The sequence below is a fragment of the Talpa europaea genome (genome assembly GCF_964194135.1).
Source record: "Talpa europaea genome assembly, chromosome: 6".
Classification (NCBI taxonomy): Eukaryota; Metazoa; Chordata; class Mammalia; order Eulipotyphla; family Talpidae; genus Talpa; species Talpa europaea.
In genome coordinates, this window is record NC_140072.1 from 9,620,409 (window position 1) to 9,691,487 (window position 71,079).

The 71,079-nt window shown below is 51.0% G+C and overlaps 1 protein-coding gene and 1 pseudogene across 2 annotated transcripts; both read left to right on the top strand.

The window, feature by feature from the left end:
• Nucleotides 1-3,986: 3,986 nt before the first annotated feature.
• LOC311172533 (b(0,+)-type amino acid transporter 1-like) lies at nucleotides 3,987-6,287 on the top strand (annotated as a pseudogene). The gene is made up of 2 exons: nucleotides 3,987-3,999; nucleotides 5,605-6,287. The product of its transcript is annotated as a b(0,+)-type amino acid transporter 1-like (transcript).
• Nucleotides 6,288-25,295: 19,008 nt separating this feature from the next.
• On the top strand, nucleotides 25,296-25,983 carry RHOB (ras homolog family member B; the record flags this gene model as incomplete). Its single annotated transcript, XM_084235725.1, has 1 exon — nucleotides 25,296-25,983. The coding sequence occupies exon 1, from the start codon at nucleotides 25,393-25,395 to the stop codon at nucleotides 25,981-25,983; it is 591 nt and encodes a 196-aa protein (XP_084091851.1). The 5' UTR covers nucleotides 25,296-25,392.
• Between the last annotated feature and the right edge of the window lie 45,096 nt (nucleotides 25,984-71,079).

The window sequence follows — 71,079 nt, forward strand, 5'->3', positions numbered from 1 at the left end:
CCAAAGGCAAGAGAGCTAAGCTGCCACTTTGGAGAGGGGCTTATGTGGGAGCTGAATCTGGCTGGCTGTGCTGTGGGGAATGCGGCTGAGAGTGGCTTCTAGGGGACCCAGGGAGGAAGCAGTGGGGACGAGGGGTGTGGAGGGACCTGAGACAGAAGGCCCAGGGACTGCCTGGTCTTCTTGATCGCGGGTGAGAAGGAATGTCAGCCGAGGCGCTTTGGGTTTGCGCCCTGATGACGAGGGCTTGGGGGCTGCATTCCCGGGAAAGGGGTCTCTGAGTCAGAGATTCAGATCCCCAAGGTTGACCTGGCAGTTGTCTTGGGACCAGTGGCGGTGGGAGGGAAGGGCGGGATTGGAGGATGGAGAAGGTGCAGCCTCAACTGAGCCCTCAGCTGATGGGGCGGAGATGTTGTGCGGGTTGTATCCCCCAAGCAGCGGGGCCTGGCTTTCCGTCCTCACGCTCAGAGGTCTCGGATGTGGGCCTTACCAGGACAGGCGTGACCTTTGGTCAGGTGCCCCTGCAACTGAGAAAGCCCCAGAGGGAGGCTGACAGCGCTCTGTAGGCTCTGCCTCTGGTAGCTAGGGGGAAAGCGGTCTTTTCTGGGGTCTTGGCAGCCCATGCAGACTCTGGGGGAAGGGGATGGGGCAGGACTCTGAGGAGTGTGGGTGGGGCAGGCAGGCGACGAGCACTCCTGTGGATGTGTTGGTTTGAGAGGGGTCAGGGACAGGCAGGCAGGGTGTCCAGGGGACAGCTGGGTGCACGGGTCTGGAGGCTGGAGGAAGATCAGGGACAGAAAAGCACAGTTAGCAGGACCCTAAAGTAGAGTGGAAATCCAACTGGAGGAAACCTGAGCTGGTTCCCCTGGCGGCTGGTCCTCAGGAGGAGGCACCTGGATAAGGTCAGGAAACCCAGTGGCGTCATTCCCAGCTGGGTGGGGGCTCGTGGAGCTGAGCGGAGCCCTGGTCACACTCACCCGATCAAGCTCTCAAGGGCCATGTCCAATCAGCTGGAAGTGCTGCCCCTGACAGCATGCCTGGGGGAAGGACCTCCCGCGGGGGCCTCCCTCCCTCTCCTGTGTCTTCCTCCTTCTAGCTGTACCTGCCCTTGACTTTGGGGCCTTCCTCTCCCCTCCCTTGCTTCTCTTCTAGTTCAGTTCCTGCTCCTACCTTCCCTCCGTGCCCGCTAGGGGGCAGCAGCTCAAGCAAGGAGCCACTGCTGGTGCCCTGCCCTCTGGTGGGGGTGAGGCCCAAATCACCCCCAGATCACCTCCCTTTCCTTTCCCTAGAGCTTGCAAGGAGGAGGGTGAGAGGGGCCACAGCGAACAACTTGGTGTTTATCTCCAGAGATTGGATTAAAAACACTGTTTTGTCTATGAGCGCAGGCTTATCACTCACAGCAAGTTTGTTTCCCTACCCAGAGGAGTGGGGGCATCTCAGATCAGCTAAAGAAAATAAAGGTGCATATTTAGAAACCACTGCCCTAACCAAGATTATGAAAATTTGTAACTTTCTTTCCTTCTATAGGTTTTCATAGTTTTAGCTCTTCGGTGTGGGTCTTTGATCCATTGTGAGCTCATTTTTCTCTGGCCTCTGCTGTTGGGACTCCCCTTATGCATATGAGGGTGCACCTGGTAGTATTTCACAGGTCTCTCTGGCTATGTTTGTTTTTCTTCATTGTTTCTTCTCTCGATTCTTTAAATTGTTTCATTCCAACTGACATCTCCAACTTTGACGATTCTTTCGCCTGACCAAATATACTGGTGAGGCACTCTAATGAAATTTAAAGTATTAGCTACTGTACTTTCAATTTCACAATTTCTACTTGGTTCCTTCTTTATGAGCTCTGTTCTCTATTTGATGAGACATGGTTCTCATGATTTCCTTTAATCCTCAGATAGGGTTTAGTCTAGCTCTGAACATCTTTAAACTAGCTCATAAAAAAAATCTTTGTCTAGTAAGCTTAATATCTTAACTTCCTCAGTGACAGTTTCTGTTGATTTCCTCTTCTTCTCACCCCATTTATGGGCCATAGTTTATTTCTTTGTACAGCTCAGCATTTTTTTTGTTACTATTGAAAGCTGAACATTTTAAATATTGTAATGTGACAACTCTGGAAATCAGATTATTTCCTTTTTCAAGGGTTTATTTTTGTTGTTGCTGTGTGTTGTAGATGTGTAGTGACTTTTCTGTACTAATTTTGTAAAGACTGTATTCTTAATTGTGTGTGAACCCTCAAGTCTCTGTTCTGTTAGTTTAGAAGTCAGCTAGGATCAGACAGAGACTTCCCTCCTAGCCTGGTACAGAAACATCTAGTCTTTGCAGATGGCTCTGTGTATGTCCTGGGCACACTTTTCACATGTAGCTAAGCAGCTTGCAAGGTTGCCTTTGCCTTCACTTCCTGCTTGCACAGAGCCTGCTTGCACAGAGCCTGTGCAAGGGAAGGTCAGCCAGCGCAGAGAGTTCAGAGCCTTCTCACATCTTTCCTGAGCACTGGGAAATGTGTATGGCCTACTAGATTGCTAGGAATATTCTAAAGTTTTCCAAAGTTGTTATCCCCCAAATGTCTCATTCCTCAGCTTTTCCTTCCAAGAGTTTTGGTTAGTTTATTGTTTGCCCTGGCTATTATTGACTGTTGCTTTAGCACTGGGTGAGTTCCAAGTTAAAGGTGATAAGGCAAGTGTTTCACAGAGCCCAAGACAGGCGATACAAGTAATTACAACTTTCTATGAGTGATTTTTTTTCTGCTCATTTCTGTATAGATTCTGTACCAGGAATTTAGGTTGTTTATTTTATTTTATTAAAGAGGCATGTATTTTTATTTGTTTATTTATTTGTTTGTTTATTTATACATGCACTGGGTACAGTCAGAAGCACGAGAGGGTGAGAGAATTCACCAGAGCCAGAGCGGGGAGCAGAGCAGGCAAAAGGACCGAAGTACACTGCTGAGGGGAGCAGCGGGCGGCAGGAGAGGTCTGTGCGCCATGTGGGACCCTCCTCTGGTGGCCGGGGAGCAGCCGGGGATGGAACCGGTGCCACAGAGGCCGCGGGGAGCTTTGCAACCCAGAGCTCAACCACTGTGCCACTGGGGAGGCCCTAGGTTGTTTATTTTTAAGGCTGTAGTTGAGCTAGGGGGATGGGAAAAGAGATGAGAATAGTTAAAATGCACTTCCCTGATTATCAAGAGCTTTGGTTCTTTCTAGAATTCTGAAAATGTTGTTTCATTCTCACAGTTTTTTCATTGCTTTTAGGGAAGGTCATATTTCATAAGTTCCTTACTCCACCATTTATGTAGATGTCACTACCACAACAATCATGTGTTAAGAGGCCCTCACATTTTGTGTTTCAAGCTCTACAGAACCTAGATCCACCCCCTAGCTGGGGTTGGAAGAAGGAACTCAGTTGGTTTTGGACATTAAGGAAATGTGACCTTATAATGTGATTACACGTTAATTATCTCTGGACATGTGGGCAAGTGAAGTTACCAGGGGCTGAACAAAGTATCTCAGCACTCTGGGGAGAGGGGACTTCCCCCACCTCTGCATGGACCCTGGCAGCCTGAGACGGAAGCCCTGGAAACACTGGTGGCAGCACCATTGAATCCTGAGGTGGCCGTTTCCCACCCTTACTTTCACTCAACCTCTTCTCCCTCCCCAATCCCCACTGGTCCTGGCTCCTTAAGATGAAATTGAGGGGTCTCTTTAGACATAGCCTTTGAAGGATGAGTGATTAAGGATAATCTTTATTTTCTCATAAGGTTCTTTAGGCCACTGGCACCTCTGCACCTGCATAGTGAAGAAATTCACTTTGCCCTCAGCTTCTGGGAGGTAATCTTCAAGCCCTTGGAATGTTGTGCTTGATCAGAGTGTCTTTGGGTGGTGCCCTTGGGCCAGGCAGGTAGTAATCACGTGATTTTGGATGGGCGCTTTGGGTCATGAAATGTCAACTTGACCTACTGAATGACTGGGAACCGAGCTCAGCCTTACGAGATGCCAGCTGAGTGTACGTGACGAATCCCCACGACAGTGGACACTAAGGCTCATGTTGTCACATGCTGAGCCCAGGAGACTCACGCTGTCCTGACTCCATGGGAAAAAATTGGAAGCTCTGTATCCATGTAGGAGCAAATAATTGAGCCTAAGGATAATCTTGGTGTCAGAGATTAGGGTGGTCTTGTGGGCACCTCAAATTTTGAAGCTGTCTGATGTTTACAATGTCCACCAGCAACAGCCCCAGAGATCCAAGAAGCCCTAAAATTGGCTCAAGCCCAGCCAGCCAGGACCTGCCTATTCCCTGTGGGGCCCAAATGCAAGTGAGGTCCATAGGCCTTTCTATAAAGACTAGGAAAGGTTCTACACCCCAAGATTTTAAAAAATATAAGGGAAGATTGGGGCCTCCCCGGTGGCGCAGCGGTTGAGCGCTGGGCTGCGAAGCTGCCCACAGCCTCTGCAGTGCCGGTTCGATCCCCCGCTGCCAGGCGAGGGTCCCACGTGGCGCGCAGACCTCTCCTGCCGCGCCCACTGCTCCCCTCAGCGGTGTATTTCGTCGGTCTGCCTATTCTGTTCCCTGCTCTGGCTCTGGTGAATTCTCTCACCCTCCCACACTTCTAACTGTACCCAGTGCTTGCATAAATAAATAAAGAAATCTTTAAAAAAAATTATAAAAGAAAAATATAAGGGAAGATCAATGAAAAATTATACACTATATCCTGAAATAAGCATTACTCACACAATGAAATTAAGTATCAAATTAAATTTAATATATATGTTCAAAACAAGGGAACTAGTGAAACTCTTAGCCATGTAGTAGGAGCTAACATTTAAGGAAAGTTTTTGTGTCATAGACTATTCTGGCTGTTTCGAATGGCCTACTTTATTTACTCTTTAGAACAATTGTATGTGGTGGATGTTGTCATTAATCAGCAGATGAGTAGGGTGAGGTTCAGAGAACTTGTTGGAGGTCCCACAGCTCTGATGTCCTAGAGCAAGGGTTGAATACAGAGTCTTTCTCCAGGTCATGTCCTTTTAACCACTTGCCCCCTTCCTGCTCTGGGAACCACTTCTATCCCGTGCTGTTCAGGTGCTGTTCTTTGATCATTTTGGGGTAGGGCTCGTGTAATTTTAAATAGACTCTCATTCCTGTGGATTCTAGGAAGCAGGGGGTGTACTGCTTGGTTGATGAAGCTGCCAGGGAGGTTTCTTAGGCTGCGGATGTGCGATTGCACTGCAGTCCCAGTATTGGCACAAAACAGTCCTCCCAATGCTACTACCCCCACGTTGCTGTGGGATCAGGCATCAGGGACCCCTACTAAGACCTTTCTTGGGCTACACTGGCAAAGAGCTCCTACCAGCTGCCTGTCCTGGGGTCTGGCTGGGCAGGGGCTGGCATTCCGTGACAGCTCAGTCCCTTGCAAAGGCCATGTCCAGTTCCCAGGTCTCTGGCACACACTCCCTCCAGCTGCTGTAATCATTAACTCCTGCGGGAACCCAGGAGACAAGACTATCAGGGCATCTACTTTGCTCAACCAGACGCAGTGACAGCTGAAGTCCTGAGATGGAGAGAGGTCAGGAAAGAGATGACAGTGAGGGGTGGCAGGGCGGGAGCCAGCTGGTGGAGGCCTGAGGCTGAGGAGGAAGATGGGCCTGTGGAGCTCCATGTCACTGCTCACTGGCTGCTTGATCGGCTCCGGCATCTTCATGCCGCCACAGAGGGTCTTGATCTACACAGATCTGGGCAGCTTATGGCCTCCTGGTCATGCTGGGCGCTCTGTGCTATGCTGAACTGGGTGCCTGGTTCCTGAATCTGGGGGGGTGGGGGGTGTTTACCTACATCCTGCGAGCCTTTGGCTCCTTGCCAGCCTTCCTGGTCATCTACTGGCTCGTGCTGGTGGGCCGACCAGCAGCCATCACTGCCGTCTCTCTCAGCTTTGCGGAATATGTTGTGGTTCCCTTCTCCCCCCCCCCCTTGCTCCTCGCTGCCTCAGGCCATGGTCAAGGGTGTGGCAGCCGCCTGTATCCTGCTGCTGATGCTGGTCAATTGCTGGAGCTCCCAGCTGGCCACCACACTGATGAACGTATGCACGGTCGCCAAAGTGTTGTCCGGGGGACGGGGCTGTGGTGCTGGGCCAGAGCCATGGCCACACAGAAGCCCTCCTGTCTGCCTTCTACAACATGATGCTGCAGGTCGGGCACATTGGCATGGCCTTCTACCAGGCACTGTGGTCCTTTGACAGCTGGAATAGCCTCAGCTATGTGCTGGAGGAGCTCAAGAGTCCAGATGTGAATCCATGAGACTTCTTGGGGGTGGAGGGCAGGTGTGCAATCTCCCAATACCAGCAGCTCCCACTATTGTTACTTATGCTGAGGCCACGGGAAATCTGCTGAAAACTAGACATGCTTCCTGCATTCACCGGATCCAAATGCCTGTACTAGGCCTCCCTTGATTAAGTTATGGAATTACAGAAATGGTAAGTTCTCCAGTAAGCACAGAACTTGGTAGCTGTATTCGCGTGAACAGTGGGGTGTGCTCTGTCTGGCTGTGGGTGTAATAGGGCCCACGGCCCAATGAGGCGAGCTCCTATGCTGCAGAACTGGGATCTTCCAGTCAGAGAGTCAATATTCTAGGCTTTGTGGGCCCTTGTCTGATGGGACTACTCAACTTTGTTTTAGCAGGAAAAGAGCCGATGCAGACTAGTGAGACTGTGTCCCCAGAAGAATTCATTCACAGAAAAAAGCTGCAGGCTGGACTTGGTCCACTGCCTGTAGTTTGCCCATCTCTGCTGGGTAGAGAGTATTTTTGACAATATGGGCTTCAAAGCAAAAATAAAACCATTCCTTTGAATCTGGGCATTGGAAAATCTGGCTCTCACTTCGATCACATTCCATCTTAGGTGTAGCTTTGTTTCACGGGCTTGTTTTTTTTTTCCCCTCAAGAAACTGCAACGCCTGTGCCAAAACCAGAGCCAGCCCATGCATGTGTGCCCCGGGATGTGAGCAAAGGAATAAGCAACTCAAGAGTGAACGCAGGAAATAGCACAGCTCTTCGGGTGCCTTGGCCAGAAACCTGTCCCTGGTGCGACTGGGGGCTTGGCAACCATCTCAGCTTTTTCTTGGTGGGTGGGCTGCCCCACATGAGTCAGCTTCAGAAGCAGGCCAGGTCCGTACTCCCTGACTCGTGTGGGCTGGGTTGTGTGGTAGGTGCTACCCTTGCTGAGGATACCCCACAATGTGCCCACAGGACAGGGGCCCTGGGACTTCCCTCCACTGGCCCATATTTACTACAGGTGGCTTCATCTGGGCTCCAGAAGAGCCATCATTTCAGGACTGGGATGCTGGGGAATGAGCTGCTATGGTTGGGCAATCTCCACTGTCCTGAGGTCCCCAGATTTTAGAACTGGAAGGGACCCAAAAGAACTGTCAGTTTGAGGATCTTACGGGGCTGGGTTTTCAGTGCTAACACCCAGAAAGTCCCAGCAATCTGGGATATAGTGGTCACCCTGCTTGACCCTTGGCCTTAGAGGACAGGCCCGATGGGATGGGCCAGAGACTTGGATATAATAACCCAGTCGCGCTCTCTAGGGTGCTGCCCCCACATGCTGCTGGAGCTCAGGAAAGGGAGACTTCTCTGAGGCAGGGCAGTCACGCAGGCTTCCCGGAAGAGGAGGGCTGGAACAGAACCTCAAAGGACTGATGTGGTTAGGGGCAAAAACAGCCACGAAGAAGCAGTGTGAACAGGAACCGAGACCAGAAAAAACAGGGTGTTTGTATTTCAAGAATCATGAGGGGGTGTGAGGACCCTGAGTGCTGAGGCTGGTCACAAGGACTGAAGCAGGTCCAGAGGTGCCCGCTGCGTCCTCCATGCCCCTGTACCTTCCCTTCCATGGCCATCTCCAAGGTTTTCTGCTGCCAGATCCCAGTCCTGGCAGAAAGCTCTGCAGATCGCTTTTATATAATGTCTGTGAACAGACGCTCTGCGAGCCAGGGGCAGACGCTTAAATGGGGGAGGTCCTGGTGTTTGGGGAGGAAGTCTGAATAGGACTGGGGTGCAGCCCTGCCCTCCACCTCTAGGTCAAGCTCTGCGAGAGCTCCTGTATCTTGGTAAACATGACCACTACTCTGTTTTGCTTCATTTTACATGTCCCGTGCCGATAACAGCAACCCCACGTTCTGGAATGTCGTTTGGTGCTTTCTAGAATGTGGTTGAGAGGACAGACTCTGGGACAGACTCTTGCCTGCCCTTCCTGAAGTAAGCCAGATGGCAACTAGAGAAAGCCCTCAGGGCTTGTGTGTGCCGAGGACAGGCTTCTGTGTGGTGCTTTCTTTGTCTCCATCCCCACACTGGGGCCTCAGTCCTTTGCTCTGGTGGTCATTAGTGCTGTCCACCATCTTTTTCTGGTTCTCTGCTGGGCTGGAGGTGGGATTGCATTTCACCACTCCCTTGGAGTTTTTTCTCCTTCCTTTGGACAAGAACAGAAACACTTCTACGTATCAAGCCGACCGACTTTCAGGTTGGAATGACACCATAGTTTCCTGGGTCTCCAGCTTGCTAACTGGAGATCTTGGGACTTCTCAACCTCCATAATCATGTCAGCCAACTCCATATGCACACAAACGCACACATATGGACAGAGATTTATTAGAATAGGATATACACCTGTATCTAAATCTATCTCCTATTTGTTCTATTTCTCTGGAGAATTCTGACTGATACGTCACTTTGGACCTTGTGAGAAATGCACATTTTCTTAGGCCCTACTCAAACTCACTGGATCATTAACTCTTGTCATGGGGCTCAACAATCGAGATGAGCAATTCTGATGATCCTTCGAGACTGAAAACGGCTGCTCTAAAAATGAATGGTGGAGATAGGAGAGAGCTCGAAGCACTCGGCCGAGCTCTCGCATCTGCTCCTGAGTTATTCTTGGGTGTCACTGAGCATTCAGGTTGATTTCATTATTCTATAAATGGATCTGAAACATTTGGGCTTCTAAACAGCCTGGATTTGGGGCTGGGGGCGAAAGGAGGGAGCTGAGAGTGGCCCAGACCACACCATCCACTTCCATGTGCTAAGGACCGGTCTACGCCTGCGGTAATTTAGGCTGGCACTGGATTTTAAGTCACTGGGATACAGTACTAGCCAGGGTTCTCCAGAAAACCAGATTCAATGTATATAGATATATAGGAAGAGATTTATTATGAGATTGGCGCATGTGATTAAGGAGGCAGAAGTGCCACAATCTGCCATATGCAAAAGAGAAGCCCAGAAAAGCAGGTGATGTCATTCTAGTCCAAACCCAAAGGCCTGAGAGCCATAGGAGCTAAGAGGGTAAGTCCCAGCCTGTGTCGGAAGGTCCATGAATCCAGAGCACCAGGGCCTGAGGCCAGAGAAGATGGAAGTCCCAGTCCACGCAGAGAACAATTATAGCCTCTCTCCATCTTTTTATTCCATTGTAGCCTCAGTGGACTGGACGATGACATGGTGCTCAGTCACTGATTCAAATGCTAATCTTTTCTAGAAACACCCTCTCAGACACACCCAGAAATACTATTTTACCAGCTGATTGGGCATCCCTTTTCCTGCCCGTTGACACATGGAATTAACTATCACTACCCCGCTCCATCCACTCTCCTCTGCTCCACTCTTCTATGTCTAAAAGATTTTATTGCCTGTCTGAGGCACCTGGCATTCTTGATGTTTCTATCTCATACTGAGGAACCTTTTTGAACAAGTGTCTATACCCCTCTGTGCCTCAGTTTCCTCACCTGTTAAACAAGGGGGTAAGCCTTGCTTCATAGGGAAGTTGCAAGTGTATGGAATAGGAAAAGGTTCAGGGGGATTCTGAGGACTAAGCACATGGAGATGGGCTGTTAAAATGACACGCGCACCTCCAGGTGGTGGTCACTAGATCTGGGCATCATCTGTCACCAGCGGGGTGGGAAAGGCTGGGGGTGCAGTGCCAGGCCCACACAAACCAGGCCACACAAAGGGACTCTGTAGCAGATCCTGGCTGCAGCCGCCAGCACTTGCATCACTCGGGTCTTATGAGCTGCAAGTCCCTATGGTGGTGGAGGGGTCAGCGGTGGGAAGAGACTCTAGGAGTCTGTGGAGTCTGTGGCTGTTTCAGGGTTGAGAATACAATACAGCACCCAGGGCCTCTGGAGTGAGGCCAGGCCCTGGGGGGTAGAGCCTTTTGAAAAACAACTTCTGGCATGCTTCAGGGCCCTTGAATGGCAGGACTCCTGGACGTGGGACACCAAGTGACCAGGCAGCCAAAACCACCCATCAGAAGCACCAAATCAGAAGGTGGACCAGGCACAGCAACAATCTGTGATGAGGGGAAGAGCACATGAGGGGGTGGGCGTGAGCAAGACCAGGAGCCAGCAAGGGGGTGGCCCAGACCTGTAACCCCCCAGGGGCTGCGGTGCCCTTCTCTCAGTCCCTGCCCTTGGCTGTGGGGAGCCTCCTCATGACCAGCTGGAGGAAGAGAAGCCAGGTAGGTTCATCAGCTGAGGATGGATGGCAGCTGCCCACAACCTCTAAACAAGGTAGTTCAGGCATCATTCATTCGTTTCCCAATGACGGACTCGTTTCACTCATTCAGTCGCTCGCTCATAAAGCAGCTGTGATTAGGACCTGTCGTCCCTCCTGCCTCCCCTCAATGCTTTGAAGTTTTCTCTCTAGTGCATTTCCTGCGCTTATCTTTACACCATTTCTATCCATATGTAAAAATACTTGTCTCTTTCATCTTACAAGAAATCAAAACACAAGTTCTTGAAAAGAAAATAGAAAACATAGCTCCACTTCCCCCCATATCTGATGCTCTTTTCTCCTCCTTAGAGTCAAACTTCTTAAAAGAATGAGTACCTTCTGTTCCAGTTTCTCACCCCCCAGTAACCCTTACCCCATCCCCTCCAGGCCCCCATCTGTCCCTCTCTCTAAAAGGCCTTCATGGTCCCTATCTGCCAGGATCCCTTCACCCCGTCCCCACAGCCGCCTGCCTGGCGAAGCCCACCCTCCCCTCCCATCATGACAACCTCCCACCTCTAAGGTGCAGTTTTTACCCCTTGGGTCCACTCTCCCAGGTCCACAGCACCCAGGCTGATCCCTGACAAGCACACGTGCTGTGTTTGTTCACTCGGTCTGCTGTAACGATGCTGCAGACTGGGTGCCCGAATATTGGGAAAGAATTTCTTTATAGTCCCACAGGCTGGAGGTCCAGGGTCACAGCATTGGCAGGTTTGGTTTCTGGGAAGGCTTTCCTGCTTGGCTTCCAGATGTCTGGCTTTTTGCTGCGTGTCCTCACAAGGCCTTTCCTCTACCTGAGCTCTCCTGGGGCTCTGCTTCTTATGAGCACACCAGGCCTGGTGGATGAAGGCCCCGCCCATATGAGCTCACTTAATCCTGCTCAACTCCTGAAAAGCCGATCTCTGAACATATGGGGCGGGGGACACGACAACGACACACAATTCAGTCCATAGCTTATGCGCACATACTTCTGTTGCTCCCAGGACAGACCAGAACCCTTTTCATGGTCACCAGGGTCCTATATGATCTGTTTCTTACCAGCTCGCCCCTTTTCTCTGTTTATTCTTAGTTCCTCGAACATGGAGGCATCTGCCCTTCCCGGGACGCGAGTACGTGCTGGTTCTTCTGCTTAGAACATTCCTTTCAATCACTCTCCCTCACGCCCTTAGCCACTTTCTTCCTAAAAATTCAGCTCACACATCAAGGAGGCTTCTCACAGCCCCGCACCAGGTCAGGGCCCCCCTGTTTTGTTTTCACGTGCCTTACTTCTTCCGTGGCACTGAATACCACTGTAGTTAGATCTCTAAGTGTATACTGAGTTCTTAATGCCTCTCTCCTTCCATAGAACAAAAACCCCAGGACAGCAGGGACCACACCTGTTCACTGCTGTATCCCCAGCACCTGGCATGATGCATGGTCATACTAGATGCTTAAAAAGCAACTACTTAAGGGCCCTCCCACCCCCACCGGTGGCACAGCGGGTTGAGTGCAGTGCAGTAAAGCTGTCTGCAGCAGGTTCGATTCCTGGCCAGTCAGGGAGATTCCCACACGGCGCAGGAGACCTCTCCTTTTGCGCCCGCTGTTCCCTTCAGCAGTGCTTTCGGTTTGTCTGACTGTTCTGCTCCCCACTCTGTCTCTGGTGAATCCTCTCACCCTCCCACGCCTTTGGCCTGTTCCCAGTTATAAATAAAAAATAAATCTTAAAAAAAAAAAAGCAGCTACTTAAATCGTTGATGGCAGATTCCTTACTGGACTTTCAGGTGAAGAGAAGAACCATCAATTATCGATAATTTAAAGCTCTAACCTTCCTTTCATGAATCTCTTTCAAGCCTCCTGGCCAGGCTGATGAGAATTATATCATCTTGACTTATTTTAGAAATTGCACAGAAAACTCTAAAATCTCAATAGTGAATGTTAAATTTTCAGCTTTGCCCAAATTTCTGAATCACAGGACAGCTGAAGCAATTTGTTCCATGCTCCTGTGCAACATGACTTTGTTCCTCCTTCTAACAACTTGTCTTCCCACTTGGCCTTATAACTTGTTTTGGCCAATAGAATAGGGCAGAAATGATGCAATGTGAGTTCTAGGCCTTGCCTGCAACCGTTCTTGGACTGCTGACCCAGGCCACAGTGTTAGGAAGCTGATTAGCCTGTTGGAGGGAACCAGGGTGACCCTGTGGGCATCCAGCAACCACTTCCAGACATGTGAATAGGACTTTCTTGGGCCTTTCTGCCAGCTCCACCCCCTGGCTAAAACTAGCCGTTAAGCAAGTCCAAGAGAGACCAACAGAGGAGCCCACAGAACTGGGAAAATAAATGTTTGCTGGCTGGCTTATTACCCAGAAACAACTGAGTGGAATATCAGTCCCCTGATTTTCATCTGATAAACCCATTTCCCCTTCTCTGAACAGTCATGTCCTCCCTCCTGACTCTCTCACTGCCACACTCACTGTGAATCATCAGAACACTCCAGAATGTTGCTATTTCCAATGGTAAATTCAAACAAGAACACAGACGAGACAAATGATTCACAGCAGAGTCTACCCATGCTGCGACTCTGGAGGAGTCTGCAAGTCAGGGCCACATCCCTGATGATCAGAGACCACGTTCTGAACGTGGTCAGCCTCTAGGACAGCCCTCTAGGACACGGGCCTCCAGGTGGATGCTGGAGACAGTCACCATGCACATCCCTTATGCCCTCAGCTGAACTTCCAAACTGGTCATATGAAAAGTTCTTTCCCAGGACACAAGTATATGGTCTTGAAACTCTTCCGTGCGTAACACTGGCCTTTCCAGGGAAAGCACTGGGCGCTGCAGCAGTGTTTATAGCAAGGAAAAAAAAAGAAAAAAAACTTGGAAAGAATACAAATGCCCAACACGGGAGAATGGGCGCATATTTACAAAGATGGAATATGAGACAGGTAAAATGAGTGAACAAGAGCCAGCATATATTCTTAGGGACCCGTGTTTCTGTAGTAAACGCATAAATATACACACAGAGACGTTTGGAAAGATATTCAAGGGTGGGCTCTGCAGGAGCCTCACATGTACCCAAAGGGTTTGAGGTAGATACAGGAAACACAAGGATTGCCTGGGGGCAGATGTGAGGCCTTTACGCTTGAATAATTTTATGATCAAAAATACAAACATCTCCTGTGCCCTCTCTGTCCTGGTCAGGCATATCTTTCTACAACCCACGCTCTTCCACACCGCCTGACTGGCAGCCTCCTGCCACCATGTGGGGGCAGTGGGGAGGGAAATAATGGAGGCCTGTGGCCTGGGCCCCTTATCTGATGGTGAACAGAGCTTCAGGGTAGGGGCGTTTCTGGGAGAGCTGCCTCCAGGGAGATCTGTTTTCCTGTGTGGGCTCAAGAAATGATGACTGAGGGTGAAATGATGACTGAGAGTGACTTTGGCACGACTTCCTGTGCCAACAGTGCCAGGTTTGCCGGGCCCTCATGAGCCATGGCAGCCACTGGCTTTAAAGTCCTGGGTCCAAGCTTGGGACCTGGGGGTGTCCACCCACACAGATGCTGCCCACCCAGAAGAGCCTACACAGAGGCCTCTCTGGTGGGGAGAGGCTTTCACTGGAGATGAAGGAATATGAAGGGACATTCTGAGAAACATACTTCGAAGAAGGGTATGCGCACATCGTCTTCACAGCCTAAGAGCTCTGGAGTCACTCTGCCGTGTGAACGGAGCAACTAGGACACCCTTGAGCTGGAGGAGGCTGAAAGTGGCCATGAGTTTGCATGCTCGCCCCTGTGGCCGGGGATGCTGCCCACCTGTGCAGTGCTCACATGGGCTTGGCTTTAGTATTTACTGGCAGTGCCCACCTAGGCAGGTTATATGAACTCTCCAGTCTCTGCTTCCTTAGCTCTGCGTGGCGGGGTAACAAGAGTGCAATGCAAGAACCACCGGGCCAGATCCTTTCTAACTAGGTTCCATGTCACTTGTAAAGATACCTAACTCCAACTTAAAAAGATCTTGAGAAGAAACATCAATATGGATATAAACCTCCCACAGAGGAGGCCCCGGGAGCTAAGTGCGAAAGAGACAATAAAAACTACAGAGGGTGTACCTGACAAATCCCCTGAGCTCCACCATCAAGGTAGCTTTGCCCCCAAATCTCTCCTTTCTCCAGATCTCTCACTTTTCTCTTGGCCCTTCTCTGGCCTCTGCAACAGTTTTCTTCTGGGAGAAGCTCCAGGACATTTAAAAATGTCACTCAACTCAGAGTTTGGACTGCTCTGCTTTTCTCCACTGATGATCACAGAAAGGGCCTGTGGTCCAGCTCAAGCTCAGATTCCTTCTGGAAAGGGGCCGAGGGGAAGGAGGCTACTGGGGAAGGCTTTCAGCATTGACATTGCTTATCCCTGTCATGACAGTGCCCAGCTCAAGCTTGCTGTGAGGGTTAGATGAGACGGTGTATTTAAAAAGCTTGACACTCACACCAAGGTCCCCAAACGGCTAGTTATTCCTGCTCTTCTAATCATCACTTTGGCATTATTCCGAAGGACTTATTTACTTTGCTTGAACTCCAAGTGAATCAGCCAAAAGTTTAGGAGGAAGTTCTAAGTCCAATTGTGCAAGAGATTCCCCATTTGGGATGAGTCACCCTCTGTCCCCTCCTACCTGTGACCCAGGACATGGATGTGAAGGGACTGGTGAGCCGCCCTCTCGTGTTCTGGGGAGCCCACCAAACAACCCCGCCTATCCCCCGGCCTCCCTTTGAGGGCTGGGTAGGTTGCCAGGGTGCCCCACCGCCTCTCTGCTCAGGATAGACCCCCTAGGTATGGTGGCCTCCTGCAGCCTGGATCACCCGTTGGCAGCACCACCGCACAGCGGTCTCATCCTGGGCCCTTGAACCAGCCCATCTGAGAGGGCACTGATGAGGCAACCCTGGGAGTCTGGCTTCTGACTTTAGTCTTGTCCCTAAGAAGGACACAGGCAAAGCCCTATGTGTTCAGAGGCGGGTACCCAGGATAGCAGCTGGAACCCCTGCAGATAGGTGGTGTATGGGCCACAACTGCCTGGACATGAGAAGACTTGGAGGGAGCCATTTTCCCAGAACTGAAGGGCTGTAGGTGCAGGCTCCTGTGTGTCACCCCGGACACAGCTTCCAGGATCCCGGGGGGCTCTCCATCACGGTGGTTTATGTGAGGAAGGCTATTCCTTCGTAGGCGGTGGGGGTGTGTGTGCACGGGCTGATGCAGGGCACTGCCCTCACTAGCCATGTGATGCCGGCACACTTAAAGCTCACGAGCCAGCAGGGGGTGGTATCGATGCCCTTCTCGCCTGGGTGAGAACCTAAAGACTGGAGGAGGAAGGCTGGACCACAGGCCAGGGCAAGGGGCCCAAGGGGGCGGGGGACGGCACCCTCGACCACTGTGGCTGCCATGTCGCCTCCAGCAGCCAGGGAGGGATGAGCCGAGCTGGTGTTTCTCAGACCTCAGCTTCAGAGGAATCACCTGGAGATCTTGGTAAACTTGACGCTGATTTGTAGCAACCAGGTCTCAAGTTTCTCAGAAATGCTGATGTTGCTGGTCCACTGAGCACAGACAAAGCTTATTCCTTCTGATTGGGTGGCTTGCCTCAGGCAGTTCTACTTTCCGTGGCCTTGGCTGGGGTGTTCCAAGGGAAGGTTCCAGTGGCCCCACCCAGGCAGCTGGCAAGGGTGCTGGCCCAGCTGGTCGTTCAGCTGAAGCCCCGTTCTCCACCATATGGGTCTCTCCACATAGCTGGTTGAGTTTCCTAAGGCATGGTGACCAGGTTCCAGGAAGAAGCTTTGGCCAAGGGAAAGCCCAGTGTGCAAGTGCTCCCCAGGCTGTGGTCTGCCTCGTTCCGGTGGTGTCCCATTGGCCAAGCAGAGACTCACGGTGGCAGCCCCCCCTCCCCAGGTGATGAACACATTCACAGAGGGCCACCAAGCGTCCATGCACCACTTATGCCAAACCCTCTCTGACCTCAGCCCTCCCCAGTGCCTACCCATTCTAGCACCAACCACGCTTGACTCAAATAGTTTAATTGCAGTGACTACTGTTCTGTATTGGCATTGATATTTATGGACAAGAGCTCCTCCAAGGGCCAAGACTCTAATTCCTTCCTGTATCCTATACAGTAGGTTTACAGAACAAATGATTGAATGATGACAACTATCATGACCGCCTTCAAATCTAGTTCAAGCCCAGTCCCTACCTTAGTGAGATGCAGGAAATTCAATACCTGAGAGGTGCCAAGTATCCTAAGTCCCTGAGCTCCTTAAAGCATGGCTGGTAGATCCTGGCTGCAGGAGTGGCTTATGAGAGAAAGGGTGGCAGGGAGAAAGGAAGGACTCAGGGAGGGAGGGATGGGAAGGAACTTGGATATCATGTCACCCAGCTATGAATGTCTCGATCTCTTCCTTAGACAAAACATTGTAACTGAGCTGAGGCACAACAGGATCACACAACTCCACATCCTACAAATGAAGCAGTTTTGCCAAACAATGGTCCAAAAAAAGATTTTCAGTGCTCAGTGATGGAAGACCTCTCAGAAGAAGTTTCTCTGGCAGAACCATGTTTCACTGACGTGTACAGCTGGAGCAGCAGCAGAGGGCAGGGGAGGGAGGAAGTGTATCCATCACAGCCTCCCCAGAACGTGCCATCTGCCCCAGACTCCGGGCTCTAAGCAGTGGCTCCTAATATAGGCTTTGCCTCCTGCTATAAATAGTCACGACACATCTTTAGTGGTAAAGCAGCGAGTGTGGAAACTCATTGTGAATTCACCTCCTCCCTGTTGCAAAATTCTGACATCATAAGAGAACACAATAAGTGAATCATCCCTGTAAAAATACTTTGATTAGATCATTTGCTTTCAAGACTAAAAAGAGGGAGGAAAAAACTCTTGGTGTTACTGCCCTCTGGACTGACATAAGCGGTTCGCTTCGCTCACTCTGCTGAGTGCTAACCACCCATGAACTGTAAGAATAACTTATTTTTAATTAAAAAAAAACTAATTTCCACCCAATGGAATATTTCATCTTTTGGATCTCAGTATAAACAATTCAAATAAAAGGTCTTGAATAATGAGATTAATAAGGACTTCTTTTTTGATTTATAAATTTTTGTCATGTGATGAAAAGATTAACATTGTTATTTTCTGCAGCCCCCTTGATCTGTTAAAAATAAAATTTATCTGGTCAGAGACCTTACACTGGTCTGTAGCCAGGTCCAGCCCGCTCTGCCTTTGCCCTTTTGGGCAGCACAATAGTTTACTTTTTTTTTTTTTTTTTTAATAGAGGCATGTTTATTTATTTATTTATTTGTTTGTTTGTTTGTTTTTTGTTCATACATGCACTGGGTACAGTCAGAAGCACGGGAGGGCGAGAGAATTCACCAGAGCCAGAGCGGGGAGCAGAGCAGGCAGAAGGACCGAAGTACACTGCTGAGGGGAGCAGCGGGCGGCAGGAGAGGTCTGCGCGCCATGTGGGACCCTCCTCCGGTGGCCGGGGAGCAGCTGGGGATCGAACCGGCGTCGCAGAGACAATAGTTTACTTTTTAACGCTGAACTCTTGCGTAGATAAGACATGTTCTCCAGGCCCCTTGTCCCTGCAATTTCCAGCACTGCCCAGTACCTTATACACATTGGACATTTGTGTGTCCCAGCTCTGAGTTCTGCTTCTCACTTTACAAATGGGGAAAATGAGATCTAGAAAGGATTTGCTCAGGACTGGAAGGGTAGGAATTTGAAGACTTAAAATTAGCAGCTCTCTGGCCTCCTGGCACGAAGCTCCTGCCCCTCTGCTCACTGCATCTCCACATCTGTTTTCTGTAACTTTGACTGAATTAATAAATGTATGTGCAATTTCAGCATATGCCACAGGAACAGCAAGCATGTGCTGGGGTGGATTCTGTAATGAGAGCGCTCACGTAACGGTAAGTTCTTGTGACCTTCCTCTTTCTTTCCTGCCTTCCCACTCAGGACACACAAGCTTCAGCCCCTGCTGTCCACACGCTGGAGGGAGCACTATTTTTCTGCTTCTGCCTATGGTTACCTCTTTCTTCTCAACAAATGACTCTGGTTGGAACTTTTCACTACATGTTTCAGAGAGTACACATGGGCCTCTCTTTCTTCTGGAAAAATCCTATTTCTTATTCAATTGAGGTCCTGCTCAAATGTGACCTCCTGTGTACAGTCAGCTCTGCCTTCATTTACAAGCTGGTAATAACTCTTCCCACTCTGCATGTGTCTATGTGGGTCTATGCCTTGCTTATATTTGTGTCTCCATCCCCTGCTCCATGAAGTCGTCAATCCATGTTTATGGAATTGAATCCAAAATTAAGGTTGTATGAGAGTTCCTGAAAGCTATCTATACCCCCTACTTTTCTACGAAAATTAGACAAGGCCTGGATTTTGATTGTCTTTTTTGAAAAGGAAAACAAGTCACCATGTAAAAATGGCCCAAGCAGTCTCTACTGTTAAGAAAATACAGTTCAGTGTTGGGATGAGAAGGGGGCTGGGGGTGGGGGTGGGGGTGGGGGGACTGCTGCATTTGAGGACAGTAGAGAAGAACTGGAGGAGCCCAGCTGTGAAAGTGGGACAGGGAGTTTCCAACACGCCCCAAATCGCAGTCCTCTGAGAACCCGGGCCCCTTTGAACTCAGTGGTGTTCAGGACTGTGAAAAGGTGACATCAATGATACCACATTTAAAATGGAAAACCACTCCAAATGGATTAAAGATTTGGACATGAAAACCAAAACAACAAAGTACTTGAAAGAAAATATAGGGGACAAACTGCAGGACATCTACTGCAAAGATGTATTTGGGAACACAGCCCCAACAGCAAGAGAGGAAAAAAGCAAAAATAAACAAGGACTATAGCAAACTTAAAATCTTTTGTACCTCAAAAGAAACCTGACAAGAACAAAAAGGCAGCCTACAGAATGTGAAAAAAAAATTTGCATTCCTACACCTGACAAGAGGTTAATCTTCAAAATTTATAAAGTAGTTACACAATCCGACAACAAAGAAGAAAATGGCCTAATTTAAAAATGGGCAAAGGACCTCTCTAGACACTTCTCTAAAGACATTCCGATGGCCTACATACATATAGTAAGTGATGTTCAACATCACCTATTATAAAAGAAATGCAAATTAAAGCCACAGAATTACTACCTCACCCTTGTGAGAATGACCCATATTAAAAAAAATGCAATTAACAAATGTTGGCGAGGTTGCAGTGAAGAAGGGATTCTCAGTATTATTGCCATTAGGCATTTATACAAACAACATGAAAATTTAATACAAAATGATCCATCTACACCTATGTACATAGCTGCACTGTTTACAATTGCCAAATCATGCAACCAACCCAAGTACCCTTTAACAGATAAATGTATAGAAAAACTGTGGCGCCCCTATTCGATGGAATATTACACAGCCGTGAAGAAAGATGAAGTGGTGTCATTTGGAGCAAAATGGATAGACCTTGGGGTGATTATATTGAGTTACTGAGTGAAATCAGTCATAAAGTGAAAGACAGATTTCAAATGGTTTTACTTATCTGTGGGATATAAATAGCCAAAAAACAATCATAGTTAAATAACAGGAGAAAAGAAAAATTGAACTCAGCATAAAAAAGAGAATGGTTACCAGAGGTAATGGGGAAAGGGTCGAGGGGACGGAGGAGAAAGGCAGATGTGGTATGGGCACATCAGGGTTGTGACTTAAAAAAGTATGTTTAATTAAAAAAAAGAATGGAAATGGAAAAAAACTCCAAATAATTCATAAGACTAAAAAAATAAAAATATGGCCTCCCCGGTGGCGCAGCAGTTGAGCGCTGGGTTGCGAAGCTGCCCGCAGCCTCTGCAGCGCCAATTCGATCCCTGGCTGCTCCCTGGCCACCCGAGGAGGGTCCCACATGGCGCGCAGACCTCTCCTGCCGCCCGCTGCTCCCCTCAGCAGTGTACTTCGGTCCTTCTGCCTGCTCTGCTCCCCGCTCTGGCTCTGGTGAATTCTCTCACCCTCCCGCGCTTCTGACTGTACCCAGTGCTTGTATAAATAAATATTTAAATAAATAAATAAATAAATAAATAAATAAACAAACAAAAAGTCAACCAGAAGTGAAAAGAAAATGAAGCTGGTCAATCATTACAGAGAAACTCATTGCCTGTCTCATTTGAAAGGACTAAAAATCTTTGGACTGGGACAAACAGCAATTGTTGTAAGAAATAAGAAACTACCAAAACAAACGATTGTCTCAGAAGTTATCCAGATCATGAGAACTGATGACAATGGACTTTTATCAGGATAGAATTAGTCGGTTCCTCTGCATCCTTTCAAGACAATCAGTAACCAATTTTTATAGCCAAGAATAATTTAAGCTTGTTAACAATAATCAACTCTCTAATCACTTGCCTTATATTTCTTTTTTCCCATTCAAATCCCTGACTTTGTACGTCTCTGTTTTAGGTTTTCTACCTGAAGCCATGAACCCTGAGTTGCAAATCTTTGATCCCAAATAAACATGTCTTGCCCTTTTATTGGTGTCCTGAATTTTTAGGTTAACAGGACAAATAAAATCCTACCCTCCGCCCCTAGGAAGATTAAAAGTCTTTCCGGGGCTCATATGAAACAACAGGTCCAAAATGGAGTCCCTCATGCCAAGCCCCACCAAGACTTGACACCCAACCCAACTACGGGTTCAGCTGGTCCCGAAAGTAGAATTTGTACCGATCAATATGGAGCTTCCTGGTCAGCACTAGTGAGGTCCTCTGCATAAAACTCCCTGCCTCACCCTCAGAGAAGGTGCCTTTGCCTAAAATAATCCTTTTGTTTTTGTTTTTTGCAAATAACCTTGTCCCACCCTCTTTCTGACAACAGAATCTTCCATTTTGTACAAGTTCTTGCTGCACCTTTCTATCTGCTAGATGGGATACTGCCCAATTCATGAATCATTTAATAGAGTCAATTAGAGTTTTAAAATTATGGTTGGATTACTATTTAACACAGTTTAAGCTTCTCTTTAAACTAGAAAAAGAAATCAAATCGCTCTGAAGAATGTCTATGGCATTAGTGGCTCCCAGTAAATGTTTATTAGTAAATAAATGATTATTACTTTTAATAATGGTTTTTTTCACTGGGGAGAAATACATGGCTTTTGTGGTGAAAGTTGTTTTACATTTCTGTACATAATTAGGGAAAAAGGAGGCCCATTGTTATGTAAAGTGCTGGGGTTCCCAAGCCTTTCCCTGCTCTAATTTCTTTTTAGAAGTTACTATTTAACTAGAGAGGAATTAGTTTTTTTAGTGTATATATAAAAAAAGTTATATATAAGTATGTATGCGAAGAATTTCTAAAGAACCTACTGTGAAACATTTAGGGTTTTACATCTTGTGAAAGATCTTAAAAATCATCATAAAATGCATACTTTTTGACTAGCTAAGATTTTAATGATCAGATAAACAATTTTATATAAATATATTAATAAATACTTTTTGATACGACATAAAATGTATAAGATATGCTATAGAAAGTGTAGTATTTATTGTATTTATTGTGATATATATATTTTTTAGAAAAAGAAATCTGCAAATATTGCCACAAGGTGGCACTAAAATCTAATGAACACCCCCGCCTCTGGACTTGGAGGAGTTGAGAGGTGATTTACAGGGGTGCTGTGGGCCAGTGGACAAAACAAAAAGCAAAACAGATAAATCAAACAGAAGACTCGAGACAGATTAACAATCCCTTCTGTCTGAGAATCTTTCCCCTCTCCCTGGTGTGGGTATCTGCCGTACACAAATCGGTATGTTAATAAACTTAACTTTAAGTTTATAAACTGAACATTAAAATGATTTGTTCTCATAGACAATCGATTTTGGTCTTGCCTTCCAGTGGGGGTGCACAGCAAAGAGTGAGTGGAGGCAGGGAGGAGACAGGTACCTCACCCACTTTGGAGAAGTTAATCCTGCAGTGATGCCATCTGCAGTAGCCAGTCTCCACCGAGCCTGTCAATGCACCTTGGATAAAAAAAGTGAATGCCATGAAAAGAAGTTGCTCCCAAACGTGGATTTTTCCTATTTGTTTACTTTGACACATTTACCAACTGGACGTTCTCAGAAATTACTTGTGATATTGAAATTCAAGCTTCCAACACCTCAGGTAATAAACCTGGGAATCAGGAGATGAGTGAACTGAACAATTTTCTCAAATCTTTCTATTTTAGCCTTTTTTTCTTTCAAAAATATATGGTACAAAGTTTTACTTGCCTGATATCTTTTTCATATTTGATGCTTAAGAACATAGCCAAGATTCCCAAGCTCTGTAAGACCAAGGAAAGCGAGTAAAAATACACCTATAGTTTTGACTAAAAGAAGAAAAATAAACATTTAGGTATGACTTTTCTAATATGCAGACTGAAAAAAAAAAAAAAGGAAAACATTTTCAAATTGGAGGTCTAAACCAGTGACCAGAAAATACGTACTTTCTTTCCCGGGATGCCCTTGTGGAAAAATTATTTACTTGTTGACAGTTTCATTCCTTAGATCAGAAAAAACAAATCCCAAACCAAAAAGTTAGACGTTGTCATGGGGCTAATCCAGTGAGAGCTTTGTAATAGACGTCCTATAGGGCAGGCACTCCAGGCTAAGCCCGCTGATACCTGCCAGACCTGACTGGACCTGCGGTGTCCACAGAGATGGTATCTCCACATACCAACTCCATGCGAAAACAGTTGGCTGTGTTGGTTTGGTTGGATGATTGTTAAAGCAGAGTCTGGGGTTGAGGTAAGGGACCCCCGAGAATACAACCAGGGTTCCTGAGCATTCAGGTTAATTCCCTGCAGCCACTTACTAGTCAACTATGGTGTTAAGGCTTCAAAGGCTGAGGTCAGACGAAATTTTGGCCCTGTGACAGGGTTGTCTTAGAAAGGCAGACGGATGAGGGGGTGACCGCCTCAGGGGGAGGTGGGTCTCCTCTTTGCTGAAAACCAGTGAGCAGCCCACGCCCTTACAAGGGGCCAGCTCACCTGTGCTGCTGGTACCTGACCCTTCAAGATTGGGCCTAACCAGAGCCATCAGGCAGGCTCACCGGGCCTCTCCCAGTTGCTGGGCTATGTTCTTTTCACTGCCACCTCTCACTTTGTTCAAACTCTTTCCCTTACCTTCCTGGCCTCCCCTCCCTCTTACCTCTTTTGCCCATTGGAGTCAGTTGATGGAGGTCCTTCCAGGTCAGAGGGAGGTTTCATCTCCTGCAGGAGCCACCAGTTAGGTAGATTAAATCCTGGTGCACAGCAGGTGACCAGGGACCTAGCCCCGCCAGACACTGGCTTCCTGGTCCCTGTCTGCAGGCCCCTCACCTGACCAACGGGGTGTGGGCTGCAGGTGGTACTGGCCACGGAGCCTGTCCTCGGCCTCACTGCTCGGAGCCGCAGGAATCACCCCACCAGGGCCTAAGCTGCCTTCTGCCCCGTAACTCGCTGCAAGCGGATGTGAAGTTCACGGGTTAGCCTCGGCCTTCCCTTTCACGGTCCCTCTGTAGGATAAATGATTTTCAGGCTTTTCTGCCCTCCTGCCATTAGGCTTGCCCTGCCTGATGGGGCACCTGCATTTGTTACGTTGTTGTAAGTTGTGTTGTTAGCTTCTGTGGGCCATACCTGCAGTATTGGGATATTTGCCAAGAGAAGCAGAAGTAGGAGAGGCAGGTGAGATAGAGAAGGGGAGAAAGAAGGCCAGAGAAGCCCAGAGCGAAGACCTGGGGGTGCTTGGAGGCCTGCCGGCCCCCCGCCTGCCTGTCTCTGGTTGCAGCTCTGTATTAAAAGCGCAGCAACAGCCTGAGGAAGCCACGGAGGGCTCAGGACTCCCCTTTACCGTCTGCTCCAATCATAGGAACCTGCTCGGTGGCCCACGCGGCCCCTAACCGTCCCGGGGCTTGAGGGAGCCGGCGGGCGCCCCAGCCCGGCCCCCTGGAGAACCGAACCCGGGGCAGCCCTGGGGCAAGTCGGGGTGGGGGCTGGGGGGCCGGCCAGCCAGGGAGGGGCCGGTTCTAGAAGAACAGAGAAAACAGAACCAAACCCCCAGGCTTGGAAACAAACATGTGCGTCTGTTTATTTAAAAATAAACCCAAGTTGGAGGCGCCGCCCCGCGCCCGCAGGTCGGCCACCCGCTGGGCGTCTGGCAGGAGGCCGGGCAGTTCGGAGAGGGAGGGGTCCCCAGCAGCCCCCCAAGGCGCCGCTCCCCACCCCCAGACCCGCCGGTCCAGGCCCCCCGCGCTCCACGCAGCCGATCCCGCCCGGCCCGAGCGCGCGGGCCGCGGCCGAGCAGGGACACCCGGCGCCGCTCGGCCCCGCGCGGCCGGCGCAGACTCCCCAGGCGCCGCCTCTCCCAGCCCCGCGGCCCGGGCCGTCCATCAACGCCGCGCCCCGCCCCGCCGCCGCCGCCGGCCAGTCAGCGCCGAGCTCCGCAGCGATGAGCTCAGCCGGCTCGCTCCCCATTGGCCGGCTATATTAAGAAAGTGGCCGGACTCTTTAAATAGCGGGCGCTGGGGCCGCAGCCCGCATCTGCCACCGCAGTCCGCGTCCGCGTGCGCCCCGCGCCCCGGCCAGCCCAGGCGAGCGGGAGGGGCCCGGCCGCGTCCCCGCCCGGCCCGGCGAGTGCACAAAGGCGCCGGCCCGACCCCGGCGACAGGAGCGGCCCGCGCGCCTATGCCCGGGCGCCCCCGGCGCGGCGGCCCGAGCGCCCCGAGAGCGCGCGCCCCCGCGGGGCCCGGCTGCAGCCCGAGGCGGGCGGCCCCCGGCGAGCGCCCCGAGGCGAGCGGCCCGCGCTGAGCGGCGAGCGGGGCGGCGGCGAGGCGTCCGCGGGGCCCCCCGGCGGCGCGGGCCCGGCGCGCGCATGGCGGCCATCCGCAAGAAGCTGGTGGTGGTGGGCGACGGCGCGTGCGGCAAGACGTGCCTGCTGATCGTGTTCAGCAAGGACGAGTTCCCCGAGGTGTACGTGCCCACCGTGTTCGAGAACTATGTGGCCGACATCGAGGTGGACGGCAAGCAGGTGGAGCTGGCGCTGTGGGACACGGCGGGCCAGGAGGACTACGACCGCCTGCGGCCCCTGTCCTACCCGGACACCGACGTGATCCTCATGTGCTTCTCGGTGGACAGCCCGGATTCGCTGGAGAACATCCCCGAGAAGTGGGTGCCCGAGGTCAAGCACTTCTGCCCCAACGTGCCCATCATCCTGGTGGCCAACAAGAAGGACCTGCGCAGCGACGAGCACGTCCGCACCGAGCTGGCCCGCATGAAGCAGGAGCCCGTGCGCACCGACGACGGCCGCGCCATGGCCGTGCGCATCCAAGCCTACGACTACCTCGAGTGCTCCGCCAAGACCAAGGAGGGCGTGCGCGAGGTCTTCGAGACGGCCACGCGCGCCGCGCTGCAGAAGCGGTACGGCTCCCAGAACGGCTGCATCAACTGCTGCAAGGTGCTATGAGGGCCGCGCGGCCCGCCTGCCCCCGCCGGCGCGGCCCCCCGCCCGGGCCGGCCCCCCGCCAGCCCGGGGAGGGGGCGCCCGCGCCCCCCCAGGACCCCACCGGGCCGCCCTCGGCGCGCGCACCGCGGCTCCGGCGCTGGGAGGCGGCGTGGGAGGCACCGGGTGCCCCTTCCAGTGTCCGCGTGCGCCCGGCTGGGTGGTGCCACAGGCCCGGCGCCCCGCTGCGTGCCAAGGGCCCCCTGAGCACCCTTCCCTGGAGAGCCGCGCCTCTTCAGGGTGCGTGGTTGTGTGTGTGTTCGACTCCCCCGCACTGCCTGCCCGTCTGCGCCCCGCCCCCGCCGCTGGTCCCCAGAGAGGAGCTTGGCGCCCGGGTGCGGCCGCGCCCCATCAGAGGTGCGCCCCCGAGCAGCGAGCGCCTGCTCTTCCTTGTCTGTAACATAGACCGCGGGAGCTGGGAGGGCTGGGGAGGAGGGGGTGTTGTATAAATATAGATATAATTTTATTTTCGGAGGTAGGATGGTGTTATTTAATGGTGGTGGTGGGTGGAGTGACAGGGCGCCGGAACAGCCCCCGCCCGCCCGCCCGGCCCGGGTCAGGCGCCCGCCCACGCGTGACCAGGACTCGGCCGGCTTTCCAAACCCCTGGGGAAGAACCTTGCGACTGACTTGGGGCTGAGAGGACGCAGCTTCCAGACGCCTGGGGAACCCCTCACCTGCCAGGCCGGAGAGGGCGCCTGTGCCGCGGGAGGTTTTTGCCATAAGCGAACTCTGTGCCTGTCCTACAAGTGAAAATTGTTTAGTCCAAGAAACTGATGTTATTTGATTTATTTAAAGGCTAAAACTTCTTTTTTTGGGGGAGGAATTCTTTGCACAACTGTTCATTGTTTGACACTTAATGCACTTGTCATTTGCATACGACGGTAGCATTCTGATGACACTTGTACGCTGTAACCTCATCTACTTCTGATGTTTTTTAAAAAAATGATGATGACTTTTAAAAAAACAAGGAGAGGAAAAAGAAACCACTAATTTTTGTTTTTGTTTTCTTGAAAAAAGTGGCAACACTGTTTTGTTTTTTTTTGCGATTTTATTTGTGCAGGTATGCGCACTATTTTGATAAAGGGCAGTATAGCAAGTATTAGGGCCTATTTAAAACTCTTATTTTCACAAGGCAGTCTCTAAAGCTATGTGAAGTTTTCTCTGCATCTCTGTACAGAGAATGAACCTGCCTGGTCTCACCTTTCGCCCCATCCCTACCCCGCCCAGTGGTACTTCTACTAAACTGTTGTCTTGTTTTTTCATTTTTTAAATAAACTGACAAATGACAAAGTGGTGAGTTTATGATGTTTACATAAAAGTTCTATAAGCTGTGTATACAGTTTTTTTATGTAAAATATTAAAAGATTATGATGATGACATTTATACAATGGCTCCTGTGGCTTCGTGTGTAAAAATATCCTTGTGAATTGGGGGCAAGGGAAGAATTCTGCTAGGGGAGGTCTTTTCTCGCCGCCACCTCCATGTCCCCTTCTAGTGCTTGCAGTGCCAATGACATCCCTTTGGGGGTGTGGGGGTTGGGTGGCCATGGGAGACCGTGGCACGGCTGTCCCAGCCCCAGAGGACCGTGGGTGAATTCCCAGGCACCCAGTGCCAACACCTTTGACCTAACATGCTCTGTTCTGCAGGTCTCGACAACACTGGTATATCTCTGGTCCTGAGGCCTTACATTGTCGTCCTTGAACGGTGTCAGTTGTGCTTTTTACAACTAGATAATAACATTTTGTGGCTGATAACCAGTTTGAGGCCAGGCTCTCTCTAGGAGCCTGGTTCTTGGGGTCCCTGCACATGGTCAACAGGTTACTTTGAACCCCATGAGCTTTGGGTGGTGGTTATTTTTGGGGCTGGAGCTCTGGGGTGGGACTGGGGGAGGACCGAATTTAGGAACTGATTCTTCTGCTGTCCAACTTTAACTGAAATGTGTGTATAGAACCTAGAATGTTCTGTTCTCAGTCCTGAGAATGGCCACATTGTGGATAGAACTGGCTGGAGTGTTGTTTGAAGTTGGAGTGGCCACTTTTTGAGGTTGAGCTGCTCTAATTTCAGACACAGAGGCAACTGCTGTGGCCTCAGAACCAGAGAGGCGGTTTTGTTCTGCAGATCTTGTTAAAATCTGCTGCAGGCCTAATGGCTCAGACTTGCTGATTCGCAGCTGCTCTCAGGAAGGCAGTGAAGGGCCTGCCTCTCCCAGTCACCTAAGAAGCTCGGTTTTTCCTTTGTGCAGTCAGCACTTTCTGGGGTTTTTGGCAATAGTTGCGCCCCCTCCCTTGCCCTACCCCCTCCACACACACACCAGGGGCAGAGACAGAGATGGCCCCTTCTAAAGTCATTGGCTCTAAAGCTTGACCTTCTCTTCCTGTGTCTTTCCCCAGACTCCCAAGGGCTTATGTTGAGAGAGGAAAACTTTGGGTGGTGACCTTTCACCCACTTCAATCCGCAGTTAGAGCCTTCTGCTGAGCAGGCCCAGTGGCCAACCGAGGGGAGCTGGGGGGCCTCTCCAGGCAGGGGCTGCTTCTCTGAGCAACTGCCTCACCCCTTCCCCAGCCCTCGGCCCCACTCACCTACATCCCCAGAGCCTACAACTTTTCTTCTTTGTTTTAAAGACAAAACTTCCCATTGAAAAATGAAATGTTGATTTGCAGGTTTTACAGTCAGCAAATCCTCTGGTGCCAGGGAGTGCAGGATCTGGAGAAGAGCTCAAGCTGGGGTTGAGTGTACCCCGCCAAGAGCCTGGAGACTCAGCGCTGAAAGGGCCTTTGCTAGGTCTCCCCCCTCTCACATCTGCTGGGCACCCCTAGCTGTCTGGTTTTTTAAATTTTTTATTTTGGGAAGACAACAAACCCAGATGACGCATGGCAGCCTGAGTTATGCTTGTTTTAAAATGCATGGCATTTAATAATCCTGCCGGAACACACTCTTCTTGCTGCATTAGGATCCGACTGGAAAGTATAAAGATGAATTGCTGTAGGCTGGAAAATCAATTAGGAAAAAGAGGTAAAACATCTGGTGTTACTCTTCGGATATGAAAATTCATTTTGCACATTTAAAATAAATGTGCTGAGTTCATTTAATTGCCTGTTGAAGGGTTTTGTGGAGAATAGTGGGGTGTTTCATTGATCTTGGGCATTTTATAGCGAGGGCACTGGCTTGAGTTCTCATTTAATCTTAATTTTAAATCAATCTGGATTGTATTTCTAAGGCTTCTTTCACAGGCATTTGAGCGTACCCAGAAGGTGGTTCTCAAACTTAAGGGAGCATCAGAATCACATGGAGGGCTGGTTAAAGCACAGCTGGTTGGGCCCACCCCGCCCTCCCAGGAGTCTCTCATCTAGTAGGATTGGGGTGGGGTCAAAAATTAGAATTTCTGGGCCTCTCCGTTGGCACAAGGGGTTAGGATGCAACCTATGAAGCTATCTGCAGCCACTGCAGCACAAGTTCAATCCCCGGCCAGGGAGCTACCCACATGGCGCAGCAGACCTCCCCTGCCTTGCCCTCTGCTCCCCTCTGCAGTGTATTTCAGTCAGTCTGCCTGTTCTGTTCCCCACTCCATCGCTGATGAGTCCTCTTGCCCCCTCCCCACCTCTGGCCTGTGTCCCAGTGCTTGTATGCATTAAAAAAACTGAATTTCTAATAAGGTCCTAAAGGATGCCGTGTTGCTGATCTGGGGATCACTCTGAGAACCACTGGTGTAGAATAGGGAGTGTCCTTGTTAATCCCCAGAGGAGGGAGCTTCCTGTAGGAAAGGAGACGGAACGCCTCTGGCTCTGCAGCCCTGATTCTTACCCCACAGAGTCCAGGGCTTTCGGGGCTTCCCTTGTAGGATGAAGCACACACCACCATTATCTCCTCCATATTCTTGTGCCATGGGGGTTTTAATGTCCTTCTAGAGACCTATTTCTGCCATTCCTGGATTCAGAAAGCAACAGTGCTCTGGAATTCACTCAGCACTGGCCACCACTCACAGCTCTGCTAAGAGGGATACCAAAGCAAATTGGACACAGTCCTATTTATTTCTGGTGCCTGGATGGTTCTGGAAATGCAGTCACTGAGCTTTCAACGCCAGCATGCTCATATGGAGGCAGCAGGCCCAGGGCACAGCAGGAGCCCAGGGGAAGCTGGGAGGGCTACACAGAGAGACCAGTTGAGATGAGTCTTATAAGTGGGTGATGTGCAGGAGACAATTTCTTTATGCAGTGAGCCCTCTGGGTCTATAGGTTCCACATCAAAGGGTTGAACCAACTGCGGACGGAAAATGCATGATGTAGTCAGGCTGACCATGGTTGAGTCGGGACTGAACATGGACAGACTTATTTTTCTTGTCATTTTTCCCTAAGTAACATAGTACAGCTTTTTACCCAGTGTTTGCATTGTGTTTGGGATGAGCGGCAACCTTGAGATGATCTAAAGCATACAGGAGGGGATCCTCCCCGGTGGTGCAGTGGTTGAACGCTGGGTTGCAAAGCTGCCTGAAGCCTTCGCGGAGCCGGTTCGATCCCCGGCTGCTCCCCGGCCACCGGAGGAGGGTCCCACATGGCGCGCAGACCTCTCCTGCCGCCCGCTGCTCCCCTCAGCAGTGTGCTTCGGTCCTTCTGCCTGCTCTGCTCCCCGCTCTGGCTCTGGTGAATTTTCTCACCCTCCCGCGCTTCTGACTGTACCCAGTGCTTGTATAAATAAATAAATAAATCTTTAAAAAAAATTAAATAAAGCACACAGGAGGCATGTATACACCATCTTACATACGAGACTAGAGCTCTCGTGGGCTTCTCCTTGGGGGTCCTGGAAACTACTCCCTACGGATACCAGGGAACGACTGTGTAACTGTGGGGTATGAACTCTGGAGAATAAAGCTCTCTTAGGTGAGAACTGCTTCTGGTCTTAGCCCCTCTGGCATCCATTTCTTCAGTCAAGAAGAATAATGTTACCCAGCCAAGTCAAACTCAGCCTCTCCCCTCCCTCCTTCCACACACAGGCCAGGAGAGGAGGCTGGTGGGGAGGCGCCATTGTTTGTTTCCTCTGTGCCTTCCAGGGATGCAGGCGGGCACAAGGGCCAGCTTTGTGATAAGAAGCTCCTGGGAAGCAGGCAGCCTGGGCTCGGAGGCGGCGCCGCCACAAAGGAACCTTGTCTCCAGCCTGTGGGGGACCGACCCTGTCCACCTTCCTTGATCTCTCCCCTGACCAGGCACTCAGTCTGCCCAACTCTCAGCAACCCCTTTCTGGCCAGGGAGGAAAGAGTCGGAGGCCCCTCCGTCATCCCTTCTTCATTCTTTCAGTCGACAAATGTTTATTGTTGAACTTGGGACCCAGTAAACAACTAAGCAGACACGGTGCCTTCTACTGAGAACGCTGGTCCAGCAGTGCATCTAAACAAGCCATAATGACTGCTCTATGCCCTTATCTGTATTGATTTATTTAATCTCTGTATTAGTTAGTTATTGTTGCATAACAAATTATCCCCAAACTGGGGACTTAGGGCAATGCTTATTACCTCACGGTTTCTTTGGTTCAGGAATCCAGGTACAGCCGACTGCACTCGCCAGTCCTGTGCTGAACGTGTCCTGCTCAGAGTCTCTCTGAAAATTGTAATCTGGTGTTGGTTGGGCCTGGGTTTATCTCTACTGGAGGAAAGATCTGCTCCTGCTACCCACTCACCTGGTCGCTGGCAGATGACGTTCCTCCTTGGGCGCCGCCCCACAGGTGCCTTACCTGTAGGCGCCTCTCCATGGGATACTCACACCCTTGACAGAGAAGTGGGTGAAGCAGGAGTCAGGCTTCTACAGCCTAATCTTGGAAGTGGCATCTCTTTGCTTTTGCTGTATTCTGTTTGCTAAAAGCAAGTAATTGGTCCAGCCCACATTCAGTGGGGATGCCCCAAGGGCCTGCATCCCAGAAGGAGGGGTCGTTGGGAGCCATTTTAGAAGTAGTCCAGCCTAGTCCCCCGTCTGCTTCTGAAATAGACACTGTTCCCTCATTTACTATTACAGGAACTGAGCCTTGGACAGGCTAAAGAACTTCTTTGTGGTCACAAACTGGTATGGATTTGAACCCAAGTGGACCGACACAAGGATTAACCCTTTCGTATATGGTGAAATAATGACTTGGGAAAAAAATCACCCTGACTGCAGTGCGGAGGGTAGGTTGGAGGGGGGCAGACGAGAAGATCGTCGAGGAAGGCTGTGCCCTGGTCTAGGCAGAGAAGAGAAGGCATGAGCACCGGGAGGAGAGGGCACATGGAATGACATCCAGGAGGCAGGAGGTGTGGGAATGAGGGGGCACTCCTCCATGCTGACCCCCAGCATTCTGGTCGGGGGGACATGGAGCATGCTGATACCATTGTTTAAAATAAGAATTCATGGAAGATGAGCATTTGGAGAGAGAGCACCGGATAGCTTGGTCTTGGTTTGAGTTGAATGTCAAATACTGGGTTTGTTTTGGATACACCAAGTGTGAGGTACCTATGGAAATGACTTCTATTCGCTCATCCTCAGCCCCTCCCTTCCCCCACCATGATCTGGATGGAGCTAGACTTCTGTGTGCTCCTCATGTCATGAGGCAAGGCCACCATCTCTATGGGTGAGAAGCCTCCTCTGGAGAGAGGGTGCATTCATCAGGCCGCCCTTCCTTGGAAGAAGTGAGTCCTGGCGTAGGACGATGGCCTTGGACAGTGGACCTTAGGCAACGGGAAAGTCCTGTACGCCGCTTCCCTTGGAAGACCCTTTCTAGATTAGTGTAAGGTATTGATGGCTGGTGATGGCTTTGGGGAGGGGAGGAGGCCTTTGCTTGAAGTTGGTGGCCCAGCTAGGGCAGAGACCCTCTGGAGCCATCCAGGCCAGTGAGTTTTAGGAGAAACCACATCTAGTGACCAAGTGTAGGTTATACCTGGTGGATAATTAATTCCCTCTGTTTTTTGGGAATCTTCAATGAAGTTTTGCTATATGCTCTAGACTGGCTTTAGTTCTGCTGTGGATATTTAAGAAAAGAATATTTACCCACACCCACAGGTTTGGGTAAGAGAAGCAATATTTCTAAGGGTTTCTTCCATGATGGTTTCAGCTGAGGTCAGAGTGTGTATCCTAAGAATGCAGACATTCTAGGATGACAGTTGCGGTGGTGATAGTCTACTGCTCCCATGGGTGGCAGCTAATGCCTGAGAGACGGTAAGCTAAATGGGCTCCAGTACGCATGTAGAGCAGTGCTCTGTCACTGCTGTGTCCATAGTGCCCAGTATGGTGCTTGGCCCAGATCAGGACCTCAGTGAGAAGTAGTAGAATGAATTGGTTAATTAGAGTGGTAGTAGAATTAATTAATTAAAGAGGAAAGAGATTTAGGGAGTGCCAACTTCTAAGAGACCCGAGGAAGTGACAACAGCCGCTGTGGGGAATGAAAGGAAGGTGGTTCAATAATGATTGGACTAGGGTTCATCCTTTATATTTTATAGCCGAGTAGCACCCCACGTTACATGTATACATGCCACGTCTTCTTTGTTTGCTCAGCCATCCGTGGCATTGAGGTTGTTGTTCCCATATCTTGACTCTTGTAAATAATGCTGCCATGAACAGAGGGGTGCACATATATCTCTTCATATTGTTGCTTTTGTAGTCTTCAGGTAAATACCCAGAAGTGGAGTAGCTGGATCAGATGGTATTTCTAGTCTTAATTTTTGAGGAATCACAATGCTGGTTTCCGTGGCAGCTGCACCAGGTTGCCTCCCACCAACAGCAGACAAGGGCTCCCTTTCTCCATCTGCTCACAACCCCTGCTCTTTCTTGTCATTTTGATAAGAGTCATTCTAACAGGTGTGAGGTGATGTCTCATTGTGGTTTTATGACAGCAGAGAATGATAAACACCCTCTGACTTCACTCATCTGTGAAATATAAAGAAACAAAGCAAACAAACAAAATAAAAACAAACTTAGATTTAGAGAACAGCTTGGTGGTTACCAGAGGGGAAGGGATTTGGGGGAGTAGGTGAGATGGTTATTCTACATGGTGGGTGGAAACTGGACTTGGGGTGCTGAGCATGATGAAGTGTATACAGATGTGGAGTTATAGAGCAGTACACCTGAAACTTAGATGAGGTCAGAAACCCATTTGATAAAAACAGCACAAAGCAGAATGACTGGGCTGCATAGGGGGGCCACAGTCAAAATAGAACAAAGCAGGCACGTCTGTTTTGACCCACCCGAGTTCTGTGTGATGCAACAAGCACAAGGAATTGGCTGTTTTCCTTGCAGAGGTTTTGTCCTGGGGAGTAAAGGAGGGGGTCCTTTAAGGCTGGGCTTGGGGCACTGGCTCCAGCAGCTGAGAGACAGCCTGCTCTGGCCCCCACCCTGAGCAGAAATGACATTGAGCTCTACCTAGCTGGGTCCTTGGGGAAATCTTTCCAGTGATCCTGGGATGAGCAGGCAGCCAGCACCTCCCCAGGACCACCTGGGTGGCTGCAAGTGCTCACGCCTGTCCCTGTGGGCTGGGATTCAAGTGGTGCAGGGAGCCAGGCAGCTCTGGATTCTGGGTTGAGAGCCTGGCACGACTTGCCTGTGTTTTCCATTTTAGAAAACATGATCTGAACGGGCAGTTTTAGCAGTTAAGGAACCAGGCAGGGGTTTTCATTGACTTCGGGTGACCTGTCTCCCAGATGTCATTTGAAGCTATTTTTCTTGTCCCTTCAGTCCTGAAAAGGGAAGAAACAAATCTACGAGAAGCCCATTCCTCATTGCTTTGTTAATGATTGATTTCACTTGATTCCAGAACTTGTTTGACCTTTGAATAAACAATTGAAACCTTCTGGAGGCACCTAAAAGGAATGCAGGAATGCATTTGCTATTTAATGGCTAGGAAGATTATAAATGGGATGCTGACAGAATAAAAAGTATTATTTATATGAGTGCTAAAAAAAGTCACTTGTAAAATTGCACAATCGTCAGTAATGGCCAAATATGGGAACATGTGATATCTGGTCGCATAACCAGGCTGACTCTGTAACGGGAAGATCCCTTCATTGGTCCCCTTTCCTCAAGGTTGAGAAATTTGTGCTTCAACATCTCCTCCCAGGAAGTCTTCAGCATTGTAGGCCGCCTGGAGAGTCAGATCAGAGGCATAAAGTTACAGCAACATACTGAGGCGGCCGGGGCTCTCAGAAGGTGTGTCTGGCTGTGCCGAGGGAGAACTCGCCAGTCTTTACTTCGAGGGTAATGTTGAAATTACATCGTCTAGCTGGTTATCCGCCAAATTTGAAAGAACGAACACAAATGCAATGCAGCGAAGGCACAAACAACTCAACGGAAAGAAGTGCTAGCCGGGCTTCGACAGGCAGGGGTCTTTCAGCAGCTGTTACGATCCTTCCTTCTGTGACCGAGTGGTTACCTGGCACACAGCCTCGCTCCCTCATCACAGAGGGTGCAGGAGGGCCAGCACCGGCTCGGAGGGTGCATGCAGCAGTGGCCTTGAATGACATCAGCTTGGGCCGTGAACCCACCTGGGTCAGTGCAACCCTCCCATCCTTAGCTGGGTGCCCAAAGATTTTGCAGTTCATGGGTTGACTGGGGATCTCAAGAAAGAGGGGCAGGAGAGGAGCAGCAGTGGCGTGGGCCATGTGCCACCCCCAACCTCCCACAGCACGTGCCCCACTGCTCTGCTCACCTCCTTTGGCTGCAGGCGAGGCCTGTAGTTCCTGGGGCAAACCAGGACTATATGGCAGAAGTCCTGCTCTAGAGGGCTGTCACTGTCTGTGCGTTCTTGGGTCAATTCCTTCTACCCTCTTCTGCCCCAGCTTCTTTATTTGTAGAATGGAAATAATTTTGAAGATTAAACAAGATCAAACAGAGTGCTTGGCACAGAGCCCAGCTCATTCTAAGCCCTCAATAAATCTTGATTACCTTCCCTCTAGTGGATTCATCTTCAGCACAACCTAGAAGTGGAATAAATCTTGCTAAATATATGAGTGTATAATAATAACAATGCTTTTGTTTATCAAAGACCTTTTCAATTGTGAGTACCCCAGGGTATCACAAGTACTCATTTTTTGCAACTGCACTATCTCCCTCCTGTCTGGCACATAGTAGGAGCATACTAAGTTGTTACTAAGTTGCTAAGTAATAGTTTGAGGGTACTTGATAAATTAGAGATTGCACGGGATGAACTTGGTATTCAGGGAAAAAATACCCACATTAGGTCCCAGAGGAAGTGGTAGCAGAAACATCCAGCCTCCCTACCCCACAGCCCCCTCCCCCAGTGCTGACGGGAAAGCTGCAGGGCCCTGGGGACCGGCAGGCTTTCTTGCTAGGAGCCCTGTGCTCTGGTAGTCAGCTGAGACCGGACAGGAACTATGCCAGTCTGCTGACCAATGACTCATAATAAGGAGCAGGGGCAGAGCAGGGGTGAGCCCGCCCAGTGTCACTTTGCTGATACCATCACAGATGAAAGGAGAGTCGATACCTTCCCCAGGTGAAGCCCAGGCCAGGAAAAATGCTGTCCACTCCTATGTGATCAAGAAACACGTGCTAAATAGATCCAGTATCAGCCGTGAGCGTGCAGGCCCCAGCCTCTGATGCAGTAACCTAACGCAGCACTCTCGGCCTCATACACGGCTCAGCAACACCGTCAGCCCCTCCATGGGCTGAGAAACAAAGGAACGGGGAGACAGATCATCTGACCACAGCGCCCCTGAGAGCAGGATCCCAGAGCGCTAGTTCTGCAGGAGTTTACCAAACTCACCGCAAGTGAGCTGGTAATTGCTTTATGTCTGGGCAAACTGGTTCTCCTGGCACGGAGGTAGGAGCCGGGCTTAATTAGACTGCAGGATTAGACTGGAGCAGAGGCCTTTGTTCAGGGCTGGCTCCAATGTTGTTTTTTTACTTTCTTGTTAAATAAGAACAAAAAAATTGTATAGTCGCAAGCACAGGGCAGGGGAGCAGTATGGAATCCTCACTCAAAGGTAAATCCTTCCGTGTTCACCCTCCGCACATTCCAGTTTTTTCAACTGAGACCGAACTTGAGATCCTGTAATGCTTGACCTTGACAGGGCCTGGGGCTGTGTCTCGGGGGTGGGGAGGGTGGGCTGGCTGCTGGGTGGACACTTGGCTGCTCCCCTCTCACTTTGGCAGATTTTCTCCAAGTGACTTGGAAATAGATGCCTGAATCAACTCAAATGGGCCAAACACTGGGTCTGTGGCCCGGCGACTCCAGGTCTGGGGAGGTTGTGCTCTGGTGGCGAGCAGAGGAGGGGTCAGGGTGTTACGAGGCTCAGCTTGTTAGGAAGCACAAGGTCCCATTTCAGGGCTCAGGCTGCAAGTGGCCTCTGGGCCCCGAGCTGGCTTTTGACGTGTCCTCTTCAACCACGTTCAAATTCACCAGGCCCCGCCTTGGACAGTAGGTCAGGAGTTAAGATGCCATTTGAGTTCAACAAGGCAGAGCTGGTACTGAACTTGCTTCTAGAGGGCAGAGGGCCCGCCCCTCAGATCCTGGTGGTCCAGAAGTTGGACTAGAGACTGAATCAACTGGATTCAGGTCTTGTTGAAAAAAATTGGGGTAGGGGAGCTCCTCTCAAAGGCAGGCTAAAGGACCACATGTGGGATTTGACCCATGTCCCATCTGCACCTATGGTTCCCCATTATCATCATGCCCTGTGATGGGGGGAGGGGTGGAGAGAGAGAGATGGAGGGGGGAGGGTGAAGGAGAGGCCCAGGACTCAAAAGTGAGGGCATTTGAAAGTTCTTCCTTGCGGAAGGACTGGGGCTACTTCTTTTGGGGGGACTGTCTACCTCTTTTTATACTAGTCATTGTGCCTTCAAGGGATAAGGCCTATCTTGGTCCAGTTCATCCTCCTGGGCCATTGCTGCTCTGCGCCCAGGGCTTGTGGGAGGAGGAAGGTGTGAAGAGCCACCCTCTCTCCCATGTTTTCTAAAATCAAGATCTTGGGCCCATTCCTGCCCCCCCCTTGTATATCTTGCTCACTCTCACTTCACTTGTTCACAGCAGAGTTGGCTGCAGAGCATCTAGACCATGTTCGGGACCCAAAGGTGTCCAATCTATCTGCACATGTGGGTTGTACACCTACTGTGTGCTGTGAGCAGGTGCTGTGGGAACAGCAGAGCACCCAGTTAAACCCCTCAATCTGTAAGCTCTCTGTGGCAATGCTTCCTTCATCATCTTGGTATTTCCGCAAACACCACTGGGCACGGCTGTCCCTTCCAGCATTTGTTTCTCAGGAACATTTATGTATGTGTATATATATATATATATATATATACTGTTTAAAGGGCAGTTCTCCTGGGTACTGGGCCTTTGGGGTCTAGGCAGGTATTGCTCTGCAGGCACTGGGGGTGAGCATCGTGTCCTGTCGAAGCCTTTCCTTGACCTCTCGAAATGGAGTAGGCTAGCTCTTCCTGTGCTTTCTAGCACTTTACCTTATCCTTGTCCCAACACTCATCTTGCACATTCTAAAAGACACCTCCCCCCTCCCCTCCCCCCATCTGGGAGTCCTTGAGGACAATTCTGTGCCCATCCTGCTGGCTGGACATGGAAGGTGGGCTGGGAGCATCTGGGGGTGAATGAGTTGATAGGTCATCTCTGTGTGGGGCCTCAAGGACAGAATACCCCAAAGAAGTTCTAGGGAAGATTTTGGCTCAAAGAAGAACATGCTAGCAACCAGAAGAGTACAAAAGTTCATGAGTTGAAGGTCATGAGGCCCTGTCATTGAACATGTTCATACCACAGCTACATGACCCCATCCAAGGTGTGGGGGAGGGATTGCAGGTAACAGATGGGGTGATGCTCTCAAAAGGCAGAAACTTCCTCAGGTGCTGGCAAAGAACAGGCCTTTGTGCAGGACCAGGAGAGGGGGCCTGGAGCTAACTAGGGGCACTGGAGAAGTCCCCACACCTGAGTGGGTACCCAAGTCTACCGAAGAGAGCTCAAATGTGGGCTGCCTCTTCTGACCTCCCCTACTCCCTATTCTCACAGCAAGTAGTTCCTTCCATATTGCTCTCCTCCCTCTGTGGAGGGTCATTAACAATAGGACTCTCCTCTAAGAGGTGACCTCCTGGAGCATGGGTACCATGCATCTACACCTGGGGCTAGCACAGATTCCGAACAGACATTTGTTAAGCACAGACTGAACGAGGACCTTCTTGTAAGGCAAGAGCTCAGGGCCCCGCTGTGGAGGCCAAAATAGAAAATGTGGAAAAATTCAAAGAACAATTTAGTATTGACCCAGACGGCTCTCCGAGGACCAGGCTGGTCATGAAGGTGCTGACTCAGTCGGTGGCCTGCAGGTCGTCTCAGAAGGACTCTGGGAAGGACCCAGACAAGATGCTTCCCCTGCCGGAAGGTTAGCTCCATGAAGGCACTACCTTTGGTCCCTGCTGGGGGCCTGCTTGTGGGATGGAGGTACTTTAAGCTCTTTAGCCATTGTGGCTTGTTTTCTTAACTCCGATCGAAATGGTGTTAACTTGTCCTCAAACTCTGAAGGTGAGCTGCACTGGGAAAAGTTTCCAGAGTCAGGGAATCCCCACAGACAGGGCAGTTGTGTGTGGATCAGGTGGGGCTTGGATTAAGGTGATGCTCTTGCCATCTTGAAATTGTTAATACTTTTTTTTTAAAGATTTATTTATTTGTTTATACAAGCACTGGGTACAGTCAGAAGTGCGGGGGGTGAGAGAATTCACCAGAGCCAGAGTGGGGAGCAGAACAGGCAGAGTGATGAAATACACTGCTGAGGGGAGCAGCGGGCGGCAGGAGAGGTCTACACGCCATATGGGACCCTCGCCCGTCGGCCGGGCATCAAACCGGTGCTGCAGAGGCTGCAGGCAGCTTCACAGCCCAGCGCTCAACCGCTGAGCCACCAGGGGAGGCCCATGTTAATACTTTTTGAGCCAGGAGCCCCACATTTTAATTTCACACTGGCAGGCACCTTTTCAGCCTGCAGAAGTGGACACTGTCAATCCACTCGTGAGCTGGGCAAAGAGAGGAAGAGGCTTCTTCTCTGGACACACATCCACAAATGGGCTTGCCCTGTGGCCTTTGGGCAGCTTCCAGGGGCTCCTGGGCAGCATTCAGCATCTGTGGGACCGTCTCCCCTTTGATGCCTGGTCTGAATCTGCAGCTGCTTCTGTTGTTTGCCTCCATCTGGCCTGAAGCGACCTCAGGGAGTGGCGGGGCAGCCAGAGACCTCATGCCTCTTGTGTTGGCCAGTTTGCTGTCTCTGGCGTGGGGTGGGCGCTTTCCCTGCTAGTCGGACATTTTCCTGGCCCGAGTCAACAGTAACCTCGCAGGTAAGATTCTCACAGGAGCACCCCAACTGACCCCCTCTTTCAAAGAAGTTAAGGCATTTCTCTGGCTTGCTTGGAGGACATTACAGTTGTTGACATAACTATATAACTTTGGAGGGTGTTCAGAGGCACTCCAAGAGTGTCCCTTTCTGAGGTCAGCCACGTTCTAGTTCTTGAGGATTTCTCCCTCAGAAGGGCTTGACTGATAGGTGGAGTACCTTGTCAGGGTGGGGCAATTTTTTTCTCCTGCTGGTTCAAGAATGCTGGTCTTGATGGGCTAGAGCCCTCCAGCCATGCATGAAGTCCATTCATTTCTCTCAGCGAGCCCAGTGAGTTTCCACACTTGTCAGGTGGGCCACCTGGGACTGGAGTCTGACGAGGAGAGAACACCTTTCCATCCCCAGGAGCTGACCCCTCTCTGTCTGTTGGACATCTGGTCACTGGAAGAGCTGCGTTCCGTCCTGAGAAAAGCTGCTTTCCTCTGCGTCTAGAGCACAGACAGGTAGGATGGAAGGGCTCTGGTAAGGAACCCCGAAAGCCACCCCCACGTGGCCAGCACCTGCTGCCTCTGGGACGGAGCCCGGCGTATGGGCAGGTTCACCATGTCCTTGAAGGCTGCTGCGGAGTCTCCAGGGCGGTTATGTATCCAGCTGCGGTCAAGAGGACATGTCCTTGGCGTGCTCTCCCGGGCTCTCTGGCTGAGGTGGGGTCTCATGGGCAGCACAGGCGCATGACCAACTTTTGGAGGTGGCCCAGGAGAGTTCTTCACCTTTCTACTGCTCCTTGGAACACTAAAGATGGGAATAACCAATGAATAGACAATGAAAAGTGGGCCGTTTCAAAGTCAGTGTCATTATTAGAATACAGTTTTTTCCCTGTAAGATACTATTGTTTTAAGTGTTCATAGACTGCCAGAAATGGGAGGGGAACTAGAGGCCATTCAGTCCGACCCCCTCATTTTAAACATGGAAAATTGAGGTTTGTAGAAGTTGGGGGTTGCCTGAAGTGATGGAGCAGAAATAAGAGTCCAGATCACCCTTTGTGACCCCCTGTCCTTTTCCAATGAAAAGTTCTTAGGTATTTGAGTTAAAGGCCTGAGGAGTGACCGCAACAGGCGGCGCTGTCTTCAGGACATTGGCTGTAAAACCTAGTAGGTTTGATACATGTTCTTTCATGTCATCATGGATTCATCGCTGAGCCACTGCCTTGCACCAGCCCCTGTCAGAACTAGGAATGTCTAGTCAAAACAGGGCCCGGGTCCTAAAAGGCCATTTGCACTAGAAGAGCACTTGTGTGTGCACATGTGTGCCCCAGCGAGTGCCCCTGGAAGACTTCGTCATACCCTCGTGGAGACGATGCAGCCAGGAGACCTGCTCCGAGAGTTCAGTGACTTTGGTTCAGTGACTTTGGCCGGCAGAGGAGTTAACACAGTCCCAGAGCCCCAGTGTTACGGAGCAGCCCCGATATAAAACGGGTTCCTGGCTGTGGGTCCTCACCCGTGCACTTCAAAGGGCCTTATTTATACTCCACTACAGGCACATACAAAAGGTTAATAAAAGGTTTATTTACAAGGGAAAGGGAAATGAGGAAATGTACAACTCAGGGAGAAAATGGGGAAATAAAGTCTTTAATGCGTCCTACCCGATCCGCCGACCTGGAAACCCAAAGGCTCTCTCAGAGCTGGCCGGACGCCGCGAGCTGGCGGGGAGCTGAAAAGGGAAAAATCCCCCAAAGCCCATGTGTCTGGTTTTATACCAAACCTGGCTGCTGAACCCCACCCTCAGGTTCCAGCCACCTTCCCTTTGGTGGTGATGGGATTTGTCTCCCCCAATATCTTCTGGCTTTGGCCTGGAGTGGGGGGTGGAGTCCACAAAGCCTGTATGGAATTAGGTTTAGGACAGCCTTTTCCCCCTAACACCAGCAGGTAGAGGTGGCTTCTTTGTTGTATTTCAAGGCCGAGCTGAGGCTAACTCAGTGTACTTGAGCATGTGGTTTTACTGGCTAGTGGAGACCTCTTTGCAAAGTCTCACGGGTGGACACATGTGAAATCTCTCTGTCTCTGTCTCTGTCTCTGACACACACACACACACACACACACACACACACACACACACACACACACACACACACACACACACCCTGTTAGGGGGAAAAGGCTGTCCCAAAGCTAATTCCATACAGGCTTTGTGGACTCCACCCCCTACCCCAGGTCAAAGCCAAAGACACTGGGAACTCCAAATCCTATTGTTATAGAGCAACCCCGATATTAAACGGGTTCCTGGCTGTGGGTCCTCACCCGCGCGCTTTAAAGGGACTTATGAATACTCTACTACAGACACACGCAAAAGGGTTAATAAAAGGTTTATTTACAAGAGAAAAAGAAATAAGGAAAATGTACAACTCAGGGAGAAAATAGGGAAATAAAGTCTTTAATGCGTCCTACCCGATCCGACGACCTGGAAACCCAAAGTCACTCTCAGAGCTGGCTGGACGCTGCGAGCTGGCGGAGAGCCAAAATGGAGAGAGAGCCCCCAAAGCCCATGTGTCTGCCTTTTGTATCCACCTGGCTGCTTAACCCCACCCTCAGGTCCCAGCCACCTTCCCTTTGGTGGTGATGGGATTTGGAGTTCCCAGTGTCTTTGGCTTTGACCTGGGGTGGGGGTGGAGTCCACAAAGCCTATATGGAATTTGCTTTGGGACATCCTTTTCCCCCTAACACTATCACCACCAAAGGGAAGGTGGCTGGGACCTGAGGGTGGGGTTAAGCAGCCAGGTGGATACAAAAGGCAGACACGTGGGCTTTGGGGGGCTCTCCATTTTGGCTCTCCGCCAGCTCGCAGCGTCCAGCCAGCTCTGAGAGTGACTTTGGGTTTCCAGGTCGTCGGATCGGGTAGGACGCATTAAAGACTTTATTTCCCTATTTTCTCCCTGAGTTGTCCATTTTCCTTATTTCCTTTTCCCTTGTAAATAAACCTTTTATGAACCTTTTGTGTGTGTCTGTAGTGGAGTATTCATAAGTCCCTTTAAAGCGCGCGGGTGAGGACCCACAGTCAGGAACCCGTTCAATATAGGGGCTGCTCTATAACAACCCTACCATGCACAGCTGGGATCACTCAGCACCAGTTCTGGTCGGTGAGCTCCTTGTCAGATGGCAGAATGGAGCCCCAGAGCAATCTAACCACTTGCCTAGTCAGCTCATACAGAGAACTTGTGGGTCCTTAAAGCATTTAAACTTTTATTTTATCCAGGAGCTGAAAGGTGGAGCAGGACTTCCCATGAAAGTGTCCTCATCTGAAATGTCTCTGCTCCCCAGGCATCTTGGAGAGGCTTCAAGGGGGCCATGGTCTCTGGCGCTTCTGTGTTGAATCCCATGAAGTCACGCTGATTATGGAGGGTTCCAAGTGACTGGGAGTCAAACCAGACTGTCCCAGATGCCAGTCGCTCTCCTTGACAAAGGTCCCCCTGGGGCTGGGGCAGGTGTGGGCCGCCCCCACACTTGCAGGAGTCCCTAGGAGCCTCCAGGGTGGCGGGAAGGATCAAGCATGGTTCAAAGCCGAGCCTCCACAGAGCCTTTGGGTTAAGCATGGGATTATTGTTCTCCCTTCAAAGCCATGATAAAAGCTGCTCAGGAATGCCCTGCAGGGCCAGGAGGCTTTGATGGTTCCCGGAAGGCCAGGACCCTCCCTCCCCCAGAGTAACTCAGCCCATCCACAGACCCCAGGCCTTCTTGAGTGGGCGAGACCTCAAAGTCTACTGGGTCTGACTTCTTCACACTGTAGGCACTTTCCAGAATATTCTGCCCCTGCTTGCACTCCTCCAAGGATAGGTCGAGTGCTCCTGACAATATCTCTGTTTCCAGCTTTGGATGGGCTGCCTTTTGATGGGGAAAAGCCCGGTCGATCTGGGGGTCCTAGCTCTGCAGTCTGGGGGTCACCTTGCTCTCTGCCCTGTGGGGTTTAAGTCTGATGTCAGTGTCCTCAACGCCTGTCTTTGCTGGTCAGTGCTTGGCTATCCCTTCCACATGTGGCTGTGAAAGCCTCGCCTTCTTCTGGACCAGGGCTCCTGAAGGGATGAGCTCCAGAACTGAGAACCTGAGCTGGGACGGACCAAACCTGGGCTGAGTAAGGCTGCAGTCTCCCCGGCCTCAGGCTTCTCAACAACATGGGACACCTACACCACCCCCGAGGTTTGGGGTTTCCTACCTACTGCTACTGCTTTGGAAATGTCTCCATTTGTGCCTCTTCTCTCCCCAGGGCCCTGGCCAGTCCCCCTCCTAGCCCCTGCACTTCACTTTCTTCCTCTTTGAATCCTTCCCTCTGGACACAAATTTTAGCTGCAGGCAGAGAATGTTCCAGGTGTTTTGATAGTAGCCACAGAGTACAAACCATCCTGCTGCCACTTCTTTGATTTTATGGGGTTGATTGGGGGTGCAGGACTCCAGGCTCACCCGGCCTTTGGGTGCCCACACAGGGTGGCTGGGCAGTGGGAGTCGGTGGATATCAGTGGGCTGGGGCAGGCATCCAGCTCTGGATGAGAGGGAGAGGCCAGTCCCAGGCCTGCGGGGTTGCCTTGGGGGGCGGGGGCAGCGCAGCTCTGGGGCAGAGTGTGGCCCTGAAGGCCAGAGAGAGAGGGGACCCTGGAGCACTGGGCAGTGTTTGCCTGAACTCTTCCCTAATCCGCTCCCCCAGGCATGTGGCCCTTTCACCCACTCAGCAACATTTATATTCGCCAGCGTAATCCTGTGAGATGATTCTTTCATTGCCTGCCTAACTGGACGAGCAAAACCCCTAGGGGGTTATTTGGACAGGAGTATAAATGATCTCAAGAATGTGGTCCGACCTAATAAGTGCAGGGGAAATAGGGAAAGCTTCTGGAAGGGCTTTGGGGAATAAGTGGTGGGCAGAGGGCTGGCTCGGTTAATAGGTCCTGTTTCTTATGCACAACTGGGGTCACTGCCTGAAAATAGGAGAAACAAAGGGAGCTCACCTGCTCAGCAGAGGACGGGGCACCTGGCAGGCAGCATGCACTTCTAGAAAAATGTTGTTTATCCTTCCTTTTAGTGCCGGGAATGACTTCGGGCATTAATGTTTGCACTTGGGGGATACGTGTGCGTACATTGTATGCGTTTATATGGGGGTGCGTGTTTTTGTGTGTCTGTATATGTCTGAGCTCATCATTATACATTTGATGACCTGAAAAACAAGCAGATTGCACATTGGTGGGGACAGCTAGGAAAGAACCACATGTAGCGTCTCCAATCGCAAGCCCATGTTTGTGTGTGAGTGTGTGTGGGTCAATGTGTGAGTTTGTGTGAGTGTATCTTTGTGCATGAGTGTGAGATGTGAGAGTGTGAGGCTGTGTGTGAGTGTGTGAGACTGTGACTGTGTGTGTGAGACTGTGTGTGAGTGTGTGAGGTTGTGTGTGCATGCACCATCCCAGAGATCTTGGATATCTGCAGGCTTTGCAGTGGCCCTGGACATTCGGGGTCAGAACTGACATTCAGCAGCTATGCAGCCCAGAGTGTTAGTTTCCAGGGCTCCCTTGATGACTTTATTTCCCAGGTTTATTCCAGAAGCAAGGCTGGAATAGAGCAGAACCCCCCACACTACTTTCTTGATTGATCAAAATAATGCATCACAAGAAGCTTCCCCACCTCTAGGGAAAGCTCAGACGTCATAGACGTTGGGGGCTGAAATTGCAGGACTGGGGAATCACCATGGTTAGTAAACACAGTGAGAATGACATCACCCTAGGACATTTTAGTGATAACATGACCTTTCGTTTTTGCTTCAAATCTGTCTTATTTGCTGGTAAACAAAGATCATCGTATAGGAAACATTTTTACTTCCTAATTTGTTACTCTCGTTAGAGCTTTCTGCAAGAGTCTTCTGCAAGAGTCTCGGCAACAGGCGGGATGGGGAACTCCAGTCATCCCCATTTTCTAGCTGAGCAGGTTGAGGGTGAATATTTTCCCAGATCCACAGCTGAGAAGGAACTGACCTGAGATCCCCGAAGCCGTTCTACTGCCCCAAGCGGGGAAGTCTGGCCCTGGGAGTGTGTAATTTTCCTTTTGTTCCACCAAATGAGAGGTGGCACTGGATCTGGTCCTTTTGGAAATGCTGTTATAAGCCAGATGCAGCCCCACACAACTCTGCAATTACCAGGGAGAGGGTGTAATTTGGGAAACTCAGCCTGGGTGGGCTTTTTTCTGGAAATCTCACTTGTGATTAACTCCACTATTATCAGACACGATTATGTGTGGAAAGGCAGTTAGTTCTGATTCTGCCCCTGGCTCAGAGTCAGGGTATACTCCGTGCCCCCCAGGGTAGTCCTGGGCATCCACGTCCGAGGCCACTCTGAGCCACGTCCAGGTCACTGAGTGAAGCACAGGCCCAGCGGGCCCCATGGCGACCACTGCCAGGCTGGTTCTGGGAGTGACCCCCAGGGCCTGTTAGCGGCCACTCCCCGATGCCCCCACAAACCCGTGGCAGGGTTTCCGCCCCGCCATGGCCGACCCTGACTCTGCTGCCATTGCCAGCAGTTTGTTGCTGCTGGGGAATATTCATCATGGATGCCATGAGTCTTAGTCGAAGCCTTTGGGGATGGCTATTTCACCTCTGATTTTCACCAAAGTGAACTGACATTTTTGATTCCAGTTTCCTAAGCTAAAAAATGGATGCTTGGGCAGCTGCCATGTGATATTCTAGGGGCTGCGTGGAGACTGATACTAGCGGACTTCAGTTCTGCACCTCACCTGATCTTGTTATTCTTCAAAACCATCTGTACCCCCGACTTACAGATGGGGACATTTATACATGGGGACATTTATAGTAGCCTGTGAGAAGGGGACACGGAACAGCCCTGATGGCGGGTAGCTGGTCTTCCGGTCACTGTCAGCCTGTGTTCTTTCTTGGGCACTGAGAATGTCACAGGACACCAGCCTCAGACAAGGGTGCCGAGACCAGGAGGACACGAGACCCAGCTAGACCATGGCATGATTTTGCCTGAGCCCAGACAAAATCCACATTGCTATATGCCCACAAAACCACACCCTCGACTAAGCCACGACTGAGTTATTTACCAGCTACAGCTTTGCCCCGGTCATCGCCCTCATTATGGGAATTGTACAGAGATACCCACCATAACATTGGCCCTGCTCTCTAATGACATGCAATCTAGAGCGAACTCCTGCTTCTTTAGACCTCTCCAAACCGCCCAACTGAATTCAGCTCCAAAGATAGGTTCCTTCTAACACTCTCTCTCTAAGATGAGCTGGTGCACTGCTTCCCTCCCTGCAAGGAGTGATATGCCCGACTTGCTCAGGACAGGTGTGATCCTGGTCAGCTTGCTGGAGGGCATTGACATCTGTCTCACAGGTGATGAAGGATGAAGACCTCCTTCAAAGTAAGTGCTGGGATTTTGGGACACCATGGGGTTCCTATCCAGGTGAGTGGTGGGAAGTACTGATCTCAGCTTGATAAAGTAAGTGTTCCACACCCCCAAGGGGTGCTCCCAGCCGGAGAGAAGGTCATCTTCAAGTGCTGGTTTTGACTGTGGTGTTACAGTCTCAACTTCCCATTTTCTCAGAAAGCACCCTAGCTAGGTGGTTTTCTGCTGGTTGATGTTTGAATGAGGAAGCAGTGAACTCAAACACCCCTAATCTGCCATGTGGCCCCAATGCTGGGACTGGCCACTGCCAGGGGATGCCCACAGTGGCTGCCCTACCTGCCCCCAGGCCCAGCCTCTTAGTGCCTGGCACATGGAGCTGCCACGAGCTCTGTTGGCAGGACAGCTGCCATCTCTGTCCCAGTATTGTCCTTTGTTTGTGAGGATGTCTCTGCAGTGATGTCCTCGACCCCAGCAGACCCTGGCCCGAGAATTAAGGAGATGATGACCATGCTCCCAGACCCGAGTCCATGCACCTGCTGGCTCCTGACCTAGACTTTGGCCCAGCTCCACTCTGAGCATTTGGCGCCAACAGCAGGGGCCATCCTTACCTCTGCAGCTGTTACATCACGCCGCCGCCTGTGGTTGCCCATGAGGGCACCGTTTCCACTGTGCCCGAGCATTTGCTGTATTTCCTTGATCCTCATTTAAAACCCTATAAAGTGGATGGTTTTATTTTACAGATGAAGAAACCGAGACTCAGAAAGTTTTGTGCTCATCAAAGCTGACAGATTGTAAGTGGCAGAGCATGATTTGGCTCCAGATCTGTTTCTCTGCTTCTGCCCTCTCTGGGCTCCCAGTGTCCGTCTGTGCCTCCCACACCCGGGTGCCAGCACAGATCATTCAAGGCTGTAGAGGATGCTGTGCCAAGACCCTGGCTCAGAACAGGAGGACTCAGCCCCCAGTTGCTAGCAGTGCTGCTGGCCGCTGGCCACTCTGGGGATTCTCTCTGCCAAAGACAGCTGCCTCTCCCAAAGTCATACCCCTTCTAGGGGGCAGCCCCAACTGGGGACAAGTCTGAAGGGCCATTCCAAGCTCAGAGTGCCCTGTGGGGTCAGCTGAGGCCTTCTGACTGTCCTGTAGCCCATATTCTCCCTCAGCCTGACCTGTGGCTGGCCTTCTCCTTTGGGGTTCGTCCCAGGCACCCCTTAGGAAATTTCTTGTTCACATTCTCCATCAGAGTCTGCCTTCTGGGGAGCCCACAGTGGCAAAGATGTCTGGCTGGGGGCAGGTGGTGGGGGGTGGGGTGGGTGTTGCAGTTTTGCCCAGACTTCTACAAGCAGCTGCGATGTGTGAAGGAAGCTGGTGTGCTCAGCAGGAAAGATGGGCATACCTATGTCCTTGCTTCAGCATGGCCGAAGGAAGACGATGTATTCTTCTTGACAGACATCCTGCCAAGGGCTTCAGAGTTATTGCCCTAAAATATTGTATCTCTTTCCTGCTCCCGAATGTATGACGCCTCCCCTCTGCCATCATTGCCGCCTGGGGAATGTTCCATTATTCCCCAGGAGACTTTCCTCCGTGATCCGAAGGGTCCACTCACCGGACTCCCATCTCAGGGCACCTTCCACAGAGCCCTGCCTGCCTTCCCTCACCAGGTCCCTTTCCCAGATGCTTTCCTCATGGTTCTTGACCAAACTGAATAGTGCACATCTTTCAGGCTGGACAAACATTACTTATCTCTTCTATAAAGTCTTCCCTGACCACTCCAAGATGGAATGACATTTCACCTCCTCTTAGAAGCCTTCCCTCCTCCATCATGGGACCAGCAGACCCTGTGGTGGCCCTTCATTCTGGCTGGACCTGCCACCTCAACGTGCTCTGTCACTCGCCTTAGGGCAGCCACGTGTCTCCCTGGCAGGAACCTGAACTGACCTGGAGGACTCAGGCTTGGGGGCCCAGAAGAATCCTGAGGGCTTTTGGGAAACAGTGTTGCTTGTCCTCCACATGTGATTTATGGAGCCAGAATGGAAATAAGAAACTGCTTCCTTCATCTTTTCATGAAGATTTGGTACATTTGACTCCTCCAAATATTGCCCGAATCAAGCCACTACCATTGGGGGAAAAGGTAGCATTTTCCCCTGTTGAGAATAAATGAATCCAACTTCCTTTTCTTTTTAAGGAAAGCAATAAATCAACAAGGAGAGAACCTCTGCACGACCCTGTCTCGAGTCTCCGGGAACAGCATAACCTGGCCTCAATCCCAAAAAGGGGAAAGAAAATGTTTCTCATAATACCAATGACCTCACACATTTGAGTTCCATTCCTTTCAAATTTTTAGAAGAATGAATTGCCATCCAAGAGGACATGTGTGCAAATGTGAGCTTGTGCGCATGTGCACCTCTGTGTGGACCTATCCTTGTGTGTTCACATGTCTGGAGAGCAGACTCAGGGTGGAACAGATGGGAGGGACAAGGGACCAGCAGCACCCCAAATCTTTGTTGTAGAGAGACACAGTCCCCCCCTGCTCTTTCTGGCTCCCTCTGCCAAGGGTGTGTCCTGGCAGTGAGAGCTGGGGAATTGAGAGCAGGGTGGGGGGCAGGAATCCCCAGCATTAGGGAGGTTGGGGATGCAGGGGGGGTGCTGGAGAGCAGACTGGGCTGGTTAGTGATGGGGATCAGAGGCACCCAGACTTCCTGTCTGCCATGCTGCTCCCCAGCCCCCTCTGCCTGGGCTGGCTGACACAGGTAATGTCCTCAGACAACCTGCTTTGGAGGAAGCAGTGATTTCTGGACCAGACGTGCAGTTTAGCTTCCTCTGTGTAATTAAAGTCTGAGCGCAGTGGGCGGCTGGGCCCTTGGCAGGCCCGATACTCAGCCCACCGTCTGTGGTGAGGCCGGGCCACGTCTGGCCACATAGCGGCTCATGGACCTCAGTTTCCTCCCCTCCAGAGAGGATGTGTGCTTGCACAGCTTCATCTCTAGGGATGCTGGCTTGTGAGGGAGAGAGAACCTGTCTCTGGGTGCATTGAGGGGTCAGACCTGCCCTCAGGGCCTCTGCCTGGGAGCCTCCCTGCCCATAGCCCAGGGAGACAGCACCTCGTGTCCCAGTCATCCCAGCCCACATTGTCGGCACAGCTGACCTTCTGACTGATGAGTCCTCCATCCTTAAGCTCTAGGGGCTGGGCCTCCGGACGAGAGGGTTTGATCCTTCATAGCACGGCAGGCAGCGATGATGTGGCGCCTACACGGAGACTCAGCTGGAAGCACTTTCGGCCGGATGGGGCTATCAACAAGGAGCCTGGGCGGGCAGTAAGCTGCAGCCCAACAGCTTATTGAGGCGCTTGCCGCCCTGAGTGAACACAGAAGCTCCTCCTGAATGCAGGGCCCCGCCTGTGAGCTTTATCGGGGTGCAGCACCTGCCTTCCAAGTCCTCTTGTGCTTGCATCCTGGAGGGTTTCTCCTTTCCAGCCCAGCAGACTCTAAAGCCCCTATGAGCTGCTGAACCGATGCTGAAGGACTGACAGAACTCTGCTCTCTCTCTCTCTTTCTCAACCCCAGAGGACTCCCAGGCAATCGTTTGAGCAGACCCAGGAGCTCCTGAGTCCTTTTTACTACTTTCTCTGAGTATAAAACTTGTTGGTCAAGGGCTGCCCAATTCCTGGGCCCTTTGTCTTTTTGGAATAACTCCCTAATCTATTAAAAGGCAACCTCGAGCAGGATCCTAAATAAATGAATGAGCTTTAAGCAAGGGAATTATCAGTGGCCTTCTCCCCGCAGGGCAGACATGCGACTTCTGTTTCCGCACAGCACAGGGGGACAGAGCTTACCGAGGCGAAGGTGTTAGGCCTCAATTATGAATGATGGGTGCTCGGTGAGTGCTTATTGAGTGGACAGAGCACGGTGACCCCGCCTCTGAATCTCTCACTAGTGTTCAGGCTCTTTGTACAGACACCTCCGTGCAACGCACACAGCCCACCCTGAGGGCGTGGGGGTTGAAGCCAGCTGACAGGAGAGCAGGAGATAACGTGCTGACCAGAGTGTGTGCACCAAGATGCCCTTCAGTGGGTCAGTGGAGAGATGTGGCCCATCCGGACAGTGGAATAATATTAAGCAAGAAAAAGAAATGAGCTCTCGCGCCATGAAAAGACACCGAGGAAACTTAAATGCATATTACATGGGGAATGCAGTCAGTGAAAGGGCTGTCCACGATGTGACTCTGACTCTATGGCATTCTGGAAAAGCAGAACTATAGAGACAGTGAAAGGACCAGTGGCTGCCCCGGGCTGCTGCTGCTGAACAGGTGGAGGCAGGGGAGCTTTAGGGCCTGGAAAGTACTTTGTCTGACACCGTGACGGTGGTAACATGTCACCAGACAGCTGTCAGAACCCGTACAATGTCCACTGCCAGGCAGGATCTGTGCAGACTTTGGGCTTTGGGTGATTGTGATGTATCATCGAATGTACCCCCTGGTGGGGGATGTTGGTGGGGGTTGTGTCTGTGGGGGCAGAGAATTCTCTGTACCCGTCCCTCAATCTCCTAAAACTGCTCTAAATAAGAAATCTATCAAAAGGAGAAAAAAGGAAGGTGGGGGGTGTGTGTCTCATCCTCCCTCCAGGAGGGCTCTCAGCTGGGGGTCTGCGGGGGTGTGTCCTGGCCCCTCCTGTGAAGACCAGGCTTGGCAAGCTGGCTCCTGCTGGGGATCTGCGGGTGACTCCCTGGCACTCACACGGGCCAAGTCTGACTTCTGGGAAGGATTGTGCTGTCTCAGTTTTTGCAAACACAGACAGGCTAGCTCATGCTTGGCTGCATTGCAGATGGCGTTGGCTCCAGCTCTCTGGGGGCTGCTGGGCCAGGGCCACAGAATTTGTGCCCCAAACCCATGCACAGCCTCTTAACGTATCACCTCCTGTACCTGTACTTGGCTCCTGGAAACGAGGCCGTCAGAACTGTGGGCTGTGTTTCCTCCCTGCTGGGCGCCAGCTCCGAGGTCCTGAGGAAGGCCATCGCTGGGCAGTGCCGCACCAGGAACAGCCCGTCAATACAAGGACCTCTGAGGGCAACTCTGATTGATGTGCCCCCTCCCCAGCAGTCCACGAAGTCTTGACCCAGCTCTCTGCAGTGCTGGAAACAAGGCCTGCCATGGAGCGGACCTTCCAGATTCCAGGGCTTACGTGGGACACATGGAGAAAGAGCCAGCGCTGGCCCAAGGCCTGTCTGGGCTCAGCACTGTCGGGGGCTCCCTGGCTCTGCCCTCGCTGGGGCCCGTGGCAAACTCTGAGCCTTGGGGTCTCTGTGCTCAGCTCCAACTTTGTCCAGACTCACTGACATCCTCCCTCCCTTTCCTTCTCCCTCCTCCACCCCTTCTCCCTTCTCTTCCACCCCTTCTCCTTCTTAAGCTTTTATTATGGACGTGCTTAACGGAGGGGATGGTGTACAAACCCCTCACACCCGTCCCCCAGATTTAACAATTATTAACATTTTCCCACGTTTGCTTCATCGGTCTTTGCTTAAGTATTTTATTTTATTTTTTTAAAAAAGATTTGTTTATTTATACAAGCACTGGGTACAGTCAAAAGCGCGGGAGGGCGACAGAATCCACCAGAGCCAGAGCGGGGAGCAGAGCAGGCAGACTGACCAAGTACACTGCTGAGGGGAGCAGCGGGCGGCAGGAGAGGTCTGCGCACCATGTGGGACCCTCCTCCGGCGGCCGGGGATCGAACCAATGCTGCAGAGGCTGTGGGCAGCCTTGCAACCCAGCGCTCAAACTCTGCGTCACTGGGGAGGCCCTGCTTAAGTATTTTAAAGCAACCTATGGATGTACATTTTACCCTGTAAAAAATAAAGTTTTCTACATAACCACAATTTCATTGTTGCATCCATTGAAATGAACAATTTCTTAATATCATCTCACATCTAGTCTAGAAATATAAATTTCTCCAATTGTCACGAAAACGTTTTTTCCCCCTTGTTCTTAAGTGTTTTTTGGCTGAGAGTGGGTTTCAGGTGTACAGCCTTATAGTCAACACCTGTGTAGACTACGTCACTCTGACCAAGCCTCGTCTCTCTCCTTCACTCTACATTTGATCCTTTTCTTTAATTTATTTACCCCTCCCTCCCACCCCTGTCCCCTCTGTAGCCACTATTTTGTTCTTCTAGTCTTAACGTTTGTTTTTGTTTTGATCATTTGTTTTCCTGCCACACATGAGTGAAATCATGCCGTGTTCATCTTTCTCTAACTAAAAAATTTGGGGGAGGTGGTGGTCTCGGTTCACTTAAATTAGAATTCAAAGCTGGATTCACACCTTGCATTAGGTCATTCTATCACCTTGGTTTCTCGCTCTCTTTTTTTTTTTTTAAAGATTTTATTATTTATTTATACAAGAGCTGGGGTACAGGCCAGATGTGCAAGAGTGTGAGAGGATTCACCAGAGATGGAGTGGGGGACAGAACAGGACTGCACCATCCTTCCCTAGGTAGAGACAGCGCTAGGTACAACCAGGTCAGTTGCTAGCTCCTACTAGTCTTGGGCGGGACCTGTGGCCTCCAGGGCAGGGGTGTTGGAAAAGAAGCCCCATGTCTTTGTCCTGGCCCTGGAGTCTCCTGCAGGCATCTGCTGAAGAGATGATGGGGCACTGGGACCTGCAGAGTTTCTGCTTTGAACCCTGGAACCCCCAGAGAAATCATCCCTTATGGGTGATCCACTGTGACAGGCAGAAGGGGCAGCGGCAGATGGCCCAGGATGAGAATAAAGGCGTGGACATGCTCTTGGTCACACCAGGTTCCTCAGGGAGGGAATAAACAGAGTCTCAGAAGGACCTTTGAAGATGAAGGTCGATGACACCAAGCCTGTCAGAGCCGGCCACACTGGCACCTCAATCCCTCTGTGAGGACAGGGCCTGGCCAGGCCTGGCAGCCTCCTGCCCACACACTGTCCCTTTGATGGGACACTACCCCTCCCCCATCTTGGCTTCCGAGTGTCCCCTCCCTGGAGCGGTTTTCTCTGCCTCTAGTTGTGTGGCAGCTGTTCTCATCCATCTACAGCAGCAGCTGTGACGTGGTCTGAACCCCCACCTCCGACCAGGGCCACAGCTCCCCCTTGACTGGGCCCTGCTCCCCTCCTCCCTCTTACCCATCCCCAGGCAGCTTCCAGGCTTGTGGCATCTTCACTGCTAACGACTTCCCAATCAGTCTGGCTGCTCACCTTCAGGTGAGATCCAGGTGTGGCTCAGGAGGAGCTTGTAAAACAAGGGTGTTGAGAAGGGAGCATTTTTTCCCTATCAGATGGAAAAAAATATTTTCATTTAATTATTGCGCCCCTACTATGTGCCAGACACCATTCTAGGTGTTGAGGATACAGTGGTGAGTCAGACAGCTCTGGGGCTGCCTCTGGTTAAGCTTGCATTTTAGTGGGAGAAGCAGGCAATAGACAAGAATGTTCTGTAATTTGTAGTAAATAAAAGAGGTAAGTTGTAGTTCTTTAATCCTTTGGCCTAGTAATCCCATTTCTAGGACATGCTCACAGAACACTCACGTGTGCGTGCGCACACATGCGCAAAACTGTAGTCGTCAGTTCCCGACCAGCAGAGGAGATGCACGATCACTTTCAGCGTCCACACTAATGGCTCATCTGCAGGCAGCAGAAGAGGCAGCCCCACGTGCAAAAGCAGGACGTCTTAGGGAAACATACGATGGGACCCATGGCAGTAAAATTATATATATATATATGCAAATGCATAGAAAATAGTCCAGGAATAATTAATGGTAGTGACACGTGTAGGGAAGGGGTGAGGGCCATTATAAAGCGGGACTTCGTTTTTTTTTAACTTAGAATATTCCTGCATTGCTAGAATTCTTAAAAAGAACACCCACTGCTATATTTATTAACAACACACGTATTTATTTATTCTGTAGATTAAATTAAAAAAAAAAAACAGCAACCCAGTATCAGAATTAGAAATGCCACATCCTAACCTAGATGCCTTCTTCTCAGATTTTGAGAAGATCATAATCTAGAAAGTTAGAAGGATTCTTATTTTGACGAATTGACTTTGACCTGAAGCTTTTGGTCCTGAGAGGGAAAGTGAAATGCAATGAGTATTTGTTCCCTAAATCTAAAACTTAACAGCCTCTGCTGGCCCCATATCACAGAGTTAAGTGGCCAGGGAGGGGGCAGGACCTGCTTTTCTGAACCAGGTGCCCAGTCCTGCAGTTTAGCTGACTCCACAGGGAAGCACTTCCCACCAATGGGCGATGAGGAAACTGAGGTTCAGGGTCCCAGGCTGCTGAGTGAGAGCCAGGGATGGGGCATCTGTGGAGTTGTAGAGGATGTGCCCTTGTCTGGGCCACCCTTCCCCTCCACACCTCCCCCAGAGGTGGTCAGTACCTTCTTCTTCCCTGTTGGCAAATAAAGACCCTTCAGCCAAGCTGGGTGTTGCTCTGTCCCTAAACCCAGAGCCAAAGAAGGCCGCTACCTTCGGGCCCCTGTCTCTTGGGAAACTGGGGACCTGTGGCTACTCCCATCATAATCACAACTGAAAAATGATAATGATGATGACAGTGATGATGATGGTACTTATCGTACCATCATCAGCATCTTCACGGCTAATGTGTAACCATAGTAATGGCCAGTATGGTGCTGGGCATTTTTCTAAGCTCTTTGCAAACACTGATTCATCTAATCCTTTATCCATTTTACTTAATATCATGCTCTCTGTACAGATGAGAAAATGGAAGCACAAAGCATTAATAACTGGACCAAAGTCACACAACAGAGCCAGGATTCAAATTCCAATCAAAAGCCTGTGTTCTTCACTTACATCATCCTGAATCCCCCAAAGCTAAATAGCAGTGTCTTAATTCTGTGCTGGGTATCGTTACATGTGTTTTAAGTATATTAACATATTAACTGTAGTGAGAAAACCTTAAGAGGTAAGTAATATTAGAATCCCCATTTTATTGATACAAGTAAGAAAACGAAGCACAGAGAAGTTAAGTCATTGGCCCAAGGTCACACAGCATGTAAATGGACAATGTGGGATTTGCATGTACACATTCTGACTCCAGAATTTGTGCTCTTAAATATCCCACAACACATAGATCCCGAGATGCTAATGCTGGCAAGGTACACTTTCTATTTCTAGAGAGAACTAAAAATATCCAGGGGGGCATTTTGCCACTTATGGGTGCAGGAACAACTGGTAATTCCTGATCTGCAGTCTCCACTGGTAGTGAAGGAACTAGTTGTTGGCTGGTGACTCAGTGTGCTGGGAGGAACGAACTAATGCATTTACTGTCCAGCTAATGGCCATGGTGGCACACTACCCCACTCCAGGTCTGGGGAATAGGGCTACTGACCCCTTTCAGATTTGGAGCAGGATGGTGATGGGGGGCTTTTAGGGGACAACCTGCATGGATCTCTTTACCCTCCATCCTTTCCTATCCCCTTTCTACCTCATTAGGATGATAGGACAAAATCAATTCCAAGGGAATGTGGTGGAGCCTCACTGGAACTCTGCTCATGTCTTGGCAAGTGGAGCAGACCCCGCCTGCCTCCTCACCATGCTCTGATGCGAGCTTCTTCCCACTGCCCCCAGGAGACGGAGCAGGACCTGGCACCAAACACTGCCTGAGGGTCACCATGTAGCTCAAGGAAGCCTCGTGCGCGCCAGACTGAGAAGCAGGCTGCTGCCAGGCAGCTTTGTGCATTTGGTGGCTCCATTGGAAACTCATCAGAGGCTTGGCACAAATACGTCCCTTCTCCGGGGACAGGAGCTCACACTTCGGAAAGCATCAAACTGCTCTGAAATGTGATAACGACATCTGTCAATTTCTGCACATAGGACTCCGTTTATAGCAAGGATATTCGTCTTCGCCTTCTGGATCTGTATGGGCTTCCAGGAAAGTGACCCCTGCCCCCAGGCCATGGTGGTAAATGGGGGTACAAGAAGGCAGAGCAAAGTCAGGGAGAGGTGGTGGAGAGCTGAGAAGAGCAGCTACCATTTGTGGGCTGGGGGAGGAAGGATCTGGGGACATTCCTTAGCCAGGCAGCAGGCACAGCTGTGACCGACAGCAGCTGCAGAGCCCCAGAGTGAGCTGAGGCCTGGCAGACAACCTCCTGCTCCCCCTGCCCCCAGCTCCCTTGCGGCTGTGTCATGAAGCCCACCTCCCAACCCCTGCAGAGAGGTTCCAGCAGATGCAGAGAGGGTGTCTCAGGAGGCGAAGGACAGTGGGGACAGAAGTGCGAAGGTGGCATTTTGCCTGGTGTTTGTAATTCAAGCCTAACTCCCTCCTAAGGGAGGTACTGCTGGAACCGGGCAAATGCAGAGGGAGTCATGGGACATGAATGCCAGTGAAGCAGCGGAAGGTTTGAACCAGGTGAGGGCAAGAGCCAGAGGCAAGTCTACTGGAGGGTGGAGGGAAACTGGACAGAGTCTGCACACTGGAGGCTGTCTGGTGGGCCAGGACCAGCCAGTCCGGCCTGACAAGGAAAGGGGTACAGTGGAGAGAGGAGAGCCATGGAGGATCCCATGCTGGAGCTCAGCATGTCGGATCTGGGGTTTGCTGTGCTGCTCCCCTCTGTCCTCAGCCGGATGCACCAATATGCTCAAAACTGTGTCCTTCCCCGGGAGGAGTTCAGATCCGTGGTCAGCTTGCAGGTTTTGTCTTTTTCCTGACCCTTTGTGCGGTTTCTCTATATCCTGAATATAAGTGAAACCATCTGATAGTCATCTTTTTCCTTCTGACTTACTTTGCTTGACATCATTCTTTGCAGCTCCTTCCATGTTCCTGCAAATGGCGTGCATTTGTATTTTTGATCGCTGACTCCTTTGCGCATATATACCACATCCTCTTGACCCATTCTTCTGTTTTGCGTAGGCATGTCATTTAGTCAGTGGTGTGGTCAGTAGAGCACTCCAAGCAATAAAGGAGGTGGTCCTCATTCCTTCTTACAGCTGCATGAGTCTCCACATCATAGATGACAGTCAGCTCGTCCCTTACAGGTGAATATCTGAGTTGGTTTCAATCTTTCATTGTTACATGTTGTCCCGCAGTAGATAATTCCGTGCTCCTGCCGTCCTCTGGGATACCAGTGACCTAAACAAGTGGTGCCGGAGTAGAGAGGGGGCCGACACCCAGCCTGGCCTGGCGGAGAAGCTCCTCCAAGGACAAGGCCCTGATGGACCTAAGCCTCAGACAGGTTAGATGGGGCCCATGCCGCCACCCACCCCTTCTCTCAGGGAAAGTATGAAAGTAGCAAAGATGAAAAAGATCAGCAACACCCCATATTGAAAGGTTTGGGAAAGGGATCCTTTTCTGCCACCTCACTGGAAGTAGAAATCAGCTCAACCTAACCGAAAGAAGGGGCAGCGAAAGACAGCATTTAAATTTAAATGATCATCCCTTTCACACAGAGCTCTGCTTCTAGGGTTATATCCCCAAAGACGTGAACATAAGGAAATTCATCCAACATTATTTTGATTAACAAATAATTATGAACAACCTAAATGGCACTAGAAAGATAGCTAAGAATGTCCATGAAAGTAGACTGAGTAAATAGCCACTAACGGCTATGATAGCTACTTCCAACAGCACAGAGGAAAAGGCACAAAAGAATACGTATAGTATGGTCTAATATGTACACATGCATGTAAAATAGTGCACACGTGATCTGGACACACAATAAGCTTACAGAGACATCCAGTAGGATGGACTCTACAATGTCAGCAGCACACAGGAGGGAGCAGGGTGCAGCAGGCAACAATATAAAGCCATAATGTATGCAGGATGCAATTCACTTTCAGGAAAATACACATAGGTTTTGTGATCTATTGCGAGCACTAGCACTAGGCAAGGAGTCCTTAGACTTGACAACAAAAGCTTGACGCATGAAAAGGAAAGCTATGAGTTTCATCAAAATTAAAAGCTTTTGCTTGGTGAATGGCCCTATTAAGTGTAAAAGGCAGACTACAAACTAAGAGAAAATATTTGCAAACTACCGATCCCACACAGGACTAATGTTTAGGCTCTATAAAGAAGCCTAAAATTCAACAGTGAAAAAAACCACATGATCCAATTAGAAAATGGGTAAAAGACAAGAAAAGGCATTTCAGAGGAAAGGACACAGCGGTGGAAATCAGTGTGTGGTGGGGGGTTCATCTTTAGCCGCCAGGGAAGTGGGCATCAAAACCACAAAGGGGCACTGCGACACACCCATCAGAATGACGAGGGGGACAAAGAGCTACCACCAGGGCTGAGCGGCTCTGGAGCTGGGAGGAGTCAGTCCGGAGAGTGGTTTGGCCCCTGTCGGGAAGAGCCCACCCCGAGGCCTGGGCCACCTGCTGTGGCCTCTGCCAGGCCCACCACCCACAGTGCGGGCCGGCTAGGGTCACGCTGCCCTCGCTCCAGAGAGGAGCCAGGCACCCTGCTCTGCTGCTCTGGACCATTCAGGACAAACTGTTTCTAAAATCAGCTAATTTTGAACTCCCAGCTGGGTAACAAAGTCCAGGGTTTTTATAGAGGCCAAGTGACCGCTTTCCTTTCATCCATCTCAATGTCCTTTCATGCTACTTGTGAAGGGAATTTTACAGTTTTAAACAGATACTCGTTCTAAAACAATCTTTTAAACTATTTTCAATTTCATTTGAAATAATAGCAGTTAGAATTCATATACTTATCTGTGTGCCATGCTGTGTGCTGAGTTCTTACTATCACTTTGTGAAAAGGCAGATTATTCTCTTACAAATGGGAAAAAAAAAATGGGTTCAGAGAGGTCAAATAACTTGCCTGAGGTCACACAGCTAGGAAGTGGCAGAATCAAGACAGTCCAAAGCCTCCACGCCTTGTTATCTCCTAACAAAGCAGGTTAAATGTCAGTGTCACTATTATTAACTCAGGTGGGACTCATCACTGGAACAATCAGTCTGCAGCTCAGTGATGAACATTTTATTCCATTAGTCAGAACCCAGTTGCATGGGCCTCCCTTAACTGGAAAGGGAGGGTGGGAAACGTGGTCTCACTGTGTGCTCAGGAGCAGGAATTGCTTCACACATCACAGTGCCCGCCTCTGCCAAATCCACCTCCAGTAATATTTTTCTCTTCATCTGAACTCATGCCCAAAGTCAATGTCAGGATGACCTGATTAGGGTGTCACCCAGCCAATCTGGTGCAAAGTCATGAACAGAAATTGTCGCTGCAGGTGGCTGGAGAATACATTTCCAGGCCCCTCTGTCCTGCTTCCTTTCTCTTCCTTCTGCAGAGAAGCTTTGCTGGCCAGGTGAGGCTGGACCCTGGATGGGGTTGAAAGAGGTCCCCACTACCCCTTGCAGCCAGAAGGGGGGTGCAGGCTGTACTCATGCAACCAAGATGGGCTTCATCCTGGTTGGTGAGGGACTCATGCCATCTGGGCAAGTCCAGGCTGACCAGGAACCATGGCCCTCTCAGCCACCCCACCCCACCTCTCTTGCTCCACTTTGCCAGGGAAAGCAGGCTGACTTAGCAGCCCAAGAGGAGCATACATGCAGTGCCGTGACCTCTGTGCCTACCCTGGCACCCAAGAGCCACACGCCCACCTGAGTGAAGGCTCCAATAGCCTGGCTGAGGTTCCGCAAGACGATTGCTACTGCCTCCCCTGCCTCTGCCTTTCTGACCTGCCAACTCAGACTATTTTGTGGACAACTTAATTCTCAGACATCAGGAATTTGCACTAATTCAATTAAGCAATTAGCCTATCAAGCGGCAGAAAATGCCTGGACCAGCCCCCTGGTGAATGGAGCAGGGCTGCGGCCTTGAGCTTCCGTTGTTTGCTCCTTAAAAGACAGTAAGGAGCTCGCCCACGACTGTGCCCGCCTCCCTGTGAGGTTGCACACCAGAAACAAAGGCCTGTCTTTGGGGATTATCTGGTTCATGTGTTTTTTGGGCCTGCTGTGGGAGGAGCCTGGAGCCAGGAAGTAGAGTTCAAGGGCTAGCTGCCTCATGGAACTTCTGTGACTCTGGTACATCCAGTGTGAGCTCTGGGCCTCAGTTTTCCTCATCTGTAAAATGGGAATAAGTAATGTTTGGCCTTCCCACCTTGCAAAGTGACTGTGGGATAATTTGGGGCAGGGATCCGGGGAGACTCTGAAGAGTAAAGTATGTATATGGGGAGAAGACGCGAGGTTGTGAGGATCCTTGTGGCAGATGGTGCACGGACGGCCCATCCCAAGGACGCCACATTTAGGGTGGAGTGGGAGCCCAACTTGGAGACCTCTGCCATCACCCAGACATGAGGCCACGGTGTGTGGATCCCACTTGTGGATATATGTAGCAGCTGTCTGTCTGGGGGTTGCTAGGGATCCTCAGTCCCCTGGGCTTCATCCTGGGGGCTGGGGGTTCGTGGGTGGTGAGGGACTTGTGCTACCTGGGCAAGTCCAGTTGCCTGCCCCAAGGCCCCGCTGTTTCCTGCCCGGCCTCCCTCTCTGTGTGTGCCTGGCTGGATGTGGGGATGCGGCTGGAGCTCACCACGTCCTTCTCCACAGAACCAACCCTTTCTGGAGATGAACTTGGGCCCTCAGTCTGGGGACTGAGGATGAGCCAGCTATGTTTCAGCTATTCCAGAAGCTTCTCTGTTGTGCCCCCCTGTTGCAGAGAAAAGACTTAGGGAAGTGCTGAGGTATTTTTTGGGGAATCTCAGCAAGGCAGGGGCTAGAACTAGAAGACAAATTAGGAGCTTCTATTATTCTTTTTCCTTTTCTTTCTGGTTTACAGTCATACCTGCCCAAAGTCCTCTGAGGCGATAAGTCCTAATGTTTCCACAGTGGCTCTCTCTGCAGGGAAGGCTGAAGCAGGCCTCAGCCCTGACCCAGCAGAGGGTACGGGCTTTGTGAGTGCTGACCGCAGCCGGGAGCCTAGCCAGCCCACCCACTGACTGCCTGCCGTCAGGCCAGGTCAGAACCAGCAGTGTCCGCAGTGCCTTCCAGAGACCCTGTGCACCCCAAGAAACTGTGGGTAGCCCCAGGAGGACTATAGTCTTCTGGGACCTGGATCTCCGTCTTCTCACTGCAAATCCACACTCTTGTCTTTGTACCATGGGCTGCTTGGGAATGCGAGAGGGAGGGCAGGAGGGAGGGAAGAGAAAGGAGGAGCATTCTCTAAACTCACCGTTAAATCTGCACCCACTTCCATGGCCAGACTCAACTTTGAAAATCCAGAAGAAAAAGAAGAGATGAAAAGAAAGATGCCACATTTCAAATCGCTTCTATCATGACTCATTTAGAAGTGGGGTTTGTGTTTTTGAAAACAGAATCAACACCGTCTCTCATGAAAACAGCCTTTGTGTCCCTTTCAGCTGCAGCCCTGACACACCCTCCTTGGCGCTGAGCAGACCCGGCAGTGCGGGAAGCCAGAGAGCAAGTGTCAGGGCCTGGCAGGAGCAGGGGCAGAGCCGGGAGGAGCAGTTTGAAGGGAGAGGCTGGATGGAGCCTTCGGAGGGGTCTCTGCATGACTCCTCCCACCTCACCAGCTGCCGGGGCCTCACCCTACCCAACTAGGCCACCCACCAAGCTGGGGTTCTGGAAGTCATCCAGCTTCATTCGGTGAATTCTAGAATGGACTCTCATACCCTGTGGTCTCCCCTCCAGGCCCCCACTTAGGGGTGGGTGAGTACACAGCCGAGGCAACTGCTTGGGGTGCCCCAATGCCTATCCCAGTGTCCCAATGTTGTTGTTGTTGTTTTTAAAAAATTTATTTATTTTATTTAGACAAGCACTGGGTACAGTCAGAAGCGTGGGAGGGTGAGAGAATTCACCAGAGCCAGAGCGGGGAGCAGAGCAGGCAGAAGGACCGAAGTACACTGCTGAGGGGAGCAGCGGGCGGCAGGAGAGGTCTGCGCGCCATGTGGGACCCTCCTCCGGTGGCCGGGGATCGAAGGTGGCCGGGGATCGAACTGGCACTGCAGAGGCTGTGGGCAGCTTCACAGCCCAGCCCTCAACCGCTGCGCCATCAGGGGAGGCCCTGTTGTTGTTTTTAATGAGTTAAACTCAAATGTCTGCAGTCTGTACGCCAGACCTTCAAAGGTCTAACACACTTTGAAGTATATTTAGAACTTGAGCACGTTTGGAGCCCTTACCTTGGATTTGGAAAATTTTTTTAAGAAAAACTTGTATTTGAATATTTAATTGTTTACTCATTTTTGGTTGCTACTTTTATATTGAATAAATGAATTCTGATACAATTCTACCCGCCTTTATATTTTTTCACGTTTTTCATATAAGCCTGATATAGATGATTCCTCCACCAGATTCTTCTCCTTCCGCCCCCACCCCCCACACCTCTTTAGCCATTTCTCCCTCTTGGATTTGGAAAAATAAACACATGTAGGTCTATTTCTTTCTCTCGTTACCTTAAATGAGTTCACGGAATGAGAGACATCAGTGAGTGCCCTCTACTCTGTTACTGAAGAGCTGGACTTCAGACAGTGTTTGAAGATGAGAGGCTTTCCAGAAAGACAAGGAAGAGTGTGTCCTGAGCTAAGGTACACAGCAGCCAGCAAGCCAGGCCTACGTGGGATCCAGCCGGTCATTTGTCCCTGCTGGCGCATGGGCAGTCGGAGGAGTGGCTACAGGGCTGGCTGAGCGGTAAAGGGCAGGCCACGCGGGGGCAGGACCAGCCGGAGCTGTTGGAATGATTTGACAGGCAAAGGAGCTTCTGAAGTTGGCATTTTGTGAGGACTCCTAGTCCTATGTCTAAATCCAAGCACATCTTCCAAGGTCCCCTTTCTCCGAGCACTTAAAATGCTCCTTGGATAAGCTAGGAGTGTCCTATAGCCAATGTGGCCTTACCGACCCCCATGGGGCCCTTGGAGGGCCTGGCGTGATGCGCTGTCTCAGCAGATGCTACAGAGAAGAGTCCCTGCCTCAGCTGCCTTGCTTCACTCTCTGGCTCAGTGCACTGCCTGTCCTGGCAAAGAGGGTCCAGGATGGCCTCAGGTGCGAGCAGGTCCCAGGGAGATGGAGCTGTCCTTATTCTTGGGCCATTGACTTGGGTTAGCTAATGAGTTGGATTGAGTTTGAACTTGGCCAAGATAGACAAGGATAGGGGAAAGGTGGTTCTGGACGTCGGGGTAGGCACCGAGTTGGTGTTTCCTTTCTTCCCTTAGCCTCACCTCTGTTCCAAGATCCTGGGAACAGGCCTGGAGGGGCTGCAGAGTCCCAGAGGAAAGCCCTTCCATTTCCAGAACTACAGACTCACACTAGTCCTTAGCCCTATGAGTGCCGCCATCTTCAGTCCAGAGGCTGGGGCCAGCCCCAGTTCCTGCGTCCAGGGCCTAGCACAGTGCTGGCCACAGACAGGGACTCTGGTGAGGTTTGTGGATCACCTGGATGGGGACGGGCTCCCTCTTCCCAGCCGAGTCCCGGGTCTCTGACACTCCCCTGGACCACAGGGCGCAGCTTCAGACACTCTGCATGGCTGGGAGGCTTTGTACCTGTGGGTGTCCACTTGGTCAAGAGGCACCTCTGCCCCTCCCTCCTGACCCCGTGCTGGGCATTCATTCTCCTGTGTTCTCTTCACCTTTTCCAGCTGCCAGAGGGTGACATTCTGTGTCCCTTCTGTGTCCTGCCCTTTCCACCAATTTCATCCTTAGATGACAAATTTGTTTCTTCACGAGCTTTCTGAGGTCCCAGACAGGACACCCTTGAGGCCTGTCTCTGCCTCCACACCTGAGTGTCCTGGAGGGACCAGGACCTCACGTCCTCCCAGGGGTCAGTAATGTTGGGTTCCACCAGGCCTGGGACAGATTTCTTCTTTTCCCACCCCAGACAGAAGCCCAGGCCTGTGCCTTCTGCTCTAGGGCCCAGACTCGAGTCCAGCAAGGGCGGCTGTAAGTGGCAAGTGCATCTATCCAACGCCCTCCTGTGAGTGCTGGCAGGGGCCTCAGCGGCAGACGGCATGGACATCTGAGAGGAAGAGACTCGAAAGATTAAAGTCAGTTGTCTCTCTTGGGGGAAGAGAGGTCAGGTTTCAAAGACTCCACAGAAAAGTCAATCCTGGCCTTCCTCGCTGGCACCAGTTTCTTCGTTCTGGGCCAGTGGCTTCCTATCTCCTTGAAGGGGATTTCCCCAGATACAGAGAAAGCCTGGTTTTTGTACCCAATGGAAATTAAGCCCGAGCAGGACACCACCCCGTGCCACGGGGATGAGGCGGCCTCATGTGGACAGAGCCCACCCCTGGCCCCACGATGAATGGCGATGCTGTGACCCACTCCTTACACACGGGGAGCCCAGTCTGACCTCCTTTGTTGCCTGGCATTTTGTGAGGCCTCATAGTCCTATGTCTAAATCCAAGCACATCTTCCAAGGTCCCCTTTCTCCAAGCACTTAAAATGCATCTTGGATAAGCTAGGAGTGTCCTACAGCCAATGTGGCCTTACCGACCCCCATGGGGCCCTTGCAGGGCCTGGCATGATGGCACTCACTGATGTCTCTCATTCCATGAACTCATTTAAGGTAATGAGAGAAAGAAATAGACCTACATGTGTTTATTTATCCAAATCCAAGGTGAAGTGAACAAAGGAGAATGAATGGCCAGCACGGGGTCAGGAGGAAGGGGCAGAGGTGCCTCTTGACCAAGTGGACACCCACAGGTACAAAGCCTTCCCAGGGGACTAACTCAAGGTCAGTTTCTCATCCTAATCTCAACTCCCTGGGGCCAATAGTCAGTAATTCCCTCTGCTCGGGGTTGCCCCTCACCCTCCTGCCAAGGGGCCCACGGTCTGAGGCACAGACCAGATGAGCCCAAGAGGCTGTTGAGAAACAAGCCAATGGAGCCACGCCAACAGGGGAGGCAAGAAGAAGACAGGGTACACGCGGGAGGGTGGCCTTTGGTGTGAGTTAACTCTGAGTCCCACATATGGGTCTGCCACCGAGGAGGCTGTGTGACGTTCTGAGTCAATTCCTCGTTATCTTCAGCATCATCATTGTCGCGGATGCCACTTACCCTGTGCCGTATGTTAAGTGACCATTGCCTTGTTTAATTCTCCTAACCACCCTATGAATAGATATTATTATATGAGTGAGAGGCACCTCCTGGAGGTGTCCCCAGGTGCCTTCTGGGCCAGATGCGGGCCCAGCTCAGGGCGCTCAGACTCTGCTGTCTTCCTGGTGCTGTTATCCCGCCCCACAGAAGGGCTCCGCCTGCGGCGTCCCTGCAGACACACACAGCTCCCTGCAGACACACACAGCTCCCCTCAGCAGTGTCCTTAAGGGGACGCCTCGTTCTGCGTTCCCTTCTTTAACCACAGGACTCGCTGGGGCCCAGGGGCTCCTGAGCCAGGTCACTCACCAGCTGCCCTGGCACCTGAGTGGCAACACATAGAGTAGGTCCCATCGGGGTACTTTTAGAGCGAAAAGGAGCCTGAAGCACTATTTTGCCAGGGAAGGACTGACCGCCTGGCAGACAGGCTCCGCCACACAGCCGACAGGGCATAAGCCTAGGGTGGTGTGTGGTGGACATAAAGCAAAGGCAGAGCCAAAGCCAGGAGAGCTCTCCAGGGAGGGGCCCTTGGCCCTAGAGGGGATGTTGCTTTTGCTTCTGTGTACCCCCTCTGCTCCCATCCCAGGCTAACTTGTGCGCGCCAACCTGGTTGGGGCACACGGCTTCAGTTGGACTCAGGGAGGCTGGGATCTAGTGTTGGGTCTGTGTAAGTGGAGCCAGCCATGTCCCCAACCTGGTCCTGGGGTGACCAAGCATAATCCCTACCTTACGGAACCCTAGAGCAGCCCAGGGTGTTGGATGACTGGTTGAGGGGATTTGTGCCTGCAAGATGGACGCTGCTGGGGTGCTCCTCGAACATTGGCTCCAGGATAAACTGACGCAGCGTGGAGCTTAGCCACCGAAGACTGCCCGCTGGGCGTCCACTCCCGAGCAGGTCTCCTTGCGGGGGCTGGAAAAAAGAAAAGGCTGTGACACTCCTTCCTCAGAGCATTCCGGACGCATGCAATAAGACAAGAGCTGGGCTTCTCTATCATAGGCCGAGAAGCCTCCATGAGCGAAAAGGAAGCGCGTGTGGGAAAGGTGGTGGGCAGTTGGGAGGGAGGCCCGGCTTGGACAGAAGTCTGGTAGCGGTGATGAAGCAGTCTAGACTCCCCTGCTCCTGGGAGACACACTAGCAGCCCCGGGTTACCTGGAACCCCCTGCTCTCTGCGTCCATGATGGAGACAGAAAAGCACACAGTGTAGCAGCTCTTTCAGGAGGAGGCTGCCTCGTCCTGAGGAGGCACATGTGCCCAAGTGGGGGGCTGTCACAGCTTTGGGGGGAGTGTTCAATGGGCCAGGGCAGGAGAGGTTCAGCGAGGGCTGAGGTCAGCACTACCAGTTCAGTTTCTGATAATTTTAGCCACAGGGGAGGAGGCCAGTAGTTCTTTATGCGAGGCCATTGTCTTGGGTTTGAAGAAGCCTCCAGGGAGGCTGCAGCAGCGGGACAGGAAAGCCAACAGAGGAGGGCAGGCTCCGGGGCCAGGAGGGCGACTGGCCGACTCTTCCCCAGGAAGGAGCAGCACAGGTCTGAGCAGCAGGAGGACAATTGCATCCCCAGGAGGCCCGGGAGGTCACTTTCTGATCTGGAAGGGGTGACGGGAGGCTCACGGGAACGGAAATACGGGAAGCGTGGCCAGAGTTAGCAGTAGGGGCCAACTGGACACAACTGGTAGCCTGTCCACTTGGGGACTTTCCAGAAGACAAAACAAATGTTCTCCACACACCACACAGGGGCCGGGGCTGGGTCACAAAGAGTATCCTGTTTCCCTGTTTCCCCTCTGAGGAACCTCCGATGGGTCTGAGGTCACCACACCTCCTTCCTGGGTGGGATTGGGGTATTGTGGGGGCTGAGGATTGAGGAGGAGAGAGCGCTCCAAGCACTTTATGCCCTGGGCACCTGCTCATGAGGGTTCCGTCTGCTCAAATGAAGGAGTCCTGACCCACTAGGCTGTGGTCACCCTCAGTAAACCCGCTCCCTGACTTACATCCCAGTTGAGATTCACCTGGCCCAGGTGACGCAGCTACCTAAGCTAACAGGCATCACCTCTCCTCCTAGACCCCAGGGTGGGAGCCAGGGCAGGATGCTTCCGCTGGGCACAGTGGGGACTGCGTCGGCCAAAAGATCTGAAGACAAGGCCCAAACGACTATCACATACTCTGCCAGGCACGTGGGCCAGAGCACGGACACCACTGGTTAGTGGCAGAACTGGAGATTGGGCCCACATGTGCTCTAGACTCCACTTTCTTTTCCTGTGAGGAATAGAATGGCAAACTCCTAGGGGCTAACCCTTGTCCTTGAGGACTCCCCACTGTCCCCCAAGCCCTAGCCTAGACAGTCATATTATTTGTTCAAAGCATAGGGCTCTTATATGGATTCCCGGTAAGACAGGCAACGCGCTTGATGATGCATGGTCTTCAGAGCCAGGAAATCCCAACGCTGCTGCCTGCTTGCTGCGTGACTTTGGGCTAGTCAGTTAATCTTCCCAAGGTTTGGTGTTCTAATTTGTTAAGAACAAGTAATAATATCTACTTCCCATAGTTACTTTGAGAATCACCTGGGATATATTTATAAAATGATTGGAATAATCTGTGGACAAAATACATTTTCAGAAGAGTTGGCTCGTACTCTAAACACCTCTGTCCTTCCGCCCCTGTTATTGGGGATAAGCACAGCTTGATGGAAGCATGGTGTATGAGCATAAATCCCCCCACACACACTCTTTTAAACCATATCAGCATCTGTGGGTGACTCAACCCTTCTGTCTGCTCAAAGAGAATAAGCCCCTGACCCATTTCATGTGGTTGCTTTGAAGGATGACTAATCAATGTGCTCATAAAAACCTCTGCTAAATGTCAAATCCTTAAAGACATTATTCAAGAGGCGTAGGATTGCTTCAAGGTTGTACACCTAGCTGAGATGTGCAGAGAGAATAAGAGATCCTAAAGTTGTGTGTGTGTGTGTGCGTGCGTGTGTGTGTGCGTGTGTGTAGCATTCACTTGAAAATTTTACAGAAAAAGAAGAACGAAACTATGGGGGCCTGGCTTCTGGTCTTCCTCGAAGCGCATAACTTGCCGTTCAGAATTAGAATGTGCATGTTAGATGAACTGCGCTGGGCTCATCTGGAGCCTCCCTACGAACTCTGAGACACAAAAAACCAACAGTTCTGTTTATGCCAAAACACCTTGGGGAGCATGAGCAGGGCACATTGGGATTGATGACCAGGTCCCTGAGATTTGGGGTGAAGGCTTTTAAAACACCCCCAAGTCATGGGATGAGGTGAGGGGTGCAGAGGTGCAGATAGACCTGGACTGTAGGCTTAGTAGGGAGAGCACCCAGGACAGAGGCTCTGGGCTGGCAGGTGCTCTGCGCACCACTCTCCCTGCCCAGCCTCCCCGTACCTCTGCAAGCCGCACGACTGGCTCCCGTGGCCTGGGAAACCAAGCCCAGGCCGGTTTGCATCCTGCATTTTTCCCTTCATATTACTTTATCTCCCCATTTCCCTGTGTTGCTGATAAAAGAATAATCAACATGTTTGAGTGCTTATTAGGTAGCAGGCACCGTTCCAAGTACTTTCCGTGAATTTGCCTGCTTGAAACTAACAATTACACTACAGATGCCTTATCAGCCCATTTTCTAGAGAAGGAAGCTGAGAAATGGTGAGATAGGGTAACACGCAGGTCTCACAGAACGGAGACCCAGCCTGGTCCTTGGGCTGGTTCTTGATGGTGCTAAGTAGTCACCTACAAGGCGCTTAACTGCTGGCAGAGGCAGTTAAAAGGGACTTAGTGACAATCCTTTTACCAACCCCGTAGTGTAGCTGCTATCACCCTCGTTGCACCGATGTGGACACCGAGGCACAAAAGACTCTTGGATTTGACCACAGCCACGCTGCCCAGACGTCAGCTAGAAACTAAACTCGGTCAGCAAGTCAGGCTCCCTGGTGGGGGATGTCTTTTCCTGTTGTCCCCCACAATCCCTCACAACTCAGGGTCCCATGGTATTGACCTAAGTTTGGTTCGACTACCCTCTGATGTCGGGCCGTGGGGCTGTCCATGGGGTGTCATCATTTCCCACCTGGTGTGGCTTCTAGAACAGGCTCTGGACACTTCTCAGGGGACAGGGTGGCAGCAGCCGAGAGCGTCAGACACTGTGAAAAGACAAACTTCGACATAGCATTAAAGACGAGCGGCTTACCCTCATGCAGCCTTTCGAGGCCCCTGGGTTCTATCCTGACTCTGCTGGTGCAGCTCTGGGCTTGATTCCTCTTCTCCAGTGAGAGAGCTGTTAAAATACATCGAGATCGGACAACATTCTCTACCATTTCCCAAAGTGTGTTCCATGGAACAAGGCATTGCTTGAACGAAGGTTTCTGTTGTCAAA